Source organism: Cololabis saira, chromosome 10 (genome assembly GCF_033807715.1).
Source record: "Cololabis saira isolate AMF1-May2022 chromosome 10, fColSai1.1, whole genome shotgun sequence".
NCBI lineage: Eukaryota > Metazoa > Chordata > Actinopteri > Beloniformes > Belonidae > Cololabis > Cololabis saira.
Window position 1 is genome coordinate 39,397,782 of NC_084596.1, and position 71,432 is coordinate 39,469,213.

At 41.8% G+C, this 71,432-nt stretch overlaps 5 protein-coding genes across 5 annotated transcripts in view; 4 read left to right on the forward strand and 1 right to left on the reverse strand.

The window, feature by feature from the left end:
• Positions 1–1,096, forward strand: part of LOC133452072 (calcium-activated potassium channel subunit beta-2-like) — a 12,092-nt gene extending 10,996 nt beyond the window's left edge. The window contains exon 5 of the mRNA XM_061731265.1: positions 1–1,096. This exon is cut by the window's left edge and continues 320 nt beyond it. The gene's annotated coding sequence lies outside the window, so the exon portion shown is untranslated.
• A 2,237-nt stretch (positions 1,097–3,333) lies between these two features.
• On the forward strand, positions 3,334–3,990 carry LOC133452281 (cilia- and flagella-associated protein 251-like; the record flags this gene model as incomplete). Its single annotated transcript, XM_061731500.1, has 1 exon — positions 3,334–3,990. A coding segment is annotated over one exon (657 nt), but the record flags the coding sequence as incomplete, so codon positions are not given.
• A 181-nt stretch (positions 3,991–4,171) lies between these two features.
• LOC133453039 (phosphatidylinositol 4,5-bisphosphate 3-kinase catalytic subunit alpha isoform) lies at positions 4,172–26,339 on the forward strand. The gene is made up of 21 exons (XM_061732879.1): positions 4,172–4,458; positions 5,229–5,644; positions 5,879–6,088; positions 6,244–6,494; positions 6,812–7,057; positions 7,284–7,369; positions 7,459–7,564; positions 8,528–8,680; positions 11,441–11,575; positions 11,741–11,865; positions 12,926–13,007; positions 13,141–13,305; positions 13,425–13,528; positions 14,348–14,519; positions 17,552–17,658; positions 17,942–18,063; positions 19,049–19,127; positions 19,235–19,405; positions 21,339–21,456; positions 21,539–21,690; positions 23,661–26,339. The coding sequence occupies exons 2-21, from the start codon at positions 5,293–5,295 to the stop codon at positions 23,929–23,931; spliced, it is 3,207 nt and encodes a 1,068-aa protein (XP_061588863.1). The 5' UTR covers positions 4,172–4,458; positions 5,229–5,292; the 3' UTR covers positions 23,932–26,339.
• Positions 26,340–29,251: 2,912 nt separating this feature from the next.
• On the reverse strand, positions 29,252–40,132 carry kcnmb3 (potassium calcium-activated channel subfamily M regulatory beta subunit 3). Its single transcript, XM_061731266.1, has 4 exons — positions 40,047–40,132; positions 37,798–38,001; positions 31,457–31,628; positions 29,252–29,633 (listed from the first exon to the last, which is right to left on the reverse strand). The coding sequence occupies exons 1-4, from the start codon at positions 40,130–40,132 to the stop codon at positions 29,280–29,282; spliced, it is 816 nt and encodes a 271-aa protein (XP_061587250.1). The 3' UTR covers positions 29,252–29,279.
• A 5,214-nt stretch (positions 40,133–45,346) lies between these two features.
• Positions 45,347–71,432, forward strand: part of mfsd8l2 (major facilitator superfamily domain containing 8-like 2) — a 28,284-nt gene continuing 2,198 nt past the window's right edge. The window contains exons 1-10 of the mRNA XM_061731267.1: positions 45,347–45,504; positions 45,683–45,868; positions 46,870–46,932; positions 48,816–48,935; positions 49,152–49,231; positions 49,505–49,769; positions 61,480–61,553; positions 63,982–64,195; positions 68,014–68,136; positions 68,297–68,427. Of these exons, the coding sequence (XP_061587251.1) occupies positions 45,420–45,504; positions 45,683–45,868; positions 46,870–46,932; positions 48,816–48,935; positions 49,152–49,231; positions 49,505–49,769; positions 61,480–61,553; positions 63,982–64,195; positions 68,014–68,136; positions 68,297–68,427 (1,341 nt within the window). The 5' untranslated portion in view covers positions 45,347–45,419. The remainder of the gene's footprint in view (positions 45,505–45,682; positions 45,869–46,869; positions 46,933–48,815; positions 48,936–49,151; positions 49,232–49,504; positions 49,770–61,479; positions 61,554–63,981; positions 64,196–68,013; positions 68,137–68,296; positions 68,428–71,432) is intronic.

Sequence of the window (71,432 nt, forward strand, 5' to 3'; positions counted from 1 at the left end):
GCCTCCAACATGAACGGGAACGCTTCCTCCGCCTGACCTCTTGCAGACGTCCCTCCTCGGCTGAGACACGGAGGACAGCACACGTCCACCGTGCGGAGAGGACGGGTCTTTTTATGAAACTGAAACGATTGTTCCAGGGCAAAAACTGTAGGACATGTCACTGGGTGCTGGATATGAAAGAAAACATGGCAATTTACATTATGTTTTTTTCTGTATTTGTTTGCAGGGATTCTGATATTTATGACGATTCTACTTTTTTTTTTGCAGTCAATGTGAAAAAGATGTGTCCTGTCTTTTCTCTCAGCTTCATTTTTAATTACACTCTTTTTTGTTAATATAGATCCATTTTCATTTCAAACAGGTGATTGCAATCACGATTTCGTACAAAACCAATGTCCATGGAAAGCGGAGTCTCTGAGGAGCACAGATCTGCACTTTTATATTAGGTGCAAGAGAAAATTATTGAAATGCTTCAAAAAGTGATGGCCTTTACTCATGAAACACGTGCAGAAAGAAGTTTCGGCCTTCATAAAAATGTTAGTTGTTCTAAACTTTTCATATGTGCAGACAAACTTTGCCTCTGACCAAACGTAGAGCTTGTTACAACGTGAATCCATTATATTGACCATTATTTTCACAATATGCAGATACTTTTAGAATGCGTTTTAAACCTAAAATTCACATGATGTTAAAGTATTGTAAGCCATTTGAGGGAACATGTTATTAAGTGCTTGTTATACTTTTATACTTTTATGAGAATGATAATTTCACTTTTCCATTCACATTATTTCTATAGCGACAAGTCACAAATGAAGTCGATAAATATCACAGAGAAAAACACTGATGTCTGTTTTAAAAAAGAAAAAAAGTCCTGTTTTAAGCTGGTAATTCTGAGCAATGGTACAATTTTGAAAATGTTCCTGCATTTTGATACAATTTGTATTATTTTATATCCACTATAAATGACAGCAGATAAAATGTGGTCTGTCAGTAAAAACCTGTTTTAACCTTCTAAGACCTGTGTTAGGGTCTGAGACCCATGTTGGGGTGTCTAAACCACGATATTTAATTATGTTTATGGTGCCAAGAAATAAAATGCCAAAAAAGAGCTTGGGTCTTCGGAGGCTGTTGAAAATGTAAATAAAACGCAATGACTCGCATATCTCATAAAGATTTGCAAATGTTTTATTCACATTAGTACATGGAAAATGATGTTGAAAGTGATACGTTTGATCATATCATGAAAAATGGTACCTAATTTTGAATTTAATGACCCACGTCCCAACTTTTCATGACTGGAAAGTTGGGACGTGGGCACCAAAAGACTGGGAAAGCAAGCCGTACTAAAGAGAAACACACAGCTTTTGAAGGGATGCCCTGCACCAGCAGGACGATGCTAAAGCACACACAGCAATGTCTCCGTCAGAGGAGCTTTATAATAATAATAGTAGCAGAGTGCTGCCCTGCCTGCAGTCCTATACCTGCATCTCTACCTCTGTATGATATGCACAGCTGGGTAGAGTAGCCAAAAATTGTACTCAAGTAAAAGTACTGTTACTTCAGAATAATATGACTCAAGTAAGTGTAAAAAGTAGTCATCCAAATAATTACTTGAGTAAAAGTAAAAAAGTACTTGGTGAAAAAACTACTCAAGTACTGAGTAACTGTTGAGTAACGTCTGATTTATTTTTTTTAACACAACCATTCAGACAGACAAAAGTGCAAAATAATCATCTTCAGGCAAAATTTTTTTTTAAATTAATAAAAAAATAGCTTAAATTAAAATAATCTTAAAGTACATTCAAGTACTTTAATAAATAATAAAATAAATAAAAAATATCAGAATAAAAAAATAAATTAAGCACAAGTAGCACAAAATTTCAAGCCTTTGTACTTTTCTTTTTCAAACAGGCAGAACTAGAGCAAGCCCATTAACTCATATAAACTCTGTGTGTGTTTGAGTCTGTGTAAATGTGACAAAACATGCAAAAACAAACATTTTTCCCAAAGAATCACACAGTGATGCAATGAGATTGACGCGTATGTGGATAAAAGGGATAAAATAAAAGTAACAGCTCAACGTGGCCTAATGTAGCGGAGTAAGAGGAACAGTTTCTCCTTCACAAATCCCCCAAGTAAAATTAAAAAGTATAGTGATTCAAAACTACTCCTAAAAGTACAAAATGTCCCAAAACTTTCTCAAGTACATGTAACGGATTAAATGTAACTCGTGACTACCCTCCTCTGATGATATGTTTGAACCATCTGGGTGACTATCTGGGCTAACGAGAATAAAGATGTGACGGATGATGACCCAAGTTCAGCACAAGTAATTCCCCCCGTCTTCAGCCCTTTGCGCACTTTGATGCAGAAGTGATGCAGGAAAACTGAATTCATGGTGATTTCAACAGAATAAGACTGATTAAGACTAAACACTAAATGATTGTCACAATAGGTCACCAACTGGAAGCATCAAGAAAGTAAATATATGAGCATTTGAGCTGCTTGAGTCCTAGATCAGACTACAATACTGTAGGACTGCAGTGCACATTTCTCTCAAAGCTTCACAGTCTCATATAATATTGCTATTAAAGGAAGACGTTTGCTCCACGGAGGAAAACCCCGGCCGGAAAACCCCAATTGTTTTGACAATCAAATTCAGAATTGAACCTTGTTATTGTTACTTCTGCCAAGTTTTTCTTAGATGAGGACTTGCATAACAGAGTAAATATAACCTTTACATGCAGCCAGAGCGGATATGTGTTGGGATTAATGGGACATTCTCCTTCACTCTCGGTTCAGACTGGCTGGAAACTAACATGAGGTCTGTACCAGAACCAGAACTAGAACCTGGACCAGAACCAGAACCAGAACCTGAACCTGGACCAGAACCAGAACCAGAACCAGAACCAGAACCTGGACCAGAACCAGAACCAGAACCTGAACCTGGACCAGAACCAGAACCAGAACCAGAACCAGAACCTGGACCAGAACCAAGACTAAGGGAGAGTAGAAGGAGGAGAAGGAAGGAAGATGAGGAGGAGGAAAAGGAGGAAGCGGGGGAAGAGGACGAAGAGGACGAAGAGAAGGAAGAGGGGGAAGAGTAGGAAAAGGAGGAGGAAGAGGAGGGAGAGGGGCAAAAAGAGGAGGAAGAATAGGAAAAGGAGGAAGAGGAGGAAGATGAGGAGGAGGAAGAGGGAAAAGGAGGAAGAGCACGAAGAGGAGGAAAAGGAGGAGGAAGAGAGGGAAGATGGGGAGGAAGAGGGGGAAGGTGAGGAGGAGGAAGAGGATGAAGTAAAGGAGGAAGAGGAAGAAGAGGAGGAAGATGAGGAGATAAAGGAGGAAGAGGGGGAAGAGGAGGAGGAGGAAGAGGAGGAAGAAGAGGAGGAGGAAGAAGAGGAAGAGGAGGAAGAAGAGGGGGAGGAAGAAGAGGAAGAGGAGGAGGAAGAGGAGCAGGAAGAGGAGGAGGAGGAAGAAGAGGAAGAAGAGGAGGAAGAGGAGGATGAAGAAGAGGAGGAAGAAGAGGAAGAGGAGGATGAAGAAGAGGAGGAGGAAGAAGAGGAGGAAGAAGAAGAGGAGGAGGATGAGGAGGAAGAGGAGGATGAAGAAGAGGAGGAGGAAGAAGAGGAGGAAGAAGAAGAGGAGGAGGATGAGGAGGAAGAGGAGGATGAAGAAGAGGAGGAAGAAGAGGAGGAGGATGAAGAAGAGGAGGAGGAAGAGGAGGAGGAAGAGGAGGAAGAGGAAGAGGAGGAAGATGAGGATGAAGAAGAGGAGGATGAAGAAGAGGAGGAGGAAGAAGAGGAGGAGGAGGAAGAGGAGGAGGAGGAAGAGGAAGAGGAGGAAGATGAGGATGAAGAAGAGGAGGAAGAGGAAGAGGAGGAAGATGAGGATGAAGAAGAGGAGGAGGAGGAAGAGGAGGAGGAAGAGGAAGATGAGGATGAAGAAGAGGAGGAGGAGGAAGAGGAGGAGGAAGAGGAGGAAGAGGAAGAGGAGGAAGATGAGGATGAAGAAGAGGAGGAGGAGGAAGAGGAGGAGGAAGAAGAGGAAGAGGAGGATGAAGAGGGGGAAAAGGAGGAGGAAGAGGAGGAGGAAGAGGAGGAGGGTGTAGATGAGGAAGAGGAAGAGGAGGAGGAGAACAGGAGGAAGAGGAAGGGGTAGATGAGGAAGAGGGCGGTCCTCGGCTGCTACCTCGTTAGCCGCTACAACCATACACGGGTCTCGGGGAGGCAGCATGACGAACTCCTCCCCGCGTCGGTCCGTCCACCTGCGGCCACCACTAGCAGCACTAGCCGCTACCACCGGGAGCACCAGCAGCAGCACTAGCAGCTAGGAGCTAACGGCAGCTACACCGAGCCCCCCTCCCCGCCTCTCCCCGCCGGTAGATGCTCCAGCGCGGGCAGCGCCGCCGGAGCTCCCGCTGTAGCCGCCGCGGCTAACCGGCTGCTAGCTACCAAACAGGTGCGGTCCAGCCGTCTCTTCTCTCCTCTCTCCTCTATTATTATCACTTCTGTTGTGGATTAACCCTCTCTTTCACCAGTCATCAACACACTCCACCGGGCTGGAGCCGGAGCCTTGATTAAAGCCACCACAGGCTAAAATTAGCCCGTGTGTGGGGCTAAGTTTTCATCCTGCAGATGACATTGATCTGCTTACTGCACCGGGCTAGCCTGCACATGTAGCTCGATACAAAACAACACTTTTATTTCTTGCTTTACGCATTTAAACACCCCTGGCCAGAGGAAGCCCCGGGTCCGAGCCTGAACCCGAGCCTTTATGGGCTTTGTGAGCCACGTTTCACTGCGATGGAGGTTTGTTTACATGCTGTTTCTGCTCTGGCCAGCTAAGTGTCGGTCACAGCCCGGCTGCATGTTCGGGAAACACTGCTAGGATCAGGTCCAGCTGTCTGTCACCGTGTGTCATCGTGTGTTTGTTCATTCACTGCTAAAGTTCAACGATCCCCAATGTGTTTCAGTCAATCTGAACTGATCAGGATCCAGATCAGTTCAGTTCAGCCACAGAGGAAGCTGTTTAGCTATTAGGTTGATGTGGGAAATAGTCACTTTTCTACATTTTTGGGATCTAATGCTAAATCAAAGTATGCTTATGTAACGTGTGTCCTCTCAGTAGGAAATTAAAGTCAATGTCCTCACATGTTGGGGGAAATACTATTCGTATTTTACAGAAGAGGAGATTTTTTTGACAGTGTACTGTTTCCTTCTCTCCCACAGTTGACTGACATCGCTCATCTGGTAATTACCAGGCTCTGAATAGAGCAGATTTTCTGGCACAACCATGCCTCCCAGACCCTCCTCCGGGGAATTATGGGGGATGCACTTGATGCCCCCCAGCATACGGGTGGACTGCCTTCTGCCAAATGGCATGATTGTGACATTGGATTGCCTCAGAGAGTCCACACTTATTACCGTTAAGCACGATCTCTTCAGAGAGGCCAGGAAGTATCCTCTCTACCATCTGCTGCAGGAGGAGAGCTCCTACATCTTTGTCAGTGTCACCCAAGAGGCAGAGCGGGAGGAGTTTTACGATGAGACCAGGAGGTTGTGCGATCTTAGGCTTTTCCAGGCCTTCCTCAAAGTTATTGAGCCAGTTGGCAACAGGGAAGAGAAAATTCTCAACAGAGAAATAGGTATGTAGTTGTGCTTCTTATTCCTGTTAGAACCAACCCACTGCACTCTGCAGCAATGCAGTGTAGCAGCTGTTGGCCTTGGTGGAGTCACAACCCACAATGACAAGGATTAACTTAATGCTGGAAGTAATATACCGGGTATTGTGTTGCTGTGTGGCATCATGTCACATCTCATAAAAAAAAAAAAAAAAGGACTGCGACTGTAACTAGAAACTGTTTTTTCCCCTTTCGTAGGTTTTGCTATAGGAATGCCTATTTGTGAGTTTGATTTGGTGAAAGATCCAGAAGTACAGGACTTCAGAAGGAACATTTTAAATGTTTGCAAGGAAGCTGTGGACCTCAGAGACAGTAATGGACCCCACAGCAGAGCTTTGTACGTCTACCCTCCTAACGTAGAGTCCTCAGCAGAACTTCCCAGGCACATCTATAATAAACTTGATAAAGGTAAGCCTGCCATAACTCTTTTAAGGTCATTATTCAGCAGTGTAACATGGGTATGGAAGGAGAAAGAGGGAACATTAATTTATTCATTGTACTTCTGCTTTGATTTTTTTTTTCTTTGTGCACATGGTTGATCAAATATTTTATTTTTCTCCTAGGTCAAATCATTGTGGTCATTTGGGTCATTGTTTCACCCAGCAACGATAAGCAGAAGTACACCCTGAAGATCAACCACGATTGCGTGCCAGAGCAGGTGATTGCCGAGGCCATCCGTAAGAAGACACGGAGCATGTTGCTCTCCCAGGAGCAGTTAAAGATGTGCGTCCAAGAGTATCAGGGAAAGTACATCCTCAAAGTCTGCGGCTGTGATGAGTACTTGCTGGAGAAATATCCCCTCAGCCAGTACAAGGTAATCTAATTTAATCCTAGCCCGCCTCGATTGGATGCAGTTGTTTTTAAAAGGGGGGGGAGGAATCCACTTCACCTTAAAATGTCATTCAGCACATTTGTGTTTGACAGTTGCACTCTGGCTGTACGTGTGTGTTTATAAGAGAAGCCAACGGACATTGTGTTATCCAAGTGCTGAATATTTCACTTTGTTGAGCTGCGATTGTAAATTTGTATGATTTAGGTCGACAGGTCCAGAAATGGCTTTGAATGGTCACATGATGTGAACAGTGTGAAAGTATTGTGTAACATCTTTAAATACCATTTTGTGCTTGACAGTACATACGCAGCTGTATCATGCTGGGGAGGATGCCCAACTTGATGTTGATGTCCAAAGACAGCCTGTATTCACAACTGCCCACCGACAACTTCACCATGCCGTCGTACGCGAGGCGAATATCCACGGCAACGCCCTACATGAACGGGGAAACCGCCACCAAATCTCTGTGGACCATCAACGGAACGCTGAGGCTCAAGATCCTCTGCGCTACTTATGTCAATGTAAACATCAGAGACATTGACAAGGTACGACGCTTTACGGATCATCTTCTGCCACAAATTGATTTCATTTAAAGGTTTTTCTTTGGTGCGGTTGTTGGACTGAAACTAATACTGTAATGTGACATCTTGGAACCTTCTGGGATTGTAAGACGATGTTGCAGCATGGCCGCACTGTCAGCAATTTGCTAAAAATAATGTCATCACCTGGGTGGATTGGTGTATAAATCCCCCGCTCTTGTTGGTGCTGTAGATCTACGTCAGGACCGGGATATACCACGGTGGAGAGCAGCTGTGTGACAACGTCAATACCCAACGGGTGCCCTGCTCAAACCCCAGGTAGCAAAGGCTGCGAAAAATTGAGTTTAACGTGCTCGGATTTCATTCAATGAATGTACTGACCACTATTATTTTCCTATGTATTTCAGGTGGAACGAGTGGCTGGACTATGACATGTACATTCCAGAGGTTCCCAGAGCGGCCCGACTCTGCCTGTCAATCTGCTCTGTGAAGGGAAGGAAGGGAGCTAAAGAGGTTTGTAATGCTTCATGTTCACACCTTTGTTTTGCAACAACTGCGGCCCCAGAAGGTAGGGCTGGGCGATATGGACCAAAAGTCATATCTCGATATTTTCTAGCTGAATGGCGATACTCGATATATATCGATATTTTTTCTGTGACATAATTGGGGTTTCCCCCAAAGCATTATAGCATACCATCTCTGTTAGCTTCATTTTTTTCTGAGGCAAACCCTTAAAAAAACAGTCAGAAGTCTGCACAATATCAAAATGTATAAAACAAATGAAATAAAAATAAACTGCCTGCATATATAGAATAAAAATGCTTCTTGAATAAAATAAAACAAATATCCCTTTCCTGCATAACAATTAAATTAAAATACACGGTGCAATTAATACAATGTAGACAGTAACAGACAGACTTTTCCACTGAGGTTGACAGTTGTGCAAATAACAAAACATTTGTGCAAATCTCAAATAAAACATTCAAGTCAATTTGTCAAAAAATAACGTATATCAAAATCATAAAAAAAAATTTAAAAAAATATATATTTTTTTTAAAATCGATATAAACGATATTGTCTCGTACCATATCGCGTTTGAAAATATATCGATATATATTAAAATCTCGATATATCGCCTAGCCCTAGCTTGCAGCCAAACAAACTAAAATAGTTTTAACAAAGAAGTCAAACACTTATAGGCCTTTTCCTGCAGGCATATAGCAAATGAGAGGGGGCAGAAAACTGTTATTTCCTGCTTTTTTTTTAGACAAATTTGTAACCTAGGCATGATCTTAATCAAATGTATTTCATGCTTTTTGATATTCATGATCAAATCAGTGCAGGCAACAGACCTGCCTAAAGTTTGAATGGTAAACAAATGACTTCCCTTTGTTCCGCGGCTCTCCGGCGCTCCACAAGAGCGGCTGCCCTCGTGCTGATTTTCATGTGTCATCCAGCGCTGTATTTTCCCTGCAGGAGCATTGTCCCCTGGCCTGGGGCAACATCAACATGTTTGACTACACCCACACGCTAGTTGCAGGAAAGATGGCTCTCAACCTGTGGCCGGTCCCACACGGCCTGGAGGATTTGCTCAACCCTATCGGCGTCACCGGCTCCAACCCCAACAAGGTGATCAGACAATGGCAATATTGATAATATAACCCTCACTTATTTGTCTCCCACCCCCCTTTAGTGCATAATGACAGGAGTTAACAGATGTTTTATTCCTCCTTTATGTTGTGGAAGTGTTTTGTCTGGCTGGTCGGTTATAAATTGGGTTTTTAAACACTCAGTTATCACAGATATGCAGTGATGAAGTTTTTCCATATTTGGCAGACAGGCAAAGAATATCACGATGATCAGTTGAGTTGATTTTTCTTGACATTTGAACTCGTACATCAGAAAGTTTGGGCCATAGAGCCCTTAAGGGCCAGGCCTTTAATCATCGGTGGCCCCTTACAGTTCAATTTTTTTTAAATTAGTTTAATTTCAAATTTCCGGATGACTGTAAGAAACACCTCGGAGCAGTTTTTTTCCCCACCTTATTTTACACTTTGGTTCTACAGTCACAGTCCTAGAAACATTTTCCTGGAGTCAGTATGAGGAAGCTTTAGCCTCCAGATTATGAGCAAAAATGTTTCGTGAACATCTGTCATTCACGTTTGTAAATGGCTTCTGAAATTTAATCAGCTGTTGAAAACTAATTTTACCAGTCAATTGAAGCCTTGTGTACGTGAACTGAAGCTCAGATCTGGTTAGCTTACAAAACATGTCAGTACCAGGGCTGGAACCAACCACTTTCTTTGTAGATGATCAATCTATCGATTATTGGAATGGCTAAACAACTTAGCTTAATGACTTGCTAGATAAATTAAACCATTTTATGCAGGTTGTAGGTTTCAAAATAGGCCTAAGATTGTCTCAGTCATGTGGCAACTAACAAGAAAACATTGATTTCTCGAATCAAAGATATGTGATTTGTTTAACTTGTGATAAACAAACTTTGGTCCTCATAAGATTCGGTGGAGTATTTCTCACAGCCATAACTCCTAGACTGTTTAAGAAAGTTAAAATGCTCCTGCCGCCACCAGGACTTCCTCAACAACCACAGCGTGTAGCAGTATTTACCGTCTATGGTCATACAATCGTAACGTTAGCTTCTCACTACCGTTACTCCCAAATGGTTGGTTCAAATAAAAACAAATAATCGTTTATGAAATTAGAAAAAGGAAAGCTTTCTGATGGTGCACCGTGTGATACACTAGACAGGTGAGACGCTGAGCACATCGAAAAATATGGCCTGTCTGAAACGGGGGTGAAACGGGGCTGAAACGGGGGAAAAAGTTTTTTTTTTTTTTTTTTTTTTTTTAAGCAAAACTTTTTTTAGGCTGTAACTGATGTCATTAAAAGAAACATGAACGTAATTATTCCTTTTAAGAAGGGTTTTAAGTTTCAATCTACAACATGAATCAGACGTGTGATGATGTAACCAGCTAATAATCGATTATTAAAAACCAATTTAGTTATTAATTTCTGCTGACTACAATGATTATTCGTGCAGCCCGAGTCAGTACCAAGTTTAATTAATCTAAAATTATTACATCAAAAGATAAAAGCTATAGAGTATCTTGGGATCGCAACCAGAAAATTGATCGGTTTATTGTTTTGCGCTCCAATCGAAGTGCTTTTAACAGCTGTCAGCACCCTGGTCTCAAGATGAAATATCTCACGTTTCATGGAAATCACTTGAAATGGCCACAAACTAAGTTTGTCAAACTTTTGAAAGTTTTAATGATGGAAAAGAGCAGTGAGGGTGGCTTTGATTTAGGAGATTAAGAAGGAATCAGTAGAAAAACAGAATATTGAGATACAGTAATCCCTCGCTGTAACGCGGTTCACCTTTCACGTCTCGCTGCTTCACGGATTTACATTGTGCATCGTGTTCTGCATTCTGATTGGCTAAAGCAGCGGTCTGCAACCCAAAATGTTGAAAGAGCCATATTGGACCAAAAACACAAAAAACAAATATGTCTGGAGCCGCAAAAAATGAAAAGTCTTGTATCAGCCTTAGAATGAAGGAAACACATGCTGCATGTTTCTATATTAGTTATAACTGGGAGAAGATTTTTTTTTCATTATGCACTTCGAGAAAAAAGTCGAAATGTTGAGAAAAAAGTCGAAATGTCGAGATTAATGTTGAAGTACAATCTTGAGAAAAAAGTCGAAATGTCAAGAAAAATGTCAAAATGTTGAGAAAAAAGTCGAAATGTCGATGAAATAATCGAAATGACGAGAAAAAAGTCGAAATGTTGAGATTAATGTTGAAGTAAAATCTCGAGAAAAAAGTCAAAATGTCGAGAAAAAAGTCGAAATGTTGAGAAAAAAAGTCGAAATGTCGAGAAAAAAAGTCAAAATTTTGAGAAAGAAAAGAAGAAAAAAAAGAAAAAAGGAAAAAAAGAAGAAAAAAAAGAAAAAAGAAGAAAAAAAGTCAAACATTTTTGAAAAAGCTCTAGAGCCGCGGGTTGCCGACCCCTGGGCTAAACGGTCTCCTCGCTTCTTCACTTCCTGTGTCAATAACGCTGGTCGCTTAGCAACAATGCTGAGAACGGCCAACCTAGAGGTCGGCTGTGGTAAATATGATAGCTGGAGATCGTAATGGGTTCATGTTCTTTAGGATGTACAGCTTGGCTTATTGGACATTGGTTTTGTGTTTTCATTAGTCATGTGTCACCTCCTGACATCTGACCTTCTTACGTGGATTCAACAGATCTTTCAGAGGGGTTTTTAATTGAAGCACCAACACTTCTTAATTACATGTTTATTTAGGCATTTTCTGTGGTCACAGCAGACACTTTGAATGACAGCTCCCCTTGAACCCCTTTCATCCAGGAAACCCCATGTCTGGAGCTGGAGTTTGACCAGTTCAGTTGTCCCGTCAAGTTCCCTGACATGGCCATCGTCGAGGATCACGCAAACTGGAACATATCCAGAGAGCTGGGCTTTAATTACTGCCATACTGGCCTGGTAAGCCATGAAGAGCATCACGCGGCCTCCTTTTGATTCTGAGTAGCTGCCGTGTCAGTACTTCCGTGCACAGAAATTGAATATAACCTTTTCATTGACACGAGCTTTGTGATCCTCGTGCAGAGGAAATTCACATTTGGGTCATGTGATTGAACTGTGTTGCAGAGTAACAGGCTGGCCCGTGACAACCCCCTGACCGACAGCGACAACGAGCAGCTCCGTCAGGTGTGCACCAGGGACCCGCTCTCTGAGATCACTGAGCAGGAGAAGGACTTCGTGTGGAGACACAGGTCATTTACCTGAACTTTATTATAACGGCTCTTTGAGTGCGTATGTGTACGGAAGAGTATTAGGGCCAGGCAGGAGAAAAATAACTATTTTAGAGGAGGAAGATTTTTTTTTTATTATGCACTTGGAGAAAAAAGTCAAAATTTCATGAATAAAGTTGAAATGTTGAGAAAAAAGGCCAAATTTCGACTTTATTCTTGAAATTTTATTTCAACATTAATCTCGACATTTTGACTTTTTTCTCAACTTTTTTCTCGAAGTGCACAATAAAAAATAAATCTTCCCCTCTCAAATATGTTTTCTCCTGCCTGGCCCTAAAACTCTTCCGTATGAGATCTGTTTGACTTGAATGTTACATTTTGCAACTAAGAAGCATTTGCTTTCATACAAGTCGTATTATAATTGGGTGAAAATGAATGAATGAATGAATGAATTAATGAATGAATTAATGAATTTTTATTAACATGTGTATAAAAAAAAACCCAGTAACATCTTCATATTCACATATGTTCGAAAAAAGGAGTAGGAAGAAGTGTAAACTTTTCCCTAGTTCCTACCCCTTTATAACTATTAATTTACATTATTGTTATTATTATATCTACACAATATGCATATAAATATAGTCTATATAAATACTACGTAAACATGCCTATTTCTACATAATTATCCATAAGTATATAGAAACTATAAATATTACATAAATATTTTATCAATATATAGAAAATACAAATATTATATAAATATACACTATATAAACTACATAAATATCCCTATAAATATATATATGCTACATACCTAATAAATATATAACATATATTACATAATTATAACTATCCCTCTCAACATATAATATATACTACATAAATATCCACATAAATATCTAAACGTATCTTAAGCAAGTATAATATACCCTTTTCCCTATTTTATTTGTTCCTCAGACTCCTCGTTAACCCATTTCCTCTTCCATATACCTGTTTATAAATAATTTTTTGTATCTCTTTTTAAACAGATTTATGTTAATATTATTGAAATTCTAACTAATGTATTTTCTGATTGTTTTAGACAAGACTGCATCAACATGCCAGAGATCCTTCCCAAGATCCTCCTGGCGGTGAAATGGAACTCCAGGGATGAGGTTGCACAGGTGAGCTCAGGCGTCAGCGTCTCACACACCTTTGTTTTGTGGCACACACACACACACGCACGCACGCACGTATGTATGTACACACTGTAGTATTTCTTTGAATCACAGCTGTGTTCTGACTGTTTGGTTGCAGATGTATTGCCTTCTGAAAGACTGGCCCGCAATCAAGCCGGAACAAGCCATGGAGTTGCTCGACTGCAACTTCCCTGATCCCATGATCAGAGACTTTGCTGTGAAGTGCCTTGAACAATACCTGACGGATGACAAACTCTCCCAGTACCTTATTCAGCTGGTTCAGGTGCGTTTCATCAGCAGAAAGAATTTAACTGTGGCTTTTCTTTACAGTCACGATAAGTGGGATTATGTTTTATTATGATATTCTGAAGTTATTTCCCTGTTTTCCACGTCTGTGTCCAGGTTCTAAAGTATGAGCAGTACCTTGATAACCCACTTGCACGCTTCCTTCTGAAAAAGGCACTAACCAATCAGAGGATAGGACACTTCTTCTTCTGGCATTTAAAGTGAGTTTAAAAAGGTCTCCTTCCAGGAGGATGGAGCTGTTTGTGAAGATTAAACTACGGTAGCCGAGACCCGCTATTGCTGAAAATTAAAGTAACGCTGCAAACAGAAACAAACGCTGCTGCAAATAAAATTAACGCTTAGCAAATAGAATAAACGCTGCAAACAAAAAGAAAAGCCGCTGCAAATAAAAGAAACGCTGCAAATATGAAGAAACCCCGCTGCAAATAAAATAAAAAAACGACGCAAATAAAAAAAGCCACAACGGAAGTGAATTACCGGGGACTATTTTTGCCGATGCACCGGTGTTGCACATTAAAAATTACACGTAGCGACGTTGAACACTAACCTTTTCACTTATTTTCTCATGAATTGTTCTTCTTATTCCTCGCTCTTCTTATTTCTTCCTTTTCACTTACGTCCTCTTCGTCTTTTTCTTCTCCTCTCACGTAAAAAACACCGGTGCATCAGCAAAAATAGTCCCCGGTAATTCACTTCCGTTGGGGCTTTTTTATTTGCGTCGTTTCTTTTTTTAATTTGCAGCCGTGTTTCTTTATATTTGCAGCGTTTCTTTTATTTGCAGCGGCGTTTGTTTTTATTTGCAGCGTTTATTTTATTTGCAGCATTTCTTTAATTTTCAGCAATGGCGGGTCTCGGCCACCGTATTAAACAGTTGTTTGAATGCAACACAACTGTCTGGCGGAGTTGTGTTGATGTTGTTTGAGAACATCTGTCCGTGTTTTGAGACAGTGTTTGGACTGTTATGGAGGCTGGACACATTTCTAAACCCTTTCATGTCGTCCCCCTTCCTCTGTGTGAAGATCAGAGATGCACAACAAGACGGTGAGCCAGCGGTTCGGCCTGCTGCTGGAGTCGTACTGCCGGGCCTGTGGCATGTATCTGAAGCACCTGAGCCGGCAGGTGGAGGCCATGGAGAAGCTCATCAATCTCACGGACCTCCTCAAACAGGAGAAGAAGGATGAGGCGCAGAAGGTAATGTGACAGCTGGCAGCTGTGGATGTCGCCTGCTGAAATGTTGGGTTTACATGTGGAACAGTCCGCTTGTAGAGATGCTGTCAGGCTGGAAAGGGATGGGATATTTATTTATTTATGTATCTAGTTATTTATTTACTTCCTTTTTCTTGCAACCAAACTGCTATGGGTCATGAATCAATACAATAATAGATATGAATTGATCCAAAACTATGTGGCTGCTTAACAAAAAAACAACAATTCAGAGGCCTTTTTTCATTTTTAGCACTTACTCTTTTCTACACATCAAAATGGTATAATAATATAACACATTGGTATAATAATGTAGTACATTGGTATAATAATGTAGTACATTGGTATAATAATGTAGTACAATGGTATAATAATGTAGTACATTGGTATAATAATGTAGTACATTGGTATAATAATGTAGTACAATGGTATAATAATGTAGTACAATGGTATAATAATAGTATAATGTATATTAATGGTATGATTATGTAGTACAATGGTATAGTCATGTAGTATCATGCTATAATAAAGAAGTATCGTGGTAGTATAATAGTATTATAATGGTAGTATAATAGTATTATAATGGTATAATAATGTAGTATAATGGTAGTATCATGGTATAATAATGTAGTACCATGGTATAATAATGTAGTATAATGGTATAATAATATAGTACAATGGTATAGTAATGTAATATAATGGTATAGTAATGTAGTATAATGGTATAGTAATGTAGTATATACACGGTGACATCATAAAAGAGTATCAGGGATTATCTCTGTTTAAATCTGAACTCTCACAGAAAATAATTTGACCTTTTAAATTTAAACCTCCATTCAAGAAAAAACCCTGATGGTCTGGGATCCATCAGAGTCCTGGTGTTGTTGTTTGTTGGCCGTCCCATTAGAGGTGCAGGTTAACCTGCTCATCGGTAAACTCTACTAGAGGGGATATTTAATCTCTAATCCCAGCATCATCTCCACCTGGCAGAAGCTACACATGTTTCTGTGGAGTTGCACAGAGAAACTGGAGTGGACTTATTTCCATGACCTGGTTTGGAGACGGTAAACGAGTCTGCGGCGTGTCATCAGCAGTTGGCGCTGTAGGCTACATTACGTGATAAAACAGAAGCAGTTGCTTATTGGAAACAAACGCTCCGAGGAACGGTGCACAACAAATGAGTATTTTCATGAAGCAGAAACAGCTGACTGTTACCGCGAGCAACATGCTCATCTGCCCATCGACCTTTTCAAAGAAAACCATTTCAACTAAGCATAACGCCTTTTTTTTGAAAATCATCTGAATTCTGCCATGTCTGTCGGCCTTTTCTCATCACATTTTCAAAATCTGATGAAATCTCCTGCTCACTTGTCCTGTTATAAAACAACTGCCGATTCACTGCTCGGTGCAAACATACTGCTCCAGTAAAATGATGCTCCACAATGTGGATGATGGGGCTCCACACAAAATTATAATGCTGTCCAAATACACAGCTTGTAAATTCAACTAAAGGCTCAGAAATGTCCACATTTGCTCATCAGTTTTATTCTGAAAATCCTGGGAAAAAAAGAGGATTGTTATATCTTGTGTGATGCGTCTTTGTTGATGATGCCGGCCTTCTTGCCGCCACTCTTCGTCCACTAAACTGCCTACTGTTTACTTGAAACTCTTAAGACACGAGCACCAATCAGCACTGTCCCAGATGTGTCACAGCCAATCATGGCGCGGCTTGGATCATCTGGAATAGCTGTGTTTGAACTGCGCTGTCGCTGCTTTATCCGTTTATGCAGTCTGTTTGATTCATCTGAAGACGACATCATCTGCTCACTTAAGATCCTCAGCGACATAAGAGCAGCCTCGCTTGATAGGGTTTAGGCCGCTCGGTTCAAAGTCTCGGCGTTCTGGTCGGTGCCAACGCTGCAGTCCTCCAAAAACGGCCGCCGGAGGGTACAGGTTGTGGTTTTTTTTATTGACAGATATATACAGGAAAGGTTCAAAACTTCAGGATAAAATGCAGTTAGAAATTAAGGACAGTAAATTATATATATGAGGTTTAAGGAGGAAAAATAAATAAGAACAGAAGATCAGGAAATATTATATTTCTCACATAGGCTTCTTGTTTTAACCGCTTTGGGGTTTATGTTCTGTTTAAGACTGTGAATACGATATTAATTTAGCTTTGAGAACAATTATATTTGGACGTTGGCTAGCAAATTTAGTACAGTGAATATGATATTTAGCAATAATTAAGAGAAGGTTGGTTAAATATACTTTCTCTGGGCTTTTCATAACATTTTGGATACACCAAATAGTACATGTTGAATGCTCAACTTAAAGGAAGAATCAACTTTAGCCTTTATAAAATTATTAAGGTCAATCCAGAGAATATGAGTATATGTGCAATTCCAGAATAAGTGAGATATTGTTTCATCCACATTACCACAAAAAGAACAGTGTGTGTCAATGTTTATCTTATATTTAATAAGACTGGTCTTGACTGGATAGCATCTATGAGGTATTTTAAAAGTAACCTCTCTTACTTTGTTTGTAATAATACATTTTCTTGACCAGACCCATGTGTTTTTCCAATCTATCTCATTATATACGTTATTCCAATAGAAAATTGCTGCAGGTTTAGAAACAATATCTCTGATAAAGCTACGAATCATTGCATTAGATATATTATACACTTAGTAAAGGACAGATATTACAAACATATATGTCATCAGAATTCAACCTTGGAATATTACAATTTCTACCTTTTTAGCAACAAAACACAGTAACCTTCTAGCAGCGTCTGGTGTTGCATCAAACACAATTGAATGTTCTCTAGCAGTAACAGGAAAGAGAACATGTTGTTACCCCACGATGCCTCTGTGAAGCAGCATCGCCTCGCTGTTCCCGGTGCACATTTCTGCTGCAGCAACAGCAACATGTGTACCAGCCCGACCTGCTCCTCCAGATACGCATCACACCATCACAGGAATTTAATAACTGACAGTAAATCGATCTCTTTTAAGGTTCAAATGAAGTTTCTGGTTGAGCAGATGAAGAGGCCTGACTACATGGATGCACTACAAAGCTTTACCTCCCCCCTGAATCCAGCACATCAGCTGGGAAACCTCCGGTATGTCAGCACTCTTTTATCAAACTCAGTCCTCTGCAGTGGCTGGAATCAAGTTTTATTTGCTCTGCAGGTTTCTTTTTTTTCTTTTTTCAAGGCTATTACTAAATGTTGTAGGGCTTGTGTGCATAGAGCACATATAAGGGGTTGATGTCCTCTCTGCTTGTAGCTCAGGTTCAAATGTTTAGTAAACCTGGTCTAAATGCGTCAGCCCTGAAGAGAAAGTATCTAATAACAAGCTGTCTGTCTGTATTTAATGTCCGTTTCAACATTTCCATTATTTTAGCCTTGAAGAATGCAGGATGATGTCATCGGCAAAGCGACCTCTCTGGCTTAACTGGGAAAATCCAGATATGATGTCAGAAATGCTCTTTCAGAACAATGAGATAATATTCAAGAATGGAGACGGTGAGTTTTGCCAGTTTTTTCCCACCTCAGTCTGTGTTTACGTGGCCATCCCGGCGTTTATCTCCCGGTGCACGCGTTCACACTAGGCCTGTGTTGAAAAAATCCATTTTCTGATTCTAAATCGATTCTCATATTAATTCCTAAAAATCGATTTGTATGTCTAAAGATCGAATTTTGAAAAAAATAATTTTTGATTAAAAAAAAAAAACATTTTAATTTTGTATTTTAATTTTTTTTTCTCCATCATTACATTCTTGCCTGGTGAACTTTAATCCCAGTAGTCCCAGTAGTTTTGAAAACTCTTTTTCTTTAGAGAAAATGCTGGACATTTCAGCTTAAATTTCTAAATGTTATATTAGTTCAATGAAGTTCATATTATCTATATTTACTATAGCTTGTTTGGTTTCTTTGTTATCGGACACGGTTTGTCATGAAATACCTGAAAAATGCCGGGTGCTTTATGGTAAGCTGTGTGTCTGGTGACAAAATAAATCAGAAAAGCTAAAATAATTTGTTTACTGCTTGAGCTGTTGCAATTTCTTTCTTTTTTTGCACTTTAAATGGATATTGAAATGCCTATTGAAATTATTATTTCAATAGTTATTTTACAGTCATATAATCCAGGAAAAACTAACCCAAATCAATATCGAATCGGATCGAATCAAATGGTGATAATCGATTCTGAATCTTAAGAATCGAATCGATTCTTGACATTTGAATCGATACCCAGCTCTAGTTCACACAGGCTGAGCACGATTCACTCTGCAGGGGCGTGACACGGCCCACAGGCTCAAACTAAACTCCCCAGCGCTCTGCGCTGAGCTCCAGAAACACCGGCACCGCGGCGCTGCAGAGTGCGCATGCTTCTGAGAGTGAGATCAGCCAGACTTTGACAGCTCTGCAGCTCTGCTGCATCACCGGGCTGATCAAAGCCGCTAAGCAGCAAGTATTTGCCTCACCGGTGTCCCCCTCTTTCCCACCGCAGATTTGAGGCAGGACATGCTGACGCTGCAGATCATTAGAATAATGGAGAACATCTGGCAGAACCAAGGCCTTGATCTCAGGTAGGAACCTACGGGTTTGACGGGCACCGTACCCGCCTCTTTCTCTCGGATACCAACAACGAACGTGTCACTAACTAACGAGGGCCCTCTTTGAAATGTCCCCTCAGGATGCTGCCGTACGGCTGTCTGTCCATCGGTGACTGCGTGGGCCTGATCGAGGTGGTGAGGAACTCCCACACCATCATGCAGATCCAGTGTAAGGGCGGTCTGAAGGGGGCGCTGCAGTTCAACAGCCACACGCTGCACCAGTGGCTCAAGGACAAGAACAAGGGAGAGATGTGAGTGGTTTCAGCAGAAAACAAGCAGCACACGCTAGAGCCCTGCACGGAACTGTTTACTTCATCCTGCTCCCACAGTGTTTATATCCATTCATGCCCGCACAATAATAGAGATGCATTGATTTAGTATCTTCTCCCGTCCTGCAAAAGAAATGTCCAGACAAATCTATCTGATTTAATGTTAACATGATCATTGTGGAGCTTGATGGATAATTGACAGTTCATAGGCACCTGACAGAAAGTTAGATGCAAATCCATGATTGTCATCTTCGCTCAAGCTATTTTGCCTTTCGCGCATCAATTGTGATTGAGGTTATAGCAACGAGAGTAGCTGTGAGTGGCTCAAATAACACTAATAAATAACATAAAATAAACAAAGTTAATGAATGAAAATAATTAATTTAACAATTGAATCACTTGGCCATTACATTGACCAGGACCAGAACATGTTCTTAATAATAATAATGACTTGGATTTATATAGCGCCCTTCAAGGCACCCAGAGCACTTTACAGAAATCATTATTCATTCATACACATTCTCTCTGGTGGTGGTAAACTACATTTGTAGCCACAGCTGCCCTGCAGACTGATGGAAGTGTGGCTGCCATATCGCGCCTAACGGCCCCTCCGACCACCACCAACATTCATACACATTCACACGAGGCAAGGTGGGTAAGGTGTCTTGCCCAAGGACACTACAACAGCAAACTGGGACAGAGCGGGATTCGAACCGCCAACCTTCGGATCATTGGACGACCCGCTGTACCACCTGAGTTACTGCCGCCGCTTCTTAGCAGATGTTCTTCAGACACGGAGTCAGAGAGATGCAACATGCACTTTCTGTTTTGAAATGACACTTTTTATGTCTGTGCCACTCACTGCTTAGTAACTGTTTAATAAATACAGTTTTGGTAAATTTGTTAGTTAAAATGAGCAGATATTAATGCAGTTTGAACAAGAATGTTTTAATGTAGACATATAGAATCATCATACTAGTGCGATTGTATGCATCAAAGTGTTAATTTAAGGCTAAGGCAAAATATAGAGATATATATCGTGTATCGTGACATGGCCTAAAAATATCGAGATATTAATAAAATGCCATATCGCCGAGTCCTACACTAAACGCAGTTTCTCTAAATATCTTGTCGCTAGGCTACATCCCGATCCCGCAGGTTTTTTTTTAGCCGTCTGCCGCAAAGTTCAAACCGTCTGCTCCCGCCAGATTTGCGTTGGGTCCCTCGGGACTCAATCCCAATGCCGCCCTCTAGCACAGTGGTTCCCAACCTTTTTTCCTTGTTTACCCCCCTACTTGTGTCTAAGACCAGCCGGGCCCCCCCGACCCGTACATACTAGCACCAATAGAGTAAAGTGATTCGTTACAAATCTTTAATTGAAAAAATTAACATTAATTATGTTTTTGTGATACATTTCTCTTTGGTTTACCCTGTATACATATAATTTTGTCTTTCTCACCTTCATTTTGTGTCACCAATGTATAAAATACGCACAGAAAATAATTGCAAGGACATAAAATAATTTCAGAAAAATGTGTCTTTTAATATGAGCGCAAACATTTTTAAAATTTTTCCTTTAACAACCTGTCGGAGTAGTAGTATAATTAAATAGTGAATAATGATATAATAATAAGTTATTAAGTTTTTATCCTGCTAAATAACTTTGAAATATATTTTGGTCATTTTAAAATACTACGTGGGTTTATACAGACTTGGGTTACAGTATTCCATTAGGTGTGTTATTATGATTTTTTATTTATTTAACATGCAAATATAATTTTTTACAACTGCATATCCTCAAAGCAGACAAAGTTTCGCGCCCCCCCAGGGGGGGCCCGGACCCCAGGTTGGGAGACACTGCTCTAGCACACGGTCACCGAGCGCTGAGCTGCTGTCACATCTGTCTGTGTTGCAGGTACGACCAGGCCGTGGACCTGTTCACGCGCTCCTGCGCCGGCTACTGCGTGGCCACCTTCATCCTGGGCATCGGAGACAGACACAACAGCAACATCATGGTCAAAGATGACGGACAGGTGAAGACCACAGCGTTTCTCTCCATCATACTCACTTTTCAAACGATTGCGTGCGTCATGACCTTTCGTTATATTTTCTCAGCTGTTCCACATAGACTTTGGCCATTTCCTCGACCACAAGAAGAAGAAGTTTGGGTACAAGAGAGAGCGTGTGCCGTTTGTGCTTACTCAGGACTTCCTGATCGTCATTAGCAAGGGAACACAAGAGTGCACCAAAACCAGGGAGTTTGAAAGGTAACCACCTCGCAGAACATCTGTGTGTTTGTCTCGGCGCTGGAATATACTGTTGACAACGTGTTTGTGGTGTTCAATTTACCGTTGGCCACTACAGGCGCTAGTTGACGGCAAGTGAGCGGCTAGCGGCCCAGCGGTCAGCTGCACTGGTGTAGTGTTGATCAGGTCCACCAATCCCATGCAGCGAGTTGTCTGTTTGACGTTTCTGAGGTCAAAATTCATTCAAATCAATTCAATTTTATTTATCATTTTGAAAAAACCTGGAAAAGTCATGGAATTTGAAAATGTCATTTTCAAGGCCTGGAAAAGTTTTGGAAACATACAGGACTGTCTTAGAAAATTAGAATATTGTGATTTTCTGTAATGCAATTACAAAAACAAAAATGTCATACATTCTGGATTCAATACAAATCAACTGAAATATTGCAATATTATATTATTTTAATATTGCTGATCATGGTTACAGCTTAAGAAAACTCAAATATCCTATCTCAAAAAATTAGAATATTCTGGGAATCTTAATCTTAACCTGTAAACCATAATCAGCAATATTAAAATAATAACAGGCTTGCAATATTTCAGTTGATTTGTAATGAATCCAGAATGTATGACATTTTTGTTTTTCTAATTGCATTACAGAATATAAAGAACTTTATCACAGTATTCTAATTTTCTGAGACAGTCCTGTATGTTCACCCCAAAAGTTTTTGAAAAGTCGTGGAATTTATTTTTCTCACTTAATGATAACATTTAGTAGTAACAGCCCTATAAGGTAAGATTTAAAATTGATCAATAAATATTTCGTATAGAAAAGTCTGGCGTGTTCTCACGCGTGACGTGCCTAGCATCTTACGCATCATGCAGATCGGTTATTATTACAGTTATTACAGTTAAATTAGATTACTATAAAACATATACTACAACATATTGCTGGTATATCAGTGTTAGTTTAAACAAATGTTTATTTTGTATAAAACTATAATTGTCATTTGATCTCCACTGTGGAGACTTTTTACATAGTTTTACACTGCAAAAACTCAAAATCTTTACACTTAAAACAAGACTCAAACACAAAAAACAACAATTTTCACCTGTTTCAAGTAGATTTTCCCTTAAAATAAGTAGAAAAATCTGCCAGTGGAACAAGATTTCTTTGCTTGTAATGAGAAGATAAATCTTGTCCCACTGGCAGATTTTTCTACTTATTTCAAGTGAAAATTTACTTAAATAAGTTATTTTTCTGGTAATGACTCTTGTTTTAAGTGTAATGAGATTTTTTGACTAAAAATGAGACATTTTAACTAGAAATAATACAAATATTCCTGGTAAAATTTTGAGTTTTTGCAGTGTATACCTATATTTCATTCATACATTGATGTTTTAGAGGTCATGTATAGTCATGGAAACTTGTTGGTTAAAATGTGTATGAACCCTGATTTATATACATGTAGCGTCTATTACAACAGAAGTTGTCTCTAGGATCTTTCCAGAGACCAGAACATAAACCCCCGAGCAATTATTACATAAACAATGGCAGGTAAAAACTCCCCTAGTGGGAGAAAAACCTTAAGCCAAACAGTGGCAAGAAAAACTCCCTTTAGGAGGGAAGAAACCTGGACCAGGACCTGGATCTTAAGGGGGAACCTCCTGCTGAAAACCAGCTGGGCAGAAGAGTTAGAGTTAGATTTGGTGGTTTATGTATTGCAATATACCAAATATAACAATATAAAATACAAACCCCTTAGTTTGTATTTTGACTTTCAATTAAAACACGATGGCTGTTCTATTTTAGTTTACGCTCTGCCCCCAAGTGGAGGCCGCTGGTATCACGCGCACCGGCCGCGTAGCACTGATGCAACAGATGGAAAAAAAACTCCAATATTCCAGCCCTGGAGTGCAGAACCATCTGTGTCTCGGTAAACACGCTGAAGGTCTGAATTTCTGAAAGTCTGTTCCGTCTGCATCCCCAGGTTTCAGGAGATGTGCTACAAGGCGTACTTGGCAATCCGGCAGCACGCCAACCTCTTCATCAACCTGTTCTCCATGATGCTGGGCTCGGGCATGCCCGAGCTGCAGTCGTTCGACGACATCGCGTACATCAGGAAGACGCTGGCGCTGGACAAGACTGAGCAGGAGGCCCTGGACTACTTCATGAAGCAGATGAACGACGCCCACCACGGCGGCTGGACCACCAAGATGGACTGGATCTTCCACACAATCCGCCAGCACGCCATGAACTGAGGAGGGGCGGCAGCAGCAGGACGCTGAGGAAGCAACAGAGACAAAAACGACAGAAACGAATTCCCCCTCAAAACGCACTAAAGCTCGGTACTTATTTCTGCCAGCTCTTGACTCAGAAACATCATTGACTAGCAAACTGCAAAACGAGGACGCCAGGAAAAAGTGATACCGGGGACAAAACGCCTAACCTGCCCCCCCTTTTTTTTTTTCAGTTTCATGCTTTATGACTTTAAAAAATAAGGATGGAGTTATACCTCACAGTTTTTTGTTTTTCCTCCACTCATAGGAACTCTACAAGTTTAATGGACCTCGGCAACATTGGCCTTTATCTGAACTACGGCAAATTTTATTTTTCTTACTTTTTATTCCTGTCATTGCATCTGCAGCCATCAGCATTAGGAGGTGTACCTCACAACCCCCCCCTCCCTTGAGACGAGCCAGCGGTTTGTTACTACTAATCCTTTAGAAAGTGATGAAGTGATGGGCACAAACCGGGGTAGTGGAACGGCATTAAGCCTGCAGGTCTTCACAGATCTATCGGTTCCTTCTACAGTTGTGAGAGCCGCGTGAACAGATGGAAACATTTAACACGTTTTCACGAGTAAACTACACGAATGAACTACCTGAAGACATGTAGACATGGCGTCTCTATTGTTAATAGGAGATTCGACTCCCGAACAGCAGTGTATTCATGTACTTGTCTGCATTCTGCGCACATATTCTTTTTTTTTTTTTGTGTCCATTTTCTACTGAGCCAAGTACTTTATGTATATCTCCACTACACCGCAGTCTTAGTCACTACTATTCCAGACCTGTACACACAGCACTGATCTCTGCAGTATTTGTTTCGTCTATCAGTATTACTCTGTGTCCGAGGTTGAGGTTTCCAGCCTTCGTCATCCACCCGAGACAGATGAAGCAGACTTTCTCATAATTAATGATTTTTTTTTTTGTTTTTTTTGTTTTGGCTTTTAAAAATGCATAAAAACAAAAAAAGGTGTGTAGTGTTCATTTAGCATCCTGTGCTATTACACTATGCAAATGGTGATGCTAGCATGTACTGTATACTGCCAGAAAAACGATGTCAGAGCGAGTGAAGCGGAGGGGAGCCCGGCCTCTCTGAGTGGAGTTTCCTACAAGACAGTTTATGGAAGAAAAAACAACGCGCAAAATGCTGCCGTGCAACACTAACGTCTACTTCTTGCCAGCAACTGTGAGAAAAAAAAAACACCTCTGGACCTTGCTTTTTACTTCTCCTCGTCAGGTTTCCAACTAACTTTTGGAGCTTCGATCTAAGCCATCTATGTAGTGTTGAATATTAACTTTTGATTTGCTTTCGCTGCGAGTCACAGACGTGTGGCATCTGTGTGAAGAAAAGTAACCAAAGTGATATTTCTCAACCTCCCCAAGTGTCTTGTTCCAGACCCATCCGTGTGATCATGGCCGCCCCCGTCCCCCCGTCCCCCCCCCTGTGTGTGGAAGTAGTCGTCGCTGCACATGTTCACGTGTAGGAGGTCCACGATGAGTTCAAGCTTTACACAGTGATGCATAGGATGAGGGTTTTCCTCCACACCTGAGTCTCTGTGAGAGCAGTTTGTGTTACCTGAACGCCGTTAGGGACTTGGAGGAGTTCAGGAAGCGGACGCACCATGATGTATGTGCTTCTGTGCGGGATACAGAGCAGTGGGCCGGACCCAAATTAACAAAAACTAAACCCCATGTACGACATAGAAGAATACTCTAAATGTTTCCATTTCCCTTTGTACTGGTTATTGTTTTTTTTTGTTTTTTTTTCTTTGTCTTTCTCATCCTGCTTATGCATGAGTTCTGTCTTTTTCTGTCTTTCTTTTGTCTTTTCTGACCGGATGTTGTTTACTTGAATTTCATGTATAGAAATGATCTTCTTACCTATTTGAGGAACAAAAAGAGTCACAATGAAGATAATAGATACTGCTACTACATGTGCAAATGCTTTCCTTGAATAACTACAGAGGTAATATATTTTTGTATTTTTAAATGTTAACAAATTTATATATACAGTACATATAAAACCAAAAAAGAGGCAGCATGCGTCCCATGCAACCATGAAAAAGTCCAGCAGCCATCCATTAGTTGTTGACAGGAGGAGGAGGAGGAGAATGAAGGACAAGTCGTCGGAGCCCATCCTCACATCACGTAGACCTCTTGGCCTCAAGTGGAAGTCTGTAAGCACAATAAGTTTGAAGAAAACTACCTTGCATGTTTTAAAATGAACCAAACTCATGTATTCACCTGTATATATCATAAATCTACTTAAAATAACTTGTTTTAATCATCCTCATATGTCCATGTCTGATAAGAACCTGTATGTATTCATTTATTGTGCTGTTGAATAAAAACATTTCCCCCAGATGGATTTAATAAGCCATTTTATTGCAAAGGAAGGAAAAAAAAGAAGTCACATTTTTACATGGTGGTTTACAAAGGTCACAGAAACGGTTCAGAGTGAAACTACTCTCATTATTATTTTTTTTATTGTATTTTTATATTTTCAATCACAAAAAGAGGGTTATGCTGTACATACATAGAACACAAACCCCCATAAACTCAACTTCCAAAAAAAAAAAAATTAAGTCAGTCAAAGTCCATACACACCAAGACATATTTCATAGTGCTATAATCATGCCAGATATACTAACCAAAAATTCTACTCATTGCACTAATTGAAAATACCAGATAGTACTACCATATCTCTCATATTAATGACTCTGAAATAATAGTTAAATAGTATACACTTAGGCCCTGTCCCAATACTACCACTATCCCTAGTTTTCATCCCTAGCCCTAAATTTTGTGCGTTCCCGTGAGGGTAGTGGTGTCCCAATTCCTCTTTCCACCTAGGGGGAGAGTGAAGAAAACTAGTGTAGTGGCTATGAATCTGTCCCTACGGATCGAGGGATTTCGGATCCTCACTAGCTGATCTAGGACCAGAAAAATTTCCCAGAATGCTTTTCGTCGTCATTTGCAGACTGAATCCAAAAAAAAACCATGGCAGACATTTCTTATTTTTTAGTCAAAAAAATCAATATTTTGAGTTAGTTTCTGCATAAAAATGCGTTTTGGTTACATTTCTAGTGAGAAATATATATTTTACTTTCATAATATTCACTCAGTGAATGTACATAATCACTCGTTTGCCCTTTGTTTGCGAAGTCTTTTTCAAACCTCACCAGAAGCTCTTGTCATCGCCGAAAACATCCCAGCAAATTTCTTAACAGGCGTTATTTGGATAAACTGAGCCCAGGTTGGGGATTTTAACAGTTACTTTTACGCCTGAAGAAATATTAAAACTTAATAAAGTGGCATATTAACAGCGCTACAGCTGAAATTAAAACAGCTTTTGGTTCTCAGCTTCCTGATTTTAGGGGTGGTGCTGAAAGTAGGGGTAGTGGGAGTATTGGGACAGAACCCTGGGAAGATTTCAAGTGCCCTAAAATCTGTGGCTTCTTTTTTAGGGGTAGTGGTAGTGAGGGAGGGCTAGTGGTAGAAAGTAGGACTAGTGGAAGAAAGTAGGGGGTGTATTGGGATTGGCCCTTAATGTCATTATTTTCCTATCCTAAATTGGGGCTGGTCCGAGAACCAAAATGATGTCCAAACATATCCCCTCAAAACAAAACTCATTATTTTCTAAGAAAACTAAACTCAAGACGCGTAAAGGTTGGAGGAAGTGGTCCGTGCAGCACAACTAGCTCTTCACCCGCAGCGGTTTTCTGCTTAAAACCCGAGCCGACGGCCCCCCGCACCTGCTGGTCAACGTGTTAGACTAGTAGTTCTTTTACTGCATCCTCAGGTTTGACTTCCACCATTACAAGTTGTGTTTATCATTTTCTTTTTTTTATTGTTTATTTGGAAAGGACAAGTAGATAAAACGGTACAGCAATATTCAAGTAAATGAAAATGAATGTCCTTCCAGTTTTGTTTGTTTAAGTCCTGAAAACTAACGTTTCACAGCATTTGTGGAGGGAAAACAGCAATGGGAGGTGAATCCTCCTCCTTAGAACCGCATCAGAAAGACGTCTTGAATAAACAGAGGCTCCCACATTAACCTGGATAAGACTCTGATACAATACAACTCAGTTTAACTGTTTACATGAACTATGAACAGAAATCAGGGGTCACCTGCCGCTGCTGTTGTGGAATTAATCTTAAAACCCAGTCAAAGGTTAAATCAACGATAAAATCTGCTATCATGGGGGTGATAAATACGATCCAGTTATTCCAAATTTAGTAAAATATGTCCCGTTGTGTTTTTAGTTGGAAGGTCAGCTTTTCCATCCTAAAAATCTCTAAGGCAAGGCAAGTTTATTTGTACAGCACAATTCAACACAAGGTAATTCAAAGTGCTTTACATCAACGTTAAAAGCAGCAAGACACAATTAAAACATAAATAACAAATAAAATGAAGTAAAATGATAAAAAAGAGGTAAAATAATAAAAAGCACAAGTTGTTAAAAAGTAAGGGCAGTAGAGTACAGACAGTACATCTCATTCTTAAAATTGCAAGAATTACGTTTCTATACGGTCAAAATGTACAAAGACCGGGTCAAATACAGTATTACAAAAGTAATCTGTGCCGATTCATGCGGTGAATCAAACCAATTTGACAATTCTACGTTTATGTCTACGTCAGGGGTCAGCAACCCGCTCTAGAGCCGCTCTAGTGGCTCCTTGGAGCTTTTTCAAAAATGTTTGACCTTTTTTTTCTTTTTTTTCCCTTTTTTTTCCTTTTTTCTTCTTTTTTTCCTTTTTTTTCTCTTCTTTTCTTCCTTTTTCCTTTCCTTTTTAATCTCGATATTTTGACTTTTTTCTCAACATTTTGACTTTTATCGACATTTCGACTTTTGTCTCAAGATTGTACTTCAACATTAATCTTGACATTTCGACTTTTTTCTCCAAATTTCAACTTTTTTCACAACATTTCGACTTTTTTCTCGACATTTGGACTTTTTTCTTGAGGTGCATTATGAAAAAAAAAAATCTTCTCCCAGTTATAACTAATATAGAAACATGCATTCATTCTAAGGCTTATACAAGACTTTTCATTTTTTGCAGCTCCAGACATATTTGTTTTTTGTGTTTTTGGTCCAATATGGCTCTTTCAACATTTTGGGTTGCCGACCGCTGGTCTACGTCTATTCTATTAAGGTAATACCAATCCAGTCCTCTAGAGTAGCTGGGGTTAGAGTTAACCATCTCCTGGTAATTGCTTTCTTACTTGCCATTACGAGCATTTGGACCAATTTTATCTCTCGCCTACATTCCAAAAAAGTGTTTATTATTTTGTATGCTATGGCATAAACATGGACGTGTCACGGCGGAGAGTTGGCACTGGACCTTCTCAGGAGGCGGTACAGTTTTCCGTGAGCGCATGTGGCCGTGGGCCCGGCGGCGTGGCCGCCCGGCTCGGGGGACAGGTGGGCCATGTCCTGGGTCAGCTTCACCAGGCCCACGATCAGAGCCCCCCCGCCCAGCATCAGGCAGGGCCACAGCAGCCCCAGCAGGACCCCCCCCAGGGTGTACGTCTGCTGCACGATGGCGCGGCCCCCGCCGTCGCTCAGGCACGTGGAGTTGGCTCCCAGCTGGCTCTCCAAGCTGCTTCTCACTTTCTGCACTTCCTCCTGGAGACGCTTTCTGTCCATTTGACATTTTGGTATGTAAAAGCACTGTGAAAGACAAATATATGGATGTAAGTGTTGGCTTTCTTACATGAGTGGTGTGTTACGGTCAGCAACACGGACTTGATGTAGTTTCTGTAGTTTGTCTTAATGTTAATTATCTGTTTTAATTTGTACGTACTAGGGCAATGTGCAATGCAACACGCACTTTGTACTGTATGTCACACAACTTGGATACTCTCAGTACCATAATATTACCATCGCTGGTATTTCATTATTGTACTATGCATTTTTTGCTCAAGTCAATTTAAACTCAAGTCAATTTAGATACAATCCATACTGCTTTTAAATGCTGCTAAATATATTTTGCTACTATGTATCTTTTATGTTTGTTCCCTTGTTTGATTGTAATGTTTGACTGAGTTGTTTTTATGTTTTCTGTGGGGACTGCGGGTGGAAACTAGCATTCCTGCTAAAATCCGGTGTATTTACAGTAGTGCATATTAATGTAGTGTTCATTAATATGCATTGTCCCGTCTAAAATAAACTTTGATTTGGTTTGATAACAATCACTTGCTGCTCTGGGACTGAAAAGATACTTAAACAAGTAATTTTATGACTTCTCCTGAGGATTGTAGCCAACGGTTTGTGACACAATAGGATAGAATAAGCATGATTTTACATCTATGTTCACAGCGGTTAGTTTAGGGGGCAGAGCCACGTTGACCGGCTGACTCCACCCCTTTAAAACTGTCTGTCAACATTTGTTCTTTGGTTCTTTTAAATGGAGTAGCTTTGAGCTAGCCGCTTCAGGCGTATGTGAAGTTGGGTGGAGGTAGAGCCATTTCAAGTCTGGGTCTGTGATGTCACACCACCCCCCAAATCTGAATGTTTCACAATGGAAATGACCCAAAGTCACGGGTTTGTGTATTCTGGTGGGTCGTGACTCAGGTCAATCCTCTGAAGCACAATGTATGAATCTTGCACAATAAATCTCCTAACAACTTGTGCTTTTTATTATTTTACTTCTTTTCTTATCATTTTATTTCATTTTATTTGTTATTTACTGTTTAATTGTGTCTTGACACTTTTAATGTTGATGTAAAGCACTTTGAATTACCTTGTGTTGAATTGTGCTATACAAATAAACTTGCCTTGCCTTATAATCATTTGCCCTCAGATTCCTGCAACTAAACTTGGATGTACATTCCAATAAAGGTTAGGATAAATGATAACATGCCTCTGAAGTTTGACTTTTTGCACCATTACAATACTTATAGGCAACTAGTCATCATATCTCCTGCTCTCTGAAACACATGTTAATGCTCAATAGTACACATATATGCTTCTTTAATATATTTGCATTATACTAAGATGCATTCATTTTCAATGGCTTTTGTCCTTAATGGCTTTTCCCCCTTACATTACTTTTACTTTTATACTTTAAGTAGTTTTGAAACCAGTACTTTTATACGTTTACTTGAGTAAAAAACTTGAGTTGATACTTCAACTTCTACAGGAGTATTTTTAAACTCTAGTATCTATACTTCTACCTGAGTAATGAATGTGAATACTTTTGACACCTCTGCTGAACAGCATGTAAACTCAGACAAGTGATTGGGTCTTCTGGATGTCTTTATCTGATACGATCAGAAATCTGATTTCTTTCTTTTCTTTTCTTTCTGCTGCATGTAAACTGAGTGAAGTTCAAGGACATGACATCTTACAGGTCTGGAGTTCTCTAGGACAGCGATGATCCTTCCTTGGCAGTCAGCGGCTCACACAGGCCTCAGAGCTGATTTGGACCGCTTTGTTCATACAAGGCATAGACAACAGAATCCCTGAACTTGGAAGCTGCTATAAATCCCTACCTCGGTACCGAGGAGGACAGATTCCTCGTCAAAGTGGAGCAGAACCCCCCAGCTGGAGTGGTTGAGGTTAACGGTGGCCCTGAGGCACGGCGCTGTGCTCACACCTCTGCAGTCCACCCACTCTTCCAGGATGTGGGTCTGCAGCAGCACGCAGCTCACCTCCTGCCAGGAGCTGCAGACAACCAGGGGGAGAGGTTAGAGAGGCCGGGAACAGGCTCCCAGCAGGCACCGCTCACCGCCACGGAGTCCTGGAGGAACAATACTGTACACCGCTATTGAAACTAATTACATGATTAACAGTGAAATTCTTTGGAGGATTAGAAACAACACATCATACAGCATAATGGGCCATACAATAATCAGCACCTTAACTTGAGATGTGATGGCGTTATTTGTTTAATTTGCCGAACCAGCTAGTCGCATCCTGTTCTGGTATTTCACTGATGGGCCTACAACACCTCCAAAGATAAGATAAGATAATCCTTTATTACTCCCTTAATGGGGAAACTCACCTTTTAGCAGCAGTACACTTAACACACACATGCAGGAACGGGGGTAAGTAAGTTAGTAAGTAAGTAAAAAATATATATAATTACAAGATCTAGACCAGGGGCAACCCGCGGCTCTAGAGCCGCATGCGGCTCTTTAGCGCCGCCCTAGTGGCTACTGGAGCTATTTCAAAAATGTTTGACTTTTTTTTTCAATTTTTTCTTCTTTTTTTCTCTTTTTTCTTCCTTTTTCCTTTTTTAATCTCGACATTTCGACTTTTTTTCTTGAAATTTTGACTTTTTTCTTGACATTTTGACTTTTTTCTCAAGATTGTACTTCAACATAAATCTCAACATTTCGACTTTTTTCACAAAATTTTGACTTTTTTCTCGACATTTCGACTTTTTTCTTGAAATTTCGACTTTTTTCTCGACATTTCGACTTTATTTACGAAATTGACTTTTTTTCTCAACATTTCGACTTCTTTCTCAAAATTGTACTTCAACATTAATCTTGACATTTCAACTTTTTTCTTGAAATTTAGACTTTTTTCTCTTTTTTCTAATGAAAAAAAAAATCTTCCCCCAGTCATAACTAATATAGAAACATGCAACATGTGTTGCCTTCATTCTAAGGCTGATACAAGACTTTTCATTTTTTGCGGCTCCAGACATATTTGTTTTTTGTGTTTTTGGTCCAATATGGCTCTTTCAACATTTTGGGTTGCAGACCTCTGATATAGACAGTATATACATTGGGATGGAAATAAAAGTAGTGCGAAGGAAAAAAACAGTGCAAAAAAGCAGGTAGAATGAGTGTGAGGTAGACAGACAGATATTGCATAGATATTGCACATCTTGTTATTGCACATGTTATTTATTGTCCGTTAACTACGGTGATCAGGCCTGGTTTTAGAGTCTGATGGCAGCGGGGAGGAAGGACCTGCGATGTCTCTCAGTGACGCATCTCAGGTGACGAAGCCGGTCACTGATGGAGCTCTCCAGGGCTCTGACAGTTTCATGAAGGGGGTGGGAGACATTTAGGTTTGCCACCCGTCCCTTTAAATACGGAATTGTTACGTAATTGGGAATTAAAAGTTGCGTTCCGTATTGAACCAATAAGGACATATATTATGCTCTTATTTATTGATGTCATAATATGCAGGTGGAGGTCGGAAAATTAGAATATATTGCAAAACTTCATTCGTAGTAAATTCAACTAAAGGTGTAACAAATATATTATTTCCCATTACATTCAAAGTGAGATATTTCAAGCCTTTATTTGTTATAATTTTGGTGATTATGGCTTTTGAAAAATAAAATAATAAATATAAAATATAATATAAATATAAAAAATCTCTATATTATGAAATCAATAAACAATTGAATCATCAAAATTATAACAAATAAAGGTTTAACATACTGTATCTTGCTTTGCATGTAATGAGACTATGTAATGTATTAGTTTCACCTTTTAAAAATTGAATTATTGAAATAAATTAACTTTTACACCATATTCTTCACCTGTATCTATATTCTACATCTGGGCTGATGTGGACATACATAGCATAGGAGGCTATTTCAGTTGCTAGTATGGTTGTCTGTCTGTACAGTCATGCAAGTTCAATGCTATTAAAGCACTTTAAACTTTAAATCAAAGCATTTAGTTTTTTAATATAAAATAAATACATTTCTATGCAGTTTAGAAGTTTTGGGGATGTCCCTTTTTTTGGCACCTGCACTGCTGAAACGGGGCGTCCCTTATTTCTATTTCAGAAAGGTGGTGACCCTAGAGACATTGTCCATGATGGAGGACAGCTTAGCCACCATCCTCCTCTCCCCCACCACCTCCACAGGACCGAGACTGCAGCCCAGGACAGAGCCGGCTTTCCTCACCACCTTGTCCAGTCTCTTCCTCCCTGCTGCTGTGATGCTGCTGCTCCAGCAGACCACCCCATAGAAGATGGCCGACGCCACCACAGAGTCATAGAAGGTCCTCAGGAGGCCGTCCCTCACTCCAAAGGACCTCAGTCTGCGCAGCAGGTGGAGTCGGCTTTGGCCTTTCTTGTACAGAGCCTGAGTTTTTACAGTCCAGTCCAGTTTTTTGTTGAGGTGAACACCCAGGTACTTGTAAGAGTCCACTATCTCTATGTCCGTTCCCTGGATGTTCACCGGCGAGGGGGGGACTTTGCGCCGGTGGAAGTCCGCCACCAGCTCCTTTGTTTTCCCAGCATTAATCTGGAGGCGGTTCCGCTGGCACCAGTCCACGAATCTGTGGTTCAGTTCTCGGTTCTCCCTCTCATCTCCGTCGTTGATGAGACCGACAATGGCGGAGTCATCCCAGAACTTCTGGAGGTGGCCGTTTGTGGAGGTCCAAAAACCAACATCTGGCATCCCAAGCGTACCCTCCTCCTCGTTAACTCCTTCCTGTCTTAGTCACTTGATAGCTAAGAGTGTCACGGCCTTGAGGTGTAGTTGTTAGGAATCTGATGGTTCATTTGTGCGGTCCAGCTCCGCTGGCAGAGGCCCAGATCATGTCCACGTGTTTCTCTAAGCGTACGGCTTGCTTGACGATGCTTGGGGGCCTTTCCACAGTACCATAGATCATGATCTGTGCTCATTAGGTGAGTAGGCGAGTTTTGTGTTTGGATTCTGCGTCTAGCGGGCCTAATTATCTTCTTGTAGACGGAAGTTTTTGAGTTTTGCTGCTTGTACGAAGACTGAGGTGCCAGATGTGTGGGAAGTAAGGGTTCTCTTGATAGTTCCTATAGGAAATGTGTCCGTCGTTAAAGAATCAGACTGTCTGGTGACGAGTAAAGTAGCCGTTACGCCGGGATAGGACCGGTTTGACTGTGCTGTGATGGATCGTCTCCATTTCCTGGTCATGTGAATTGGAAACACATTGTTGTCAGTCCTGCAGATGACGCCAGAATGGAGTTATTCATCTGTCCTAAACCCTCAGGATCAGTCCGGATCAGGCCGGGTCAGTTTCTTTTGCTGCAGGTTCATGGGGTTGTCCGTGGGTCCCTCTTTTAGCCTGTGCGACATTAGCAACAACAAGTTTGCTCCCAAATCAGACCACTTGCTGTTACATGTCAGCCAGCTCTCCCATCTTAACCTAAACCCGAGAGCTCATGTGGTTTTCCTCCCCGCCTTAGTCAGCAGTCGCTTGTTGTCTTGAGAGTCAGTCGGGATCGTTTTCAGCCTCATTTTCACTGCACTTGTGAGAAAATGTTCCCTGAAGTGTGCGTGCGATGCCTCCACCGCACCACTCACATAAAGGCAGATGCCCTTGAAGCAACACAGACGCTCGGGCCTCTTTATCTATGGACTGATTGACCTTTCCATCATTTTAACCTTGGTAATGGGACATTTACAGACCCTCACAGCCCACATCAGATGTGGAAGCAGTTCCGTCTTTCAGAGAGGTGATATCAGCGCTGGCCTACGGGGCCGTGTACTAGGGGCCGACGCTGCAGCATGTCAGAGTTATCTCGGCAGGCGTTAATACGCTTGACCTCATAGGTCGCTTCAAAAGCATCGGGATGAGGAAGTAAAAGCCAGCAGGTGTCCGGTGCTGGGAGAGACCGACCAGAGAGGAAAGGAATGAAACAAAAACAAAGGTCTTTCTTTCTTGCTTGAATAAGAGACTCTGCTTAAATTCTTGTGAAAAAACGTGATAAACCATAACTGAATGTAAAGAAATCAGCCTGGAACAAAATAGAAGGTAGTGGATGCTATTTTAATTTCAAATAGCGTAAATGATATTTATTATTTAATTCAGCTTAATGACGAGTTGTTGTTTTGGAACAAAAAAAAAAGGACGCTTTACGATCATTTCCACGGAAAAATTAACAGTTTAAGGCTGAGTTATGCTTCTGCGTCACACCAACGCAGAGCACACGCCGCAGCCGTGACGCCGTGCTGAACCCTTCAGACTTCTCCGTCACTCCATTTGGTCGCGGTGCAGTATCCCCCGCGACCGCTAGTTAGCGATCTTTTTCTGAATGGTTTATCCGACTTTTTCCGGTCACAGTAAATCAAAGAGATAAGGACAACTATTGTGCAAAAAACCAAAACAAAAAAAATCACATATAAACGAAGAAAAGAGCCCTGAAAGTTCACTACTGCTTCAAACCGGAAACCGGAAATGCGTTGCTTTCAAACGAACCAATCACAGCCCTCTCGGTCTGCGTGTGGACGGCGTCTCGTCGACGCGTAGTTACAATTTTCGGGAGGTGCACGTCAGAGACGGCGCAGGTGACGGCGTGTCCTCTGCGTCGATCCAAACCACACGCCGTAGACACGGCGCCATATTGACGCAGAAGCATAATTCAGCCTTTAGTTTGATTTTAAAAAGTGAGGTGATAACTTTGACCTTAACTGTAATTGTGACTTTAACTGTAAATTGCATTAAAAACAAACAAATAAATAAACAAAAACAACAAAGGAATGTATTTCCTAAAACTGATGAAGAGCTGAATGTCAAAAACACTCCTTGGGTCCTGATGTTGGTTGGATCAGGTTATTGGTGGTAACTTACAGTATAATGTTTGTTGTCATTCTTGTTTGTTAATAGAAGATTTGAGTTTTATGATGAGCCAATAATAATAATAATAATTATATGAATAATAATCTACGGGTCAGGCCCCCAGGTCGGGCCCCTGGCAACTTCACCTTACTGTTTTGGATCTTGGGAGAGTTATTGTATTTTCAATTTTTTGTCATTTCTTTCAGATGATTAATAATTTAATTGAATAGAATAGAATAAAATATAACTGAACTGAACTGATCCATCCTTTCTATACACTGTTATTCACATGTAGGGTCACAGGCAGGTTCTCCCCGTGCTTGCGTGGGTTTCCTCCGGGTACTCCGGTTTCCTCCCACAGTCCAAAAACATGCATACTAGGTTAATTGGTGATTCTAAATTGCCCGTAGGTGTGAGTGTGCTTGGTTGTTTGTCTCTATATGTGGCCCTGTGATGGACTGGTGACCTGTCCAGGGTGTAACCCCCGCCTCTCACCTGAAATGAGCTGGGATAGGCTCCAGCAGACCCCCGTGACCCTGCAAAGGATAAAGCGGGTATAGATAATGGATGGATGAGTCACGGGGAACAGCTGCAGCCGGTCCCAGCTACACCTGGACAGGTCACCAGTGTGCAAATAGAGCTATGTAAAATGTTGGTGCCCTAGACAAGATATTTTCTGTCGCCTCAAAAACACTCACTCACACATCTCACCACACACCCACTGCTAACACCTGACCAGACAGATATAGTAGAGATGGACAAATGACTTACTTCATTTGGAAATACACAACATTTTTTAAATTAGCTTTTATAAGGAAAGGGTTTTCTGGAATATGTGTTAAATCAGTGGTTCCCAACCTTTCCCAACTCAGAGACCACTTTTATGTCTCAAAAATGTTGGCGGCCCACCTCCAAACTTTTTAATTCCCCCTGTTGCTAGCCAGCTATCCATCTTTATACTCCAGTTTCAGGTATCAGCATCAAACGTAAATAAGTCAAGTTCAATGCAGTCCCGCTGCAAAGTGGTCCGACCGATAACAACAAAAGTTCCTATTGCTCATTTGCTTGTCATATGTCTAATACTTGAAGGAAAACAAAACGAAATAATGAAAATAATATTTAAACATTTTTAATATCATTTTAAACATAACTGAGTTTTAACATTTAAAACATTATTCTGTTTATTTTTATATAATTATATCCCCCCACAGAAATCATACTTTTTTGGAAATGATTTGGCGGCCCACTTGCAATACCTTCGCGGCCCACAGGTTGGGAATCACTGTGTTAAATAAATGGATCGTCACCCTTTTGACCATTACCTGTTCACATACGGTTTGACCGTGTTGATGCCGACCACGAAGAACATGAGCACAGAGAAGGCCATCATGGTGAAGCCGAGCAGGACGGCCCGGTCCTCCCCGACGCTGGACACCAGCCTCTGGGTCCGCATGGCCGGGCCCCCCCGCCCATCCCCTCTCCGACTCCGGTCGTGGTCCTGCCCCGCGGCGGTGCAGAAGGGCTCCCTGGGCCTCCGGGACAAACACAACCTCTCTCACAGGGGGGAAGGTGGACGGCAGGATCTATTTTTTATTTATTACGGATCCCCATTAGTCCTCACTGTGGTGAAGACTATTCTTCCTGGGGTCCAACATTGCAAAACAATAAAATACAATCCTTATAATTAAAACATAGCTAAATCTAAACAAAAATTACCTGAGATGTGATGGAATTCAACCCTTAAATTGTTGAAACCAGCCAGAACCAAACAACAACAAATATTCCATTTTACACACTACCATTTTAAACCAACTAAGACCCCGTCCACACGTAGCCGGGTATTTTTAAAAACGAATATTTCCCCCCTCCGTTTATAAAAAAATTTGCATCCACACATAACCGAAGATCTGCGTTTTCGACCACATTCATAAGCATTCTAACCTGTAGATCATCTGGGGCTCCCGGGAAGCTGCACCTCCGCGGCTCCGCGGGCACCGTAGGGTGCGCGTCGCCGCGTACCCTACGGTTGTAGGCTCTGTGTCGGTGTAACGCAGTAAGCGGTTGTCAAGACCAGAGACCATTTATTTAATAGCTTGGAGACTATGCTGGATCATCTGTGGTTCTGTAGTAAACAAAAGTCGCATGTCAGAGCAGATTTGTTGTTGTTTTGGCGCATAATGTGACGTTCGAAAACGCAAAACTCCGGTTGTGTGTGTCTACACGCATCTACATAAACGGAGTTTTCAAAAATCTTCACTTTGCCCGGAGTTTTTTTAAAGCTTCGTTTATTTGCGTTTTCGTGTGGATGACAGGTCAAAACGTAGGAAAATATCTCCGGTTTAGCAGATATCCGCAGATATCCGGCTACGTGTGGACGGGGTCTAACTAAATCTGACTTAATTGCTAAGTACTGCTTTTCTTAAAGGGGACCTATTATGGCATCTAAAACCTATTTTAAACAGGCCTTGAATGTCTTAAAAACAAGCTTTTGATTGTTTTTGCTAAATAAATTAGAAATTCAGCCTATGAGCCATGTCTTTATCTTCCCATTCTCTAACCTCATTATCTATGCAGGATTCTGAGTGGGCGGGGCTATGATAATGAGGCTCTGTGCTGATTGGCTGCCTGAATGACGTGATACACCGCTACGGAAAAATGGAGGAAGCTCCAGCCGGTGGAGTTAGTTGTGGGCGTGGTTTCACGCATCAGAGGCCAACCTATGTAAATCGCATTTTCATTACGTAACGAAAGGGAGCAGAATCTAAACGGCTCGTAGATCCACATCACACTGGATGGCTCATCCGGGCGGCTGTACAGACACTGCAGAATGTGGTTGCTTTCCTCCTTCTCTGATTTGGCAGGCTCAGGGGAGACCACTTTATATATGTTAAAGCAAGAAAACATGTTTTTCATTATAGGTCCCCTTTAATTTACTTTTGAACCTAGCTTTATTGTTGATCATGGTTAAATGTGGTGGAAGCGTATTCCAATATGTTACTGCTCTATACATTGTAGCCTCTTTAGTGCGTTGGTTCTTGGTAGAGGAGAGTAAAGTGAACACCAGAAGCAGATCTGGTTGCAGAGCCATGTTGAGTATTGATGGGTTTTAGATGTGGTAACAAATTGATAGGTTTACCAATATTCCAGATGTTGAAACAAAATGTTACCAGGCTCCACGCCAGCCTTTGGTCAACTTTTATCCAGGACAATCCACTCAACACTCCTCCTAGCAGAGCAGCGGAGAGCGAGGCGCCGCCCTGTTCTGTGGGAGCTGGAGTTTGTCTAAATCCTGCCTTGTAGCACTGGACCATATTGTTGGACAGTAATCAAGACTGGATAGAACTAAAGATTGTAATGCCAATTTTACTATTGAGGCAGTATTCATCACTTTTGGTTGACACAAATCCTTGCAGGTGTTCATACAGACATATATATTATATATCCCCTGCACTTGTCTAGAGTGTATCTCATCTGAACCCATTAGCCCATTCAGCAGTGTTTTTACATCATAATGAAGTCCCAGCAGTTTTTCTAAGGCTTGCTGACGACCCGGTCAGTCATCGGCTCTTACCGTGTCGGCCGGCCGCGGGAGCCCTGCAGGTTGATGTTAATGGGAATGCTGAACGACCTCCGGGGAGAAGTTGCATTTAAGAACATGCCCTGGTCTGTCAAGTACGTCTGTCCACCCAACAATCTCCTCTCTGTCTGAAAGCCAACTCGTCTCAGGCCAACAGGTGATCAGCACACATCTCTTAAAAGCCCCGGTGCAGCGGCCGGCTGAATGCACTACACTTGCACTTTATTCACCGGGGAGCTTCCTGTTGTTTACCCAAGCTCAAAGGTGAGTGCAACAACATCTTCCACCCTCGTGTGTTTCTATAGGAACTAGCACATTAAGGCGGGCGGAGAGCTGCTGGCCTCTCAGTGGGGCTGTGACACTCAGCCGCAGCTGTTTGTGCTGGAAAAGCTCAGCTCAACTTCCCTGCAGACAGTCATGCTACACAAATGGAAGCAGTGCTGAAAAATGCATTTAGATAGAGCACAATAAAGCAAAACATGCGGATGTGTAACAAACAAACGTATTTCATTCCTTTTTCAGTAGGAGGTAGAAGGTACGTACCTATAAATATGAGTGCTGTGACTCTTCATCCCTATTTTTTAACCTGCCGAGCTTGCAGTTTCCCAGAGTTTCTGAACACCGTGTGACACGAGGGCAGGAAGTTGAACACATTCATACAGTATGTGTTATTCAGACAGTCTTCTATTATTCATGTTTTAAAAACATGAAAACAGACGTAGGTTTTAACCTGGAAGTGGTCCATTTAGTTCTACAAGCCCAAGGCTAGGAAAACCATGGCAGCTTGAACACGGAGCAACCTCACATCAAAACAGAAACGTCACACCTTTGTTTACAAACTACTGCAGATGGATCTGTGCACCCATCCACACACATAGCCACTGCTTAGAACTGACGCCAAAAAGTTCAATCATGGTCTCATCAGAACAGAAAATCTAATTTCTCATAGTCTGGCAGTCACTTGTGTGTTTTTTAACAAACTCTATGCAGGCTTTCATATGTGTTGCACTGAGGAAAGGCTTCCGTCGGGCCTCTCTGCCTTAAAGCCCCGACTGGTGGAGGTCTGCAGTGATAGACTTTTACCCCTTTTCCACCAAACTAGTTCCAGAGCTGGGACTGGACCAGTGCTGATGCTGGTTCACAACTTGTTCAACTTGCAAACCAGCTGAGAACTGGTTTGCTTTTTCATAGCTTGGGTACTAAGGGGAGCCACGTCATTACGTCGCTGCAAACATCAGTTACGTCGCTGCGTTTGTGCGAAAATTGAAGCAACAACAACGTATTTGCTCTAATACAGACTTGGTCCACATAGCTCCTCCGTGGATCATATCGCTAAAAGACAGGTTGTCTCCTTCTCAGACCACTGCTGCTTTTTTGCATCCAGATTAATTTGTTGCTTATTTGAAAATGTCGCTGTCTCGCAGTCTTGCTATTGCTGTTGGTCTTAATAACTAAGTTCTTTCCTCTAGCCCGGCAAAGAGTTGGTGCTACCTTGGAACTGTTTTTTCTGGCCAGGAGTGAGTTCTTTGTCAGTGGGAACAGAAAACCCGGTTCCAAACTCAGCACTGGCCCAGAAGCAGAACCAGAACCGGTTTGATGGAAAAGGGATATCTGTGGAACTTTCTCCCGTCTCCCTACTGCATCTCTGGAGCTCAGCCACAGTGATCTTTGGGTTCTTCTTTACCTCTCTCACCAAGGCTCTTCTCCCACGATTGCTCAGTTTGTCTAGACGGTCGGGTCTAGGAAGAGTTCTGGTCGTCCCAGACTTCTTCCATTTAAGGATTATGGAGGCCACTGTGCTCTTAGGAACGTTGGGTGCTGCAGAAATTCTTCTGTAACCTTGGCCCACTGTATATGTATTAGATTCATATAAGATTCAGGTGAGGTAAAGAAAAGAATAAACGGGGTGTTGACCTCTGAAGCATCGTTCTGTCCTGGGAGCATGAAACTGGACCCAACAAAGCTCAGACTGAGCACAGGTGGAGAAAAACCTACGGGAGAAAGTGGCATTACATACCACCAGTGCCCCATGGGTAGTGGATCTAAGAGGAGACAGCCGTAACCAAAACAGGAACCAGCAACCATCACACCAACTGACATCCAAGAAGGGCTCACGAGTGTGAGGAGTTGACGACACGAGGCCGAGACATGGCAGGACAGTTGAGAGAACAGTGGCCAAACACCGTAAGATAAGGCGAACCAGTCTGTCCGCTGCCAGTATCTACTATAAGAAAACTTCTGACTTAAAGCTGCACACATGGATACTGGAGCTGTACGACACCAGCAGGACACCGGGAACCATCATCATGACCTCAGTTGGGCCAAGGAAGTCAACTCGAGACTCCTACTTGCACAAGTTACCATGAAGTGTACCAAGGATGTCCCCAGATCTGAACCCTTTCAGCCGGATCATCACTGGCTATGGATTCTGAAGGTTCTGAAGTGCAGCAACGATCAGTCACCTCCTCTACATGAATGACATCAAGCTGTATCTCAAGAGTGAGCTACACATTGACTCGCTGATCCACCCTGCTAGGATTTAGTGTTGGAATGTCATTCGGGCTGGATAAATGCCCTGAAATGGTATCAAAGAGGAACAAAATGATCCAGACTAAGCCGGTCCAACTACCACAGGGCAACATGCCGGATGTTGAGCGGCTCCAAACAGCTTTAGATCCTGCTATCCTGGGGAGGCTGACATGGAGGACAAAGCCCAGGCCTTCAGCGCTTCTGCGTCAGTAATCAGGTTGATGTACTCAGGTTTACCCCCTGGGTTGGGATCATTTTGCCCATCTCTGATACCACCTATTTACACGTGAATGACAGTGCACTCACATCACTACTCTACATCCTCTACATCTCTAGGTAGTGTAAACTCTACTCTGTTAGAGTCAGTAGTGATAGTTGCTGCTATAGAACTATAGACTATAATAGCTAGTCTCAAATATAGCTTGGTGGTAGATATGCTGCTATAGGCCTATGCTGCAGGGGGGCACCAACATGATCCACTGGGCGGTGTCTCTCACCCTTCTTCTCCTCTCCTCTTCCCTTCCTCTCTTCTCCATTTCCATTTTTATCTATTATAAATATCTCATAGCTATCATTTTTGTCCATCACTCCTGTAGTTTCTTGTGCTGGCCCCCTTTTTTCTCTTTTGTGCATGTTTGCAGGCCGGAGCTTTGGAAGCTGCGTGCTGGCCTGCGGTCCCCCACCCCCGGTCATCCCGCTGCTGCTTCCACCTGCCTGCTGTGTGCTGCTGACGTCCCCGACTCCCCCAGTCTGGCCTTCGGCAGGAGGGTCCCCCCTTATGATCCAGGTCCTGCTCAAGGTTTCTTCCCTCCTAAAGGGGAGTTTTTCTTGCCACTGTTTGGCTTAAGGTTTTTCTCCCACTAGGGGAGTTTTTACCTGCCATTGTTTATGTAATAACTGCTCGGGGGTTTATGTTTATATTCATGTTCTGGGTCTCTGGAAACCGTCTAGAGACAACATCTGTTGTATTAGACGCTATATAAATTGAATTGAACTGAATTGAATCCTAGTGAGGCGGGTCAGGGAATGCTCTTGGTGTACAGCTGGAGGTTATCCATGTCAAGGATGAATTTAGACTTGTAGTTCTCGAGACCGGTCTTGGTCTCAAGACCACTTGTTTGTGGTCCTGGTCTTGTCTCGGTTATCTCTGGTCTCTGGGTCTCATCATTTCTCAGACTCGGATCATTGAGATGCCTTTGCACACCAAGGTGACAGAATCTAGTGATCACCAGTTCTTTCTCTTGTTAATGTACAGCTTTGTAAACTATTTGTATTTTGCATTTGATTTAATGTTTTGGTGCATCTGCATGTGTGTCTGTATTTAGTTACAGTATTGTGTTTATAATGGCCTTGTTGAATAAATATATGGCATCATTGGCCTTTGAATAATATTTGCATATCATTGTGATTGATTGCGCAACATGTCTATTTCAGTGATGCTGATATACGTTGTAATCTGATTACTATAATGGTAAATAATGCAAGTTCAAGTCAATAATTGTATCTTTAATATTTAAAATTCAGGTTTCATCTCCAAATTAAGTCCAGTTTAAATCAGTAACATTTACTATTCATGACCTTTCTGAGGTGGAGGGTGTTGGAGCTGGTTATTCTGCTAGAGGACTTTGGGACTAGTTAGTAGTCGTGTCAATCCTTAAAAGCACTGGAGTCAATCCTCCAATAGTGTAGAAATAGCAGTAGAGCAGTCGCCACACAGATCTGATCTCAGCTGATGGATGGAAACATTTATAGTGAGTTCAACATCATCATCCACTTCTCTGTGTTTTTGTGCTGCAGTTGAATACAAGCTCATATGGAAACTAGCTGAACCAGGATGGAGCTGATGTTCTACAAAATAACTAGGTTTATTTTTGGTCTGGATCTTGAGCTGAACTAGTCTTGGTCTCGGTTTAGGCGGTCTTGACTACAAGTCTAGGGATGATTGCTCCCCTTCAGAACCGGTACCAGAGGCACTCATTGAGATGATCTGAGAGGAGTCGGTCTATGAAGACCAGCAGAGGGTGCAGAGCATCTCCTTGGTGTATGAAGGTGTATCATCTTCTGTTGATGTTGCAGAGCTCCGAGGATTTCAGTGTCCACGAGTGCGGCTCTGAGTCATGAGCCTACTTGTAGTCGACCCAGGGAGTCTGAACTTAAAGCCTTGAGCTGTTTGATCACTACCTCTGGTGTTAATCAGCCCTTCTCTGGGCTGCACTCACGTATGTGCCTACTTATCGTGGTCAGCATGACGCCTGACAGGAGCTTCGGCATTGTGCAAAGATGAGGCACAATGTGGAACGGAGTTATTCACCTCTATAATATACCAGAGGATATAGGCGTTTTCACATTTCCTTATGGGGTTGTGGTTGAATCAGGGCGCGTTTGATGAAACTGAAGAAAACAAGATTAAAAATGTATAAAGCAAAGGGTACTTTACCTCACCTGGCAACCTGACACCTCTCCTTGCCTGGGAGGCTCGCTGCTCCGCTCTGCACTTTGGACGAGGCTCAAACAGCATCTCATCTCCTATATAAAGGCTATATTAGATGAGAGTCCTGGAATAATTTCACACTGATGTTTGTTTTCACTGCTGATTTGCTGTATTGGCTACTGAGTTTTTTTTTTTTTCTTCTTTAAGAGGAGAAGCATCATTTTTATGGTCTAAGTTTAGGAAGTTAAGCTATGAGCGTGTACAATGGTCTGACTTATTCCTCTAATTATCTGGACCAGCTGCTGTAAGTGGATGCGTAGTGTCTCTGGTTATCTAATTGTTCCTCCGAACAAGCGCTTAGGACAACATGCGCAGACAGAGATCAGTGTATAAAAGGCAGCGAATAAATGAGCACAATGGATAATCACCGAAAGAGGAGCCTCACCTTCTTTACCATTGGACTAATATTCATGCTGAGCGGCATTGAGTACGGTAAGTTCGTAATGACAACCTTGTACGACAGGTACTGTTTCTGCGACAGATCTGCTTTGTGCGCTGCTGTCAGCTCAAACCGAGGACTACACAGCATCTGATTTAATTTGAGCGTATTTTGCCGTTGGCTGCTCCTCCATTACTCATATCCCTCCTCGTTTCTCCGTGGGGGTCTCAGCCGTCATCCTGCCGACGATATGGAGGTATCTGCAGATTCTGGAGGCTCCTCCTTACTTCCTGGGTCTGGGTCTGTCTGCCTTCAGCTTCAGCGGGCTGCTCACCGGTCCCGTGTTTGGGTTGTGGTCGGATCGGAAAAAAAACACAAAATCCATCATCCTTTTCTCCAATCTTTTCGAGATTGTCGGTGAGTAATCGTACCACAAGACAGGTCACGTGACCGAGTTCAAAGTTTGCCTGACACAAAGAGAATTATGTGTTGATAATAGCTTTGCATTCCTCTGACATCACTTCCTGTGCTGGTAGGTACTAACCAACTGTGGTGACACTGACATTAGTCACGTGCTGATCATTTACCTAACCTAATGACATGAATGAAACATTATTGAACCTAAATGAAGCTTTTTTCCTCAGTTATGATTCAAACTAGCTCCATACCATCACAGGTGTCAAAAGTATTTACATTCATTACTCAGGTAGAAGTATAGATGCTAGAGTTTAAAAATACTCCTGTAGAAGTTGAAGTATCAACTCAAGTTTTTTACTCAAGTAAAAGTATAAAAGTACTGGTTTCAAAACTACTTAAAGTATAAAAGTAAAAGTAATGTAAGGGGGAAAAAAGCCATTAAAGACAAAAACCATTGAAAATGAATGCATCTTAGTATAATGCAAATATATTAAAGAAGCATATATGTGTACTATTGAGCATTAACATGTGTTTCAGAGAGCAGGAGATATGATGACTAGTTGCCTATAAGTATTGTAATGGTGCAAAAAGTCAAACTTCAGAGGCATGTTATCATTTATCCTAACCTTTATTGGAATGTACATCCAAGTTTAGTTGCAGGAATCTGAGGGAACGGATGTAAGAACAAAACTGGACAAGAACATCTGAAACAACCACAACCAAATTCACTCTATCCGGATGGAGCAATTTAACTGGATAGTTTTTTTTAAAGGCACAAATGAAATAGAGTAACGAGGCTGTTTTTAAAATGTAAGGAGTAAAAAGTACAGATAATTGCGTGAAAATGTAAGGAGTAAAAGTAAAAAATCATCTGAAAAATAATTACTCCAGTGAAGTATAGATAACCAAAATTTCTACTTAAGTAAGGTAACGAAGTATTTGTACTTTGTTACTTGACACTTCTGCATACCATAACTTTGTTTTTTGTTTCATCTCCTCAGGTAACTTCATGTATTTTGTTGGATACTCAAAGTGGCTGTTATTTTGCAGTCGGCTCGTAGCAGGTGACACACACACACACACACACACACACACACACACACACACACACACACACACACACACACACACACACACACACACACACACACACACACACACACACACACACACGCAGTTTTGTATAATATTTGGTGATAAAACAATTAGGAAAATATTTCCTTCTTGCAGCCACTGAGCAGCTCCTGGCTCATCTGCTGGTGAAATTCTGTTAAGGCAGTTGTTCTTTTATTCCTCCCCATTAAATCAAGCTCTGATGTTGTGTAACCTTTCACTCTAAATCACCTCAACAATGTGTTTGATCTTATCTTTCTTTTAAAACCTGGACTCTAAGGCCGCAAAGTGATCCCAGATGGAAGAGTAGTATTTTATCGATCGTCTTCGGTTCCTGCGACGGCAGCCCAAAACAAAGCCATAAAGTGGAAAATAAACCTGCATTTTTCATCAATTTCATTTGTTAATGTCCATCCGTTTTTTGCATTTCAGGCCTGTAACACTTTCCAAAAAACTCGTACCGTAACAACGTCTCCCTCCCTGCTGGGTTTGAGGATACAAACATGTGAAGCGCTTCGGCTGTACTTTTGTACCAGTCTCCCAGCAAACATGAGAGACCTACACTTTTCTGGGGTTGTCATGGCTGCTTGTCCTGTCTCAAACTTCTCAGCCCTTTCTTAACTGAGAAAAGTTCTGACCGGTGCAAGCCGGTCCAGAACCTGTACCCTCTTCCTCCCCAGACACGTCTTCACAATGTCGTGCTGCAAAATCAGAGGTGTCAAAAGTATTCACATCCATTACTCAGGTAGAAGTATAGATACTAGAGTTTAAAAATACTCCTGAAGAAGTTGAAGTATCAACTCAAGTTTTTTACTCAAGTAAAAGTATAAAAGTACTGGTTTCAAAACTACTTAAAGTATAAAAGTAAAAGTAATGTAAGGGGGAAAAAAGCCATTAAGGACAAAAGCCATTGAAAATGAATGTATCTTAGTATAATGCAAATATATTAAAGAAGCATATATGTGTACTATTGAGCATTAACATGTGTTTCAGAGAGCAGGAGATATGATGACTAGTTGCCTATAAGTATTGTAATGGTGCAAAAAGTCAAACTTCAGAGGCATGTTATCATTTATCCTAACCTTTACTGGAATGTACATCCAAGTTTAGTTGCAGGAATCTGAGGGAACGGATGTAAGAACAAAACTGGACAAGAACATCTGAAACAACCACAACCAAATTCACTCTATCCGGATGGAGCAATTTAACTGGATAGTTTTTTTTTAAAGGCCAAAATGAAATAGAGTAACGAGGCTGTTTTTAAAATGTAAGGAGTAAAAAGTACAGATAATTGCGTGAAAATGTAAGGAGTAAAAGTAAAAAGTCGTCTGAAAAATAATTACTCCAGTGAAGTATAGATAACCAAAATTTCTACTTAAGTAAGGTAACAAAGTATTTGTACTTTGTTACTTGACACGTCTGGAGCTCAGAGATGTTGAAGCCTCTAGACGCAGTTCTTCTGTTTGAACCCTTTAAGGATTTGATCACACCTTTCTTCACAAAGTACTCATAGATGCAGCCTTTACCTTCATCTGTGGACATCCCCTTATCATTTATTCTTCTTTTACATCCCCGCGGGGACCAAATGGCCTCTTTATCAACTTATCTAGGAATGTTTTGCAGACATAAATGGATATATATTAACAAATGAAATTATGCTTACAAGAACACACAAGGAATATCTTGGGATCACACACTGTCCAGAACAAATACAAGTGAAGATCTTCTTCCTGATTTGGGTTGTAGTTTCATTTCAAACACTCTCAGAAAGTACATGATTGGAAACATTTTAACCAGGAATATAAAGTATATGACGTTGCTGCGTCCCCCCCAGGTATCGGTGCAGGAGCGGGCTCCTCCATCTTCGGTTTCCTGACTCGGAGTACTCTGCCAGAGGAGCGCGCCGGGATCTTTGCAGCTGTCATGGCCTGTCGACAAGCCGGCCTCCTCGTCGGTCAGTGTCTCCTCTTCCTCCTCTTCCTCCGGTCCCGGGTGGGGAGGTGCCACTCCAGCCTGCCTGCACCTCCTCCATCCTCGGAAATATCAGATTCAGAGATTGTTTTATTGGACGTTCAGTTACAGCTGTAAAGAGCTGAAAGTCACTGAGACGTTCCCTTCCCTCCCTCGCTCTCTTATCTCATCTTTAAAGCCCTTCCTCCTGTCTCTGCAGGGCCGGCGTTCAACTTGTTCCTGCACCTGTGTGATTTCAAACTGGGACCTTTCGTCGTGAACAAGTACACGTCTCCTGGGGTAAATGCATTGAGATAATCAGCCATGTGAGGTTCTCTAAAAGACCTGTGAATACAGAAAAACACCTTCAAAAGCTTTTATTATTTAATATACCTATTAAAAACATGAACAAAAGCCCTAGTTTTGCAGCATAACTTAATTTCCATCGAGCGATAACTGAATAAACCACCTGCAGCCTGGTTGCAGTTTAGGAAAAGCCCTTAGGAAAAAGCCTTTGTTGCTAAATTTGTGCAGTGAATGCAGCTGTGCGCCTGTCCTCCTCCCTGCTCTCAGCTCTTTATGTGCTTGCTGTGGGTGTTGCTCCAATTCGTGGTGCTGACTATGTACTGGGAGGTACCGGGCATCAGCGCGGAGGTGAACGGCATCATGCTGGAGGTCAAGCAGGAGGAGGAGGAGCGGGTGCCGCTGATGGGGTCGGATGAGGAGCCGGTCCACACCTACCGGGCCGTCAACTCCAGCCAACTGGAGACGTCCAGCTCGTCGGAGGAGCAGCCCGGCCTCGGGCCCAACCCCTTCAAGAACTTCAGCGCCAGCAGAGGTGAGCGAGCATCTCTGAGCATCTCTGACAGAGGTGTCAAGTAACGAAGTACAAATACTTTGTTTCCTTACTTAAAGGAGCCATCTCTAAGAAATGGCCAAAACTCAAAATATTGTTGAGCGGCGTGTACCCTCCCCCTCCTCCCCCCGACCAGAGGTTGCCAGGTAGGCTGCAGAATGCAGCAGGAACGTAGGCTGCCATGGCTGCGATAATTAGAGCCGAGCTGGCAACCCGGATGCCGAAACAATACTGACTTGGTGATTGGGAGATAGGTGGAGGGTGGAGCTTCAGAAACAATACTGACTTGGTGATTGGGAGATAGGTGGAGGGTGGAGCTTCAGAAACAATACTGACTTGGTGATTGGGAGATAGGTGGAGGGTGGAGCTTCAGAAACAATACTGACTTGGTGATTGGGAGATAGGTGGAGGGTGGAGCTTCAGAAACAATACTGACTTGGTGATTGGGAGATAGGTGGAGGCTGGAGCTTCAGGCCAAAACAAAAAATGAAAACATAAACATCAGTTGAGGGCTGCAACTCCTCTTTTTAAACTGGAATATCCTGGCTTGAGTGCTGTTGTCAGTGACATAAGTATTTGAAATGAACATGATTTTTAAATGTCTGTTGACATATCGGGGTCATTTTATGATTAGTTTTATTATTGCTCTTACATACAGCTCCTTTAAGTAGAAATTTTGGTTATCTATACTTCACTGGAGTAATTATTTTTCAGACGACTTTTTACTTTTACTCCTTACATTTTCACACAATTATCTGTACTTTTTACTCCTTACATTTTAAAAACAGCCTCGTTACTCTATTTCATTTCGGCCTTTAAAAAAAACTATCCAGTTAAATTGCTCCATCCGGATAGAGTGAATTTGGTTGTGGTTGTTTCAGATGTTCTTGTCCAGTTTTGTTCTTACATCCGTTCCCTCAGATTCCTGCAACTAAACTTGGATGTACATTCCAATAAAGGTTAGGATAAATGATAACATGCCTCTGAAGTTTGACTTTTTGCACCATTACAATACTTATAGGCAACTAGTCATCATATCTCCTGCTCTCTGAAACACATGTTAATGTTCAATAGTACACATATATGGTTCTTTAATATATTTGCATTATACTAAGATGCATTCATTTTCAATGGCTTTTGTCTTTATTGGCTTTTTCCCCCCTTACATTACTTTTACTTTTATACTTTAAGTAGTTTTGAAACCAGTACTTTTATACTTTTATTTGAGTAAAAAACTTGAGTTGATACTTCAACTTCTACAGGAGTATTTTTAAAATCTAGTATGAAAAAACTACTCAAGTACTGAGTAACTGTTTTTGACACAACCATTCAAACAAAACAAATTCGAACAAAAGTACAAAATAATCATCTTCAGGCAAATTAAATCAATAAAATAATAAAATAAATAAAATTAATAAAAAATAGTTTAAATTAAAATAATCTTAAAGTAAATTCAAGTACTTTAATAAATAAAATAATAACAGAATAAAAAAATAAATTAAGCACAAGTAGCACAACATTTCAAGCCTTTGTACTTTTCTTTTTTAACCAGGCAGAACTAGAACAAACATGAACTCATAAAAACTCTGTGTGTGTTTGAGTCTGTGTAAATGTGACAAAACATGCAAAAACAAACATTTTTCCCAAAGAATCACCCAGTGATGTCATGAGATTGACGTGTACGTGGATAAAAGGGATAAAAGAAAAGTAACAGCTCAACGTAGCCTAATGTAGCGGAGTAAGAGGAACAGTTTCTCCTTCACAAATCTACTCAAGTAAAAGTAAAAAGTATAGTGATTCAAAACTACTCCTAAAAGTACAAAATTTCTCAAAACTTACTCAAGTAAATGTAACAGAGTAAATGTAACTCGTTACTACCCTCCTCCGCTCCTGAGTGATGACTGTCAGCTCGTGTTGAGCCATCAGTGGAGTTCGTATAGGAAGATGTGTCACAGCCAATACACATGTTTTGTATCTGCTGCATTGATTTTCTTGCAGTCACAGACACAGTTAGATCGTCTCTGAGGAGTTTTGTACAGCATGTCGGATTAGATTTCCTGTGTATTGATTGGACACGTGTGCATGTGTGTGTGTGTGTGTGTGTGTGTGTGTGTGTGTGTGTGTGTGTGTGTGTGTGTGTGTGTGTGTGTGTGCAGTATGTGATGTCAGGTGTCCTACTGGATGAGCATCAGTACGGTTTTCCTGTGATATGAGCAGTGATTGTGTGTCATCAGTGGTTACTTTTCCATCTTTGTAGTCTGAGCTCGCACTGGTGCGATGATTCCTTTTTTGAGGATCAGTTTGAATTTGAGATCACTGGAGTGAAGACGTTTTCATGTTATCACATGCTTGAATTATTAACAAGGGGTGCAACATTCACTTCTCAAATACTTCAAAGGTCACGCAAAATGATCTTCTTACATGTTTTTTCACGATCATGTGATGCATCATCATGTGTTCATTGCTGTTGGTGTCACCCAGTCTGTTGACAAATAGAGATTTGTTTTACAGCGGGGCAAAAAGGACTGTCAGCCACCAATTGTGAAACTTCTCCCACTTAAAAAGATGAGAGACGTCTGTAATTTTCATCATTGGTACAATTCAACTATGAGAGACAGAATGGGGGGAAAGAATCCAGGAAATCACACTGTAGGATTTTTACTGAATTAATTGGTAAATTTATGGGTAAAATAGCTATTTCGTCACCTACAAACAAGCAAGATTTCTGGCTTTCCCAGGCCCGTAGCTTCTTCTTTAAGAGGCTCCTCTGTCCTCCACTCATTACATGAATTAATGGCACCCGTTTTAACTGGTTATCAGTATAAAAGACACCTGTCCACAACCTCAAACAGTCACACTCCAAACTCCACTATGGCCAAGACCAAAGAGCTGTCAAAGGACGTGAGAAACTAAATTGTAGATCTGCACCAGGCTGGTGAGACTGAATCTGCAATAGGTAACAGGCAGCTTAGTGGGAAAAAATCAACTGTGGGGCAATTATTAGAAAATGCAAGACATACAAGACTGATAATCTCCCTTCATCTGGGGCTCCACGCAAGATCTCACCCGTGGGGTAAAAATGATCACAAGAACGGTGAGTAAAGATCCCAGAACCACACGGGGGACCTAGTGAATAACCTGCAGAGAGCTGGGACCAGAGTAACAAAGAAACCATCAGTAACACACTACGACCAGGGACTCAGATCCTGCAGGGCCAGACGTGTCTCCCTGTTTAAACCAGTACATGTCCAGGCCCGTCTGAAGTTTGCTAGAGAGCATTTGGATGATGCAGAAGAGGATTGGGAGAATGTTATATGGTCAGATGAAACCAAAACAGAACTTTTTGGTGGAAACACAACTTGTCGTGTTTGGAGGAGAAAGAAAGCTGAGTTGCATCCAGAGAACACCAAACCTACTGTGAAGCACAGCGGTGGAAACATCATAGTTTGGGCATGTTTTTCTGCAAAGGGACCTCCTTCCATCAGCCGGGCATTAAGATGAAACGTGGCTGGGTCTTTCAGCATGACAATGATCCCAAACACACTGCCCAGGAAACGTAGTAGTAGTGGTAGTGGCTTCGTAAGAAACATTTCAAGGTCCTGGAGTGGCCTAGCCAGTCTCCAGATCTCAACCCCATAGAAAATCTTTGGACCGAGTTGAAAGTCCTTGTTTCCCAGCGACAGCCCCAAACCATCACTGCTCTAGAGGAGATCTGCATGGAGGAATGGGACAAAATACCAGCAACAGTGTGTGAAAACCTGGTGAAGACTTACAGAAAACATTTGACCTCTGTCATTCCTAACAAAGGGTATATAACAAGTATTGAGATGGACTTTTGTTATTGACTAAATACTTATTTTCCACTATAATTTGTAAATAGATAGTAAATAGAAATGTGATTTTCTGGATTTTGTTTTTTATTTTGTCTCTCATAGTTGAGATAAACCTGTGATGAAAATGACAGGTATATCTCATCTTTTTAAGTGGGAGAACTTGCACAACTGGTGTCTGACTACCGTATTTTCTGGACTATAAGCCGCACCTGCATACAAGCCGCATCTGCTCTATTTAAAAAAAAAAAAAGATATGCAAGCCGCAGATATTTATGTTGTTAGATTAGATATTTACTACATGTACAGAAGGATTTTGAACTGTAAATGATGTACATGTTTGTACCTAAATAGATCCTTTCCTAACGGTGTCTTTTAACACAGCAGCAACTTTACTGATTAAAACGGGACAGAACCAAGAGAAAATAACCAGTATTTATTTATCTATTCATCTGTTTCAAATCTGCTTCTACCTACTTCTATCTGCTAAAGAAGTAGTGTATTCTTCTTTGCATTTATTTTGTCTTAGTTTTGATTCTAATTCCGGTTAAAGCGCCCCGAGCGGTGGAAGAAAAATCCACAGAATAGAACCTTTGTATAAGCCGCATGGTTGAAAATCTATGAAAAAAGTAGCGGCTTATAGTCCAGAAAATACGGTAAATAGTTTTTTGCCCCACTGTATATTCAATTTATATAAAATGTTCAACCAACTATTCACAGATTTAAGTATCCAACTGTCAGCAGATCCTATAAATGGCAATTTTATTGATTACAATCAGTTGAATGACTGAGCATCGATGTGCAAATGAACCCCCCAACCCCCGGGCACGTACTGGAAACGGCTGTTAAATACCGTCTCCATGAGCACCCCGGGGTGTGAGGGGAAAAGTGTGGGGTGACCCTGAGCTCAGGTCAGGGTCCGGTCTGCAGCCATGTCCACCATGTACACATGTACAGTACACCTGCACTAGGAAGGATGGCTGTGTACCATCGGCCTCAGTGTGTGTCAAAGCTTCACATCGATTCTCTCACTCTTTGAAGACGCGGCGCTGGGACGGCTCGCAGAGCTCTGTGTTTATCGACCCGCTTGCTGTGGTTGACTTGTGGATGAAATGGAGACAGTCTTGGTAATGTGGACGGCGTTCTCCGCATCGATCCCCTTTTGTTCTGAAGAGACTCAACCACGCTAGAAACCCGGCAGAAGCGCAGCATTTCTGCTCTAGCAAGTAAATAGCTGTTACACCGTGTCAGGTATTCACTCTCTTAAATTATTGATTCTGCAGGACTTCTTACGCATCTCTCTTTCAATAAGTCTTACTGCTGGCAGGGGTCAGTCAGGGGTCGCTCATAGCTCTCTCCGTTCTGTTTGGTTTAAAGTAGATGAGGGTTTTGGAGACCTGTGCAGTACGGCCTTGTTTTGTTCAGGGTTACTCAGTTTTAGGGAGTGATTGCCCAAAGCACTCGCTTTCTTTCAGTAACCAGAGGACAGAAAGTGGAGACGTGTGAATAGTTCGGGTCTGATCTGGTTCTGGGGGGGGTCACAGTACGGATCCGGTTCACAGGCTGTTTTTGCATTGGTTGTTCCCTCAAACATGTGACTGAGCAGCACCTTTAGATGTGACAGGAACGATGCAATGCTACGTGAGCAGTACTCGAGTTGTAAAAAAAAAAATCAGGGGGGGTGGTGGATTTTATCATATGGGGACAGATAATTTGTGCTGATTACAAATAATATAATATATTACAAATAATAGCACTGACCAAAACACCTGCAGAAATACTGCAGGAATGACATAGCAGCAGTTAAATGCAGCCTTCTGTAAGCTTTAAATATCCACTGGGCTTACATCAAATACATCAAAACACAACAATAAAAAACACTTTTCTGAACTTATCAATATGACTCTGTCCTTCACAGGATAAGTAAAATGGATCACTGCAAAAACTCAAAATCTTAACAAGAATATTTGTCTTATTTCTAGTTAAAATGTCTCATTTTAGTAAAATAAATCTCATTACACTTAAAACAAGACTCATCACTGGAAAAAAACAACAATTTTCACCTGTTTCAAGTAGATTTTCTCTTGAAATAAGTAGAAAAATCTGCCAGTGGAACAAGATTTGTTTTGCTTGTAATGAGAAGACAAATCTTGTCCCACTAGCAGATTTTTCTACTTATTTCAAGTGAAAATTTACTTGAAACAGGTGAAAATTGTCAAATAACAAGTTATTTTTCTGGTGATGACTCTAAACGTTGAAATAGCAGTAAAACCACATTCATTGATGAAATGACATAAGAGATGGAAAGGGGGGATGGCAGTTTTATTTTTATTTCAGGGGGGATGCTATCCCCCCTCATCCCCCCTCAACTCGAGTACTGTGCGTGAGAGATGGAAAAATAACTTATTGGAATATGATATCAGATCACTGCAGGGTCAATATCCGTCTGTGATTACGCACAAACAAACATTCAAGCGGCAGTTTACAAATGTAATGCAGCGTAGCCCCGAATCAGAAAAAGTGGAAGCAATGTGGAAAATGAAAAAAGTAAAAAAATGATGATAAATCAATAAATACAGACAGAACATTAAGAGATTCTTCCATTTTGGCCTTTCATTTTTATCTGAAACCACGCCTGAGATGATTAACTGTAGCGCGCGAGCACGAGGCAGCAGAGGAGAGTAGAAATAAACTAATTAACTGGGCTGCAAAACCTCCAGCAGCAGCGGACGCGGGGCGGGCGGCTGCTGAGGCCGGTTGGAGGTCCGAGCCGACGGTAGAGGGAGCCAACAGAGACAGGGCCTGGTCCAGTCATCAAGCAGAATCATGTTTTTTTACTCCCTTGTCTGCATATATATTAATGGTCAATACCAAGCCTGGTAAAACCCAAAGTGTATATGCATTTTAATCTTCTTAATCTCTCTAATCTTTTTTTTTTTTTAAACATAAATGTAAGAGGGATAGGGGGGGGTTGAGAGGTGACATTCGCTGCAAATCTGAAATGAGAGAAACACAGGAAAATACACAACGTGCAACACAAGCCTTTGGAATCTACAAGAGAGAAAACAAACAGAAACAGGAACAGGCAGAGACACAAAAAGCAACCATTCCAGGTCTCTAACACTGAATCAAGACTAGGCTACTGCGAATAACTGTCCCCCAAAACTGCACCCTGGGCAGATATATATGGGGAGAATAATGTTAACCGCAATAATGGAGACATTAGGGGTGTAACAATATATCGTGCCACGAAATTTCGCGATACAAAAACGTCACGAAACGTGTCGTGGAGGTGACAAACTGTATCGCGATATTGGGTTATTAATATTAATAGCTTATATTGTGTTGACTAGTAACACGCATACGACCGCGCGTGCCGACCGTGACTCGACCCGCGGACCAAAATCTTCCTCCGCTCAGAAGAAACTAGTACCGTTTTGCGGTCCCATTTTGAGCTCTGAACCTTTACTTATGTAAGGTTGGTGTAGAGTTAAGCCGTACCTTATTAAATTAAAGCTTTTTGGGGTGGTGAGTAGGATAAACACGCGGGCAACTTCTGCTGAGTTCCAGTGTACTTTAATGTCCCTCAACAGTGTAGGATTTTAGAACATCAACACAACACCTAGTGCCGTACTGTGGCGTATCACTCCGCCCAATCTAAAACATACTAACAACTACGGATAAACTGACTAGTGTCATTATAGTCCCTGATTTACATCAGAATATAAAGAATATATTTATAAAATAATGAACCCTGAATTACCAAAATAACCTTCTTAAAAAAAATAAATCTCCTCTTACACTTATAAGGTGAGCATGAATCAATCTGTTTTATGATGTCAAATTGTATGTATTTATTTATTTAATTTTAGTTGTTAAATTTCTGGAAAAGAAAAAAGTCAAATCATACATGAGAGAAACTATTCAGTTTGTGGCAAAATATTTGTACTTGTATGAAACTGAAGATGCATAATGCAAACCTGACATTTACTTTTAGTTCAGTTTGTGGAAAATGGTTGGCCTGGCTTTCTCTTTAAAACTTAAACAGTTATAAAGCATTACAAACTGTAACAATAGGGCAAACACACAGTATTGTTTTGTATTTTGTGTCTTTCAAATAAAAGACAATTTTTTCCAGTCATATGTTCCTCATTCAAGGTTGTTAAAAAATACTGCTATAATATCGTATCGTTATCGTGACCTCAATATCGTGTATCGTACCGTATCGTGAGATTAGTGTATCGTTACACCCCTAGAAGACACGAGCATTCATGCAGAGTGAAGAGAACAGGAAGACCCTGTGCATCGTGGGAGGTTCCCCAGCAGCCGGGTCTGCAGCAGGGTAACGACACGGGCACTTCAGGCCCCCTGAGCCAGCACTAACTGTAATCTTCAGCAAAAAGGATGCTTTTAATGCTTATTTAAGGATGGAGAGGATGGAAGGGTCAGAAACACTAACTGGGAGCAGTTATACTTGCTATTTCTAACGTCTGAGAGGTCAGAGGTCACCGGCGTCCGGCTCAGGTCTGCATCCTTACACAGTTAAATCATCTCGCGCTCCTCGGATACTTTCAGTTCAGCTTGATTTTATTTATGCCACAACACAAACTATCTCTAGGTGCTCCCTCAGAGACCCAGAACGTGGCCCCCGAGCCAGGTCCTCCTGAGAACCGAACGAAGGCCAGGTTTAATGAGGACAGGCACTCAAGAAGGACAAACGTGCTGCAACCCCTCCCCGGCGTTCTTCCCAAGAACATGGTTTTCTCCTGCATTTGTAGATAAGGCAGCGATCCTCCGCCTCCGCACCTCCATTTGCTCCTCAAAGACTCACTTATTATCTAAAATAACATCACCATTTCCCCCGCACACACACTTTTGTCTGGGATGTGATGCAGGCCGGAAATCCAGAAAACAGATGGATGTGAGCAAATTACATCAAATTGATGAGAAAAACTATTTTAGACAGGTGAGCAGCCTGTTATGCGTGCTCACCGCTCTACCTGGTGCAGTCCAGCTACTCCACCTGGTTTGTGAGCTGCTCACCTCCTGCATCCTATCAGGCGCTTCACATCTGCAGCACTCAGAGGTGTCAAAAGTATTCACATTCATTACTCAGGTAGAAGTATAGATACTACAGTTTAAAAATACTCCTGTAGAAGTTGAAGTATCAACTCAAGTTTTTTACTCAAGAAAGTGTAAAAGTAATGTAAGGGGGAAAAAAGCCATGAGGAACAAAAGCCATTGAAAATGAATGCATCTTAGTATAATGCAAATATATTAAAGAACCATATATGTGTACTATTGAGCATTAATGGAGCTTGAGGCTCCTTTTAAGAAATGAGACTCTCTAGCACCACCCTTCGCCACGACGGCCGTTGGGGGTACTGCAGCCAACAGTGAAGCCGGCACGGGAGAACGGGGAGAACGCACATGCAGCGTCATGTGACGTCACATCCGCAGGACAGCGCGGGAAATTCGGCCCCACAATTGCAGCACATTTTGCAGCACACAGCCTGTTCAAGGAAACGGAGAGATACACTAGAGGGCTCACTCTTTTGGGTTTGGGACGCTTCATCTGACATTATTACTAGAAAACTTAAAATGTATACGAATTTTTTTCATAAATCCTGCCTCAATCCTGCCTCATGGTCCTTTAAGATGTGTTTCAGAGAGCAGGAGATATGATGACTAGTTGCCTATAAGTATTGTAATGGTGCAAAAAGTCAAACTTCAGAGGCACGTTATCATTTATCCTAACCTTTATTGCAGTGTTTCCCAACCCTGGTCCTCAAGGCCCACTGTCCTGCATGTTTTAGATGTTTCCCTTCATCATCACACCTGATTCTAATTAATGGTCCTAATTAGCTTGTCATCAAGGTCTGCACAATTGTGTTGATGACACAGCCACTTGTATCACGGTGTGCTGAAGAAGGGAAACATCTAAAACATGCAGGACTGTGGGCCTCGAGGACCAGGGTTGGGAAACACTGCTTTATTGGAATGTACATCCAAGTTTAGTTGCAGGAATCTGAGGGCAATGGATGTAAGAACAAAACTGGACAAGAACATCTGAAACAACCACAACCAAATTCACTCTATCCAGATGGAGCAATTTAAAGGAGCTTGAGGCCGGATTGTGGCAAGATTTATGAAAAAAATCCGTATACATTTTAAGTTTTCTAGTAATAATGTCAGATGAAGTGTTCCAAACCCAAAAGAATGATTCCTCCAGTGTATCTCTCATTTGCCTTGAACAGGCTGTGTGCTGCAAAATGTGCTGCAATTTGGTCCCAAATTTCCCGCGCTGGGCTGTGGATGTGACGTCACATGACGCTGCATGCACGTTCTCCCCGTTCTCCCGTGCCGGTGTGGGTACCAGATTGTATCGGGCTGCAATATTTTCCCCGGAAGTGTGCATTTTTTCCTCGCGATGGTATTTTAGTCAGAAGCAGCAGATCATAGTGGAGATAAAAGGGAAAAGAAACATATATAAGGAATTATCAGAATTATCAGTGATCTTACTGACATAGGCTAAAAAAAATATTAGAGTTAAAATATTTATTAGGGACTATTTTCATTAGACAATTGGAGATTCATCAGTGAGCTGAGAACAATAATAGCCTACTATATACAGTATAGGGGAAACAATCGTGTGCTTGCTGCATAGCAGTAAGCAGTTAAATATTTTGATCTTAATAGACATTTTAAATTATCGATTTGCTTTATTACATTTATCAGTTTTCACAAGACGGAACGTCATCACGTACGGTCAAAAGCCAATCACAAGACGAAACGTCATCACGTACGGGGAGCCGGGAAAAAAAAGCAGGTGGGAAAAAAAAGCACCGACACTGGCTTCACTGTTGGCTGCAGTACCCCCAACGGCCGTCGTGGTGAAGGGTGGCGCTAGAGAGTCTCATTTCTTAAAAGGAGCCTCATGCTCCTTTAACTGGATAGTTTTTTTTTAAAGGCCGAAATGAAATAGAGTAACGAGGCTGTTTTTAAAATGTAAGGAGTAAAAAGTACAGATAATTGCATGAAAATGTAAGGAGTAAAAGTAAAAAGTCGTCTGAAAAATAATGACTCCAGTGAAGTATAGATAACCAAAATTTCTACTTAAGTAAGGTAACGAAGTATTTGTACTTCGTTACTTGACACCTCTGGCAGCACTCTGCTGCTCCTCCTCTCATTGAGAGATGTTTCATCGCAGGAACGCCTCGCAGTGTTCGCCGCCTCGTCTGTGTGAAGTGTGTCGGGGTTTATACCGGCTGCATTTAAGTAAATGTCAAAGTGAATGAACAAAGTGCATCTTCCTTTTTCATTTCTCCCTTCGCCCCAACACGCTCTGATTGGAGGCTGTAAGTAGAAGTGAACACAACAAAGAGGGAAGTGAACCGCGCCGGCCTCTCAAGCTCTTCATCCCACCATCTGGGACCGCCGTCCCAAATTTAGCTGCACGTCCAGCTTGTCTCATCCCTCCCTCCGTCCAGAAGGAAGGGTTTTCTTTTTTTTTCCCTGTTCCAGAAAAAGTTAAGACTCAGAGTTTATTCAAGTCTGTTCTCCCCTCGTGTTGTTATATTTTTCACATGAAGCTAAATTAGAGCGGACTCTTATCTTAAGGGGGGAAAAAAAGCGAGCTGGGGATCAGCACGACCCATCAGCAAGGATTTCATCATGTCTGCCTCCTTCAGTCGAGAGACGTCTCAGACCGTCCACTTCTTTTTTTTTTCTCCCATTAAATTTCTCTATCTCAACCCGACGTGCGGATCAAAGCTCTCAGGTTCCAGCCCAACTCTTCTCATGATTTTCTCTTTGATTATTCTGGTTTTGCAGTATATATCTCTCTCTCTTTCTCCCACCAGAGTTCCTGAGAGAGGAGGTGGTTGTTGTCCTCACGGCCCAGTTCATCACCCTCTTCAATCAGACGGCGCTGGAGGTGAGAGCAGCTACCGCTGACATCCGTCAGGCAGCGCTTCCAAGCGCCTCGCTCAGTGCCACTAAATTTCACTCAAGGTTGAGTTCACACCATCTGATTCTTGCCTGGGAAGCCTGGCTGGCGCTTTGAGAAAAAAAAGGGAAACAAAAATGTGCTTGAAGTAAAAACTGAAGCAGCAAGTTCTCATTAAAGATGAAGGGCATCGTCCTCTGTCATGAACCTGCAGGTCTGGGCGGTGGCTGTTGCCTTCTCTCTGTCTTTTCTTTTTGTGATCAACTGTTTTTTATTATTTTGTTGATGCATACAATTAAATCGAACAATTATGCACGCACTTGTATAGCAAAAACCTTTAATTCACCCGTCCCCCCCACCCACCCTGTAGTATTATGGAGTATTAGGGCCAATTAAGACAAAAAAAAAATGGAAATGACAAGAATAAAGTAATAATACTATGAGAATAAAGTTGTAAAATTACGAGAATAAAGTCATAATGTTGCGAGAATAAAGTCGTAATATTATGAGAATAAAGTCGTAAAATTACGAGAATAAAGTCATAATGTTGCGAGAATAAAGTCGTAATATAACGAGAATAAAGTTGTAATATTACGAGAATAAAGTCGTAATATTACGAGAATAAAGTCATAATATTACGAGAATAAAGTGGTAATTTATGAGAACTCTAACAGGAAGAGCTTCTTCTCCCTGTGTTAAAATGAGGAATACTGAGCATCTTGTGAAGTTATATTTTGGTATCGGTTTCACAAATAAGGAAATACTTAATCTTTTGGCACATCGAATTATTATCAGTATAAGGACTTTAAAACGATTGTGCAAACGACTGCGTCTATTTTGAAGAAGGAACCACACAGACTTCTTCATTGTTTCCTGAGAAACAACAAAACCTCTTTGAATGGCAGCAGATGGAACCACCGCTAGCCTTGCAGTCACCACTACTATACTATACTATACTATACTCTCCTATACTATACTATACTATACTATACTATACTATACTATACTATACTATACTATACTATACTCTCCTATACTATACTATACTATACTCTCCTATACTATACTATACTATACTCTCCTATACTATACTATACTATACTATTTCTATACCAGACAGCTCCTCTTCTACAAAAGACATACGTGTTCTTCCTGTTAGAGTTCTCATAAATCCTTATGATCCAGGTCCTGGTCCAGGTTTCTTCCCTCCTAAAGGGGAGTTTTTCTTGCCACTGTTTGGCTTAAGGTTTTTCTCCCACTAGGGGAGTTTTTACCTGCCATTGTTTATGTAATAACTGCTCGGGGGTCATGTTCTGGGTATGGGTCTCTGTAAAGCGTCTAGAGACAACTCTGTTGTATTAGACGCTATATAAATAAAATTGAATTGAATTGAATTGAATAAATTACAACTTTATTCTCGCAGCATTATGACTTTATTCTCATAATATAAAAACAAGACAAGAAAGCAAAAAAAAAAATGTATAAATGTTCAGTAAATATTCAGTTCTTTCAGTGTCCATATTTTTTGTGTCCATATTTTTAATGTCCTGGTCCCGCACCATGAATTCTTGCCATAAACAGTATATATATATATATATATATATATATATATATATATATATATATATATATATATATATATATATATATATATATATATATATATATATATATATATATATATATATATATATATATATATATATACATATATAAGTGGTGGGGAAAAAAATCGATATTGCAATATATTGTTGCACTCTCTGTCGCAATAAATAATCGATAAACTGACGGCAAATATCGATATTTTATTACAACACATAATGGATTTACGCGGTTGTCACCGCACTATTGTTCATGCACTTTAATGTGTCCAGCTGTTCATTGTTTACATTTACTAGACTAGGAGGCAGTGAGGTACTGTGCAAAATTAAGTTGCTTACTGACTTTTCAGTATTAGAAACAAAGCAGTGCACTGTCCTGGTTTATATAAAACATGTTATTAATGTTCATGACTTTAATTTGTCCAGCTGTCCAGTGTTTACATTTACAAGCCTAGCAGGCAGTGAGGCAAATATACAAATGCACGTTCTTTGTAAATTGTAGGAAGTTTTGGCATTGAATAAATGCATAACTACAGACGGTTTCCTTTTTATGGGTATTTTTAATTTTTTAGTCACATATATCGTGATATATCTTTGATGACATTTCTTACAATATATCGAATATCGTAGATATCGTGATATTATCGTTATCGTGGGCCACAAATCACCACAGTATTGAATCATGAGTTACCCGTATATATATATATATATATATATATATATATATATATATATATATATATATATACTGACTTCTATATGCGTTCTCTCTGTGTGATAATAACATTTGCCCCTGCTCTGTCCGGCCCTGCCAGACGATGGTGACGCCTCTGACGCAGCGCTACTTCAGCTTCGGGGAGCTGGGCAACAGCCTGATGTACAGCCTGTGCGGGGTGGAGGTCATCATGGGCTTCTTCTTCGTGCGCTGGCTGAGCCGGAGGGTGGCGGACCGCGTGGTGCTGGCCGTGGGCCTGCTCATCTGCTGCGTCGCCTGCATCTGGTGCCTGATCTTCCTCTGCGACCCCCGAGGTGCTAACCCGCCGCCGAACACACACCAAAACCTCCGTCAGTGTGGGAGCCAGGCTCTCTGTGTGACGATGCCGGGGTGGAGCAGGGTGGAGGTTACAGGACTGGAGATGAGCTCATCCAGGCTCCGAGACCGTCACCGGCACAGCCTGCATCCTCCACATCCACGTCGCTCTGCGCCTGCTGTAGATCATTACATTTATCACTCTGATTACAAGTGACAGGTGCCCGAGCACGTATAAAAGGATTACAGTAATCCGATTATGGAAAAGCGCTATTTCTTAAAGAGTAGTCTGCATTTGTTCCCTATTTGTCGCAGTCACACTTAAACAAATGTGAAGAAAAATGATTTCTTTTCTTTGGCCGCCGAGATGCTCGGTTGGCAGGAGCCGCTCTTTCATCATAAGATTACAGACTTTCATCTTGCAGGGGAGCAGGCAGCGTTTTGTGTGGGCACACATGCACACAAACATGCGCAGGATGCCGAGCAGCAGAGAACAGAACCAGGAGCGGCGGCCAGCTTGGCGGCGGGCTCTGCCTCCACGCAGAGCCGCGTGCGGGGCCTTGCCAGCCCGTTTGTGTGGGGAAACTTGGGGGAATGATCTGTCACTCTCCTCAAATCCTCAGTAAAAAGCATCAAAATGCTCCAATTTAGATCGAAACACGAATCTCCCAACTGCACAGGCGGGAAAGAGCCTGCAAATTGAAGGGTTTTTATTCAACAACTGACATCAAATGTGGTCTGATCTTCAGTTTGAAGTCACAACGACTCGCTGAAAGCTTCTTCTGTCCTTACTGAATCAACCTGCTAAACATTCACGGTGCTGGATGGGAAAGTAAGTGAACCCTGCAGGCCTGCACAGCTAGTCCCCCTCCCAGAACCGTCTCAGCTCACTGGTGGATGTCTGGCATGAGGACGTCCTCCTGAAGTCCTGCTGCAGCGTCTCTATGGGCCTCGAGGTCTGAGCCCCGACCGGGAAACCCCAGAACACAGATTCTCTTATGCCGCTTTTACACTAGTACCTACTCAGCCCGACTAGACTCGCCCTCGTTTCTTTTACTCTGATACCCAGATCAGAAGTAGGAGGTTGGAGTGAAGCTGCTGTGACGTATTTGATTGTGTATCTAAACGGAGAAGACAACAACACTAAAGATGTAGAACCTGGAGGAGATGATAGATGTGCTGCTGGATCTGTGGCTTGTGTTCAATATCAAGTTAAAAAATGAGATTGAGAGAAGCTTCAAGCGGCAACGCTTTTTTGTTTGTTTCTTTGTCTCTGCGCTGCTGAAAAGTCAGCTGGAGCCGTGAGCAGCTATGAAGAGACAGAGCTCCTGGTAGATCTGGTCGTTCCTTATCTCCGTCTACATCCCTTTTTAATTCTCTCCTCAGCACCAGGTTTATGAACATCTGCACCTCAGAGTTGGATCATGAAACAGACCTCTGTCTGCCATTGCATGTTGAATAAAATGAACAAGAAGCCACCAGTTGCTCTTTTGCTGATTTCCTCCTCCTGACTTAAGGCTGAATTATGGTTCTGCGTCAAACCAACGCAGAGCACACGGCGTCACCGTGACGCCGTCGTGAACCCTTCGGACTTCTCCGTCACTCCATTTCGTCGCGGTGCAGTACCCTCCGTGACCGCTAGTTAGCGATCTTTTCCTGAATGGTTTATCCTACTTTTTCCGGTCACAGTGAATCAAAGAGATAAGGACAACTATTGTGCAAAAAACCAAAACAAAAAAAAATCACGCATACACGAAGAAAAGAGCGCTGAAAGTTCACGACTGCTTTAAGCCGGAAACCGGAAATGCGTTGCTTCCAAGCGAACCAATCACAGCTCTCTCCGTCTGTGTGTGGTCTGCGTCGCCTCCACGCGTAGTTACAATTTTCGGGAGGTGCACGTCAGTGACGGCGTCAGTGACGGCGTTGTGGTCTGCGTCAACGCGTACCACATGCCGTAGGCACGGCGTCATTTTGACGCAGAACCATAACTCAAGCTTCAGATGTCTGACTCCAACCCCCCGACCAATCGGTGGTCTGTAGTGTGATGACGTCAGATACAGCCGACTCAACCGCTTAGAACCTCGGCAGAATAGATACAGAAAAGTATCTACTCAGCATGTTAGACCTCTAGTGGGAAAGCGCAAAACCGAGGCGAGTTGAGTCGAGTCGAGTGGGGCTGAGTAGGTACTAGTGGAAAAGCGCCATTAATGTGGATACATCCGCTGATGGATTTACTTCTAGGTTTGGGGTCATTGAGCGGCTGCACCCCCCGTGTTGGACCCGCGTCATCCTGAAGGACAGGTCAGTTCCTGTGGTAATCGTTTTTACCCTTGATGACAGCAGCTGGTCCAGGCCCCGGGGGTTGAAGCAAGCCCTCATTACGATGCTGATCAGACTTGGGGTGTTTTGATGTCCCGGTAGCTTTGAGGATTCAATTCAATTCAATTCAATTTTATTTATATAGCGTCTAATACAACAGAGTTGTCTCTAGACGCTTTACAGAGACCCATACCCAGAACATGACCCCCGAGCAGTTATTACATAAACAATGGCAGGTAAAAACTCCCCTAGTGGGAGAAAAACCTTAAGCCAAACAGTGGCAAGGAAAAACTCCCCTTTAGGAGGGAAGAAACCTTGAGCAGGACCAGGCTCATCAGGGGGGACCCTCCTGCCGAGGGCCAGACTGGTGGGTCAGGGACGGCAACAGCACAGCAGGCAGGTGGAAGCAGCAACGGGATGACCGGGGGTGGGGACCGCAGGCCAGCACACAGCTCCCGAAGCTCCGGCCCAATCAGCAAGTCCCAGGTTGGGGTGCAGGGTCAGGAAAAGACTTGTGCTCCGTAATGCAAGCTACAAGCCACCCACGGCCACCTGCAGGACAAAAGAGAGAAAAGGGAGGAGAAGGGGGGGCCAGCAACGGGATGACCAGGGGTGGGGACCGCAGGCCAGCACGCAGCTCCCGAAGCTCCGGCCCAATCATCAAGTCCCAGGTTGGGGTGCAGGGTCGGGGAAAGGTTGAGAAGGGGCAGGGCCAGGGAGAGGAGTCTTGAGGGACGAACATTCTCCCCCGCCCAAAAGGGGCCGTTACCCTGCCCCCCTCACTCCCACACTGCAGGTTCCGGTGTCCGGCAAAGGATGCTGCAACATGGATGGCCGGGGTGTTGTTAGGCAAACCTCAGGGCTGTTCACCGTGGCCTCTATGCTGCAGCGTCATGGACACCTGCTCAGTGGTGACTCAGGAACAGACGTGATATCCTCCAGCGTTTTAGCTGCTGCTCGCTGGGTTTCTCTTTGCCTCACGGCGGAGGAGTCATCTCGTGTGACCACAGCACTAAACCGTCTCCACTCTCAGCTTGTGGACTGATGGAAGAGCGAAACACTGAGACGACTTGATAAATCTCTCCAAAAACTCATGTTCTCAGATGCCTCTTATGTTCTTATAAACAGCAAACTAAACGTGTGTGAACGTCTCAATTAAACTCCTGGTGTGCAGACTAATAACTCCAACCAGCTGTCGCTGGCGTAGCTGCTCTCTCTGCTCGCTTCCCTTTTCCTCCACTACCACGACTGTTTTATGGAAACAAGAAATCATAACCGTTGTGCCTTATCAGCTAAAGCACATTGGGTTTGTCGTTATTAGTCAGATGAAGATCACATTTTATGGAAAAGGAAAGCAGGAAAGCGGTTAATTTTGCTGGCCCTGCAGACGTACAGTAGGTATGAGAGGGTTGAAGTAAGATCGCTCCAGATTAGATTGCAGTAAGTACATTTGGGGGCCGTGGAGCTATCCTAAATGCATATTTCCCGTCTCTGCCAGGTGGTTATGGATGGGAGCTGTCGGCTTTCATCATAGGCGTGTTCCTGCAGCTGCTGGGGCTTCCCTTCGTGGCCGTGTCTCAGGTCTCTCTCTTCTCCAAAGTCACCGCAGAGAAAACACAAGGTTGGGTCCTTTTACATCGGCTCCGTTGGCGTAGCTCCGCACATTAAAGCGGCAGATGGCTGCACAGCACACGCCACGCGGAGAAGGACAATTACCAATATTGAGCTTTCAGCAGGTGAAACCGGCAACCTTTAATCATTTCTTGTTGTTTCACCAAAAGGGTTCAGCCAAGGTGTGAGACGCTCCGTCGGAGGCCTGGCCACCATCCTGGGTCCCTTGTGGGCCGGAGGCCTGACCAATAACCTGTACCTGATACTGGGCATGATGCTGGGTCTCCTCCTGATGATCACGGTAAGTACCGGTAGTCCAGCATCAGACTGTCAACACGCCAGCAACCCCAGTTCATTTTCACATGCAGACATGAGCACTGCATGGCAGTCCAGTTTACTCCAGCTGAAGTTCTTAAAACCGTACATTTAGCCCCGTCTCGTCCGCGGGTGATGGCGCCGTCTTTGGAATTTCCCCAGGGAAATTTACATCTCCATCTAACTCACACAGCACTCTCATTTACAAATCAAACAACCCAAAAACCAAACACCCATATACTACAGAAGAGTAGCCATGCAGGAGAAAAAATATTTGAGGGAAAGATTTTTTTTAATTCTGCACAAAAAAGTCGAAATGTCGTGAAAAAAGTCGAAATGTCGAGAATAATGTTGGAATACAATTTCAATAATAAAGTCGAAATTTCGTGAATAAAGTCGAAATTTCGTCTTTTTTCTCAACATTTCAACTTTATTCACAAAATTTTGACTTTTCTCTCAACATTTTGACTTTTTTCTCGAAGTGCATAATGAAAAAAAAATAATTTTCCTCTAAAATATTATTTTTCTTTTTCTCCTGCCTGGCCCTTATACTCTTCCGTAATATACAGATAAAAAGATAAAAAATTTAAAATAAAGATAAAAATAAAAATAAAAAGTGCACTGCCATAAATAGAATTATGTGGATGATAAATAAATAAGTGTTATGTAATATTGCACAGTTATTGCACAGTCCGGTTTGTTGTTGGTCGGACTGACTGACTGACCCCCCCACAGTCCCTCTGTCCTTCAGTTCTTCAGTTCTTCTTAGCCCTCCTCCAGTGAGGAGTTGAACAGTTTGAAGACACGGGGGATGAAGGAGTTCCTCAGTCTATTGGTCCTGCAGCAGCCTCTCACTGAACCTGCTTCTCTTCTCTGATGACAGTCATCCAGACAATAGAGAAGCATGTGGTTCTTCCTTACACCAGGGTTTCACCCCTGATTCCTGCTCCTGCCGGTGTTTTACCTGCAGCAGCAGTCGTAGCCGGTTAACAGCTACTCCCGAGGGCCACGAGGAGCCAGTCTCCATCCTCCCAGTAAAACCCGCTACATTTCACAGCGGTTTCATAAATCGCTACATATGATTTATTTACACTGTGCCACTTTTTAACCAGACTGTGATTTTGCCTGGCTCTGCATTTTCTGTCCACGTTGATGCAACACGTCTGCGGTCCACGAGCCGCGGCGTGTGCTGCAACCGGCTGCAACCCTCCGTCTTCCTCCCACCATCCCAAATCATGCAAAATAGATTATTGGTGATTTTAAATGTTCTGTAGGAGTGACGGAGAACATGCATGGCTCCTTGCCCCTTTATCTCCTTACGGTCCCGTGATGGACACGTGTCTAAGCTCATCCCCCACCTGATCCTCAATGTGATGAAGGTGAAGGTTGTTTTTTTTTCATACTTGTGCAGCCTTCATTTTATTATTTTATTTTGATATGCACCACTTGTGTCTTTGGCAGTGGTTTTGAATTTGCTTAATAATTGAATGTGCTTGATTCCACGCACGCAGGTCCCCACGCACCAACCTGTCAGCTCCACCTGCCTGCTCAGACCTCCCCCACTACTTTGCTTAAGCTCTGCTGAAATATAATACTTAAAAAAAAAGGTTTAATTGGATGCAAAATTAGTATACAGCCAGTATAGCTTCACAAAGTTGAGCTTCCCAGGGGGGAATCCTGTGTTACATTCCCTCATTACTCCTCCGACCTCCGACCGTGGGCTGCGTTGGTCATTAAAAGTCCTGAACCTGCATGCTCACGTTGAAACTGAAGTGTTCCCAGAGTGCTGCAACGCCAGCGCTCCCTCCTGCAACGCCGGTGTGATCGATGTGTTCAATTGGGAGCGTGTGGACATGATGATAAATGGTTTAATTGTAAGATCATTTGAGAGCTTCATATTTTAGGAAATTTGTGTCAAGACAGCAAATTAGCTCAAATAACTGTCTGATGTTGATAAGATAACTGTTTTTACTTGTATTCAAGTGCATGAAAACTAGGGCTGGGGATCCATTCAAATATCAAGAATCGATTCGATTCCGATTCTTAAGATTCAGAATCGATTATCAAGATTTGATCCGATTCGATTCCGATATTGATTTGGGTTAGTGTTATTAAAACAGTTTTTTCAGCTGTTGCATTAATTATATGACTGTAGTTATGCAAAATATTACTACTAGTATTAAATTGAGATTAAACAGCAAGTATTGCAGCTAATGATGCTGTAAGGACCAATCAGCTCCCAGAATGCTGATAGAACTGCTTTCAGAAACATCATGTGGGTGATAATTACCAAACAGATCCAGGGAGGAAACAGAGACGGATGAAATCGGTTTTATTTTTTCCCACATTCCGTTTTTATTTGTTCCATTTTCGATCTATTTTGGTTTTTAGTTTTTGAGCATTTGGTTTTTAGCATTTTTTGCAAATGTAACCCCATGACAGTATATAAAGTAATGAAATATAGACAATTTATGCAATTATAACCTAACACTTTAATGTTTTCATACCTTTAAACATATTTAAAGGCAAAAACATGGCACCAGTTATTCTCGTGTCCAACAAAACATTCCTTTTTTGGGGATAAACAAAAAAATAACCAAAAGTTGTAATGTAATGATGAAAAAAAAACATAAATAAAAAAAAAAAAAGAAAAAAAAAACCCAAAAAAGAAAAAAAATAATCGATCTTTAGACATATGAAACGATTTTTAGAAATTAATATGAGAATTGATTTAGAATTGGGAAATCGATTTTTTCAACACAGGCCTAATGAAAACGTAGTGTACATTCAGATGCTGAGGTCTGTGAAGGCCGCCCTTCCTCGTGGCTCTGCCGTACTGCACCTCTGTATGACAACGGCAGCCCAGAAGGGTCAAACTAAACGCCGGTTCTGGAGTGAGACTCTTGCAGTTTTTTGCTTTTCGGCCTGCAGAAGTGCTCGAAAAACTGCAGCCGCCATATTTTCCTGGTGTGCTTTTATTCCGCGGGGCAT

Excerpts from the sequence above, each read along its gene's own strand:
- LOC133453039 (XM_061732879.1), top strand. The coding sequence starts at position 5,293 with ATGCCTCCCAGACCCTCCTCCGGGGAATTATGGGGGATGCACTTGATG. Across the intron at positions 6,495-6,811 it reads ATCCCCTCAGCCAGTACAAG|TACATACGCAGCTGTATCAT; the intron begins GTAATCTAATTT and ends TGTGCTTGACAG. Across the intron at positions 11,576-11,740 it reads ATTACTGCCATACTGGCCTG|AGTAACAGGCTGGCCCGTGA; the intron begins GTAAGCCATGAA and ends ACTGTGTTGCAG.
- kcnmb3 (XM_061731266.1), bottom strand. The coding sequence starts at position 40,132 with ATGTTCTTAAATGCAACTTCTCCCCGGAGGTCGTTCAGCATTCCCATT. Across the intron at positions 31,629-37,797 it reads GTCAAACCGTATGTGAACAG|CTCCTGGCAGGAGGTGAGCT; the intron begins GTAATGGTCAAA and ends GGTTGTCTGCAG. Across the intron at positions 29,634-31,456 it reads CTGTCCTCCTCGGTACCGAG|TGCTTTTACATACCAAAATG; the intron begins GTAGGGATTTAT and ends TGTCTTTCACAG.